At 36.4% G+C, this 72089-nt stretch overlaps 5 protein-coding genes and 2 pseudogenes across 5 annotated transcripts in view; 3 read left to right on the top strand and 4 right to left on the bottom strand.

The window, feature by feature from the left end:
- The window catches only part of LOC120154772, a 1706-nt gene extending 19 nt beyond the window's left edge, over positions 1 to 1687 (bottom strand). The window contains exons 1-4 of the mRNA XM_039166426.1: positions 1508 to 1687; positions 1352 to 1431; positions 253 to 1252; positions 1 to 168 (exon numbers count right to left, since the gene is read on the bottom strand). The exon at positions 1 to 168 is cut by the window's left edge and continues 19 nt beyond it. Coding sequence (XP_039022357.1) covers positions 88 to 168; positions 253 to 1252; positions 1352 to 1431; positions 1508 to 1594 — 1248 coding nt within the window. The 5' untranslated portion in view covers positions 1595 to 1687 and the 3' untranslated portion in view covers positions 1 to 87. The remainder of the gene's footprint in view (positions 169 to 252; positions 1253 to 1351; positions 1432 to 1507) is intronic.
- Positions 1688 to 11657: 9970 nt separating this feature from the next.
- LOC120154914 (transcription factor bHLH60-like) lies at positions 11658 to 16457 on the bottom strand. The gene is made up of 4 exons (XM_039166537.1): positions 15969 to 16457; positions 15720 to 15874; positions 13590 to 13727; positions 11658 to 11880 (listed from the first exon to the last, which is right to left on the bottom strand). The coding sequence occupies exons 1-4, from the start codon at positions 16455 to 16457 to the stop codon at positions 11658 to 11660; spliced, it is 1005 nt and encodes a 334-aa protein (XP_039022468.1).
- A 13039-nt stretch (positions 16458 to 29496) lies between these two features.
- On the top strand, positions 29497 to 30537 carry LOC120154913 (receptor-like protein EIX1). Its single transcript, XM_039166535.1, has one exon. It carries the CDS (start codon positions 29497 to 29499, stop codon positions 30535 to 30537), a length of 1041 nt encoding a protein of 346 aa, XP_039022466.1.
- A 67-nt stretch (positions 30538 to 30604) lies between these two features.
- LOC120154912 (receptor-like protein EIX2) lies at positions 30605 to 32749 on the top strand. Its single transcript, XM_039166534.1, has one exon. The coding sequence runs from the start codon at positions 30605 to 30607 to the stop codon at positions 32747 to 32749; it is 2145 nt and encodes a 714-aa protein (XP_039022465.1).
- A 3102-nt stretch (positions 32750 to 35851) lies between these two features.
- Positions 35852 to 39399, top strand: LOC120154819 (annotated as a pseudogene).
- Positions 39400 to 39666: 267 nt separating this feature from the next.
- Positions 39667 to 43788, bottom strand: LOC120154930 (annotated as a pseudogene).
- A 23835-nt stretch (positions 43789 to 67623) lies between these two features.
- Positions 67624 to 72089, bottom strand: part of LOC120154777 (diphthine--ammonia ligase-like) — a 4679-nt gene continuing 213 nt past the window's right edge. The window contains exons 2-12 of the mRNA XM_039166430.1: positions 71848 to 71919; positions 71669 to 71748; positions 70901 to 71126; positions 70782 to 70814; positions 70527 to 70609; positions 70338 to 70410; positions 69770 to 70112; positions 69309 to 69640; positions 68602 to 68939; positions 68149 to 68506; positions 67624 to 67963 (exon numbers count right to left, since the gene is read on the bottom strand). Of these exons, the coding sequence (XP_039022361.1) occupies positions 67748 to 67963; positions 68149 to 68506; positions 68602 to 68939; positions 69309 to 69640; positions 69770 to 70112; positions 70338 to 70410; positions 70527 to 70609; positions 70782 to 70814; positions 70901 to 71126; positions 71669 to 71748; positions 71848 to 71919 (2154 nt within the window). The 3' untranslated portion in view covers positions 67624 to 67747. The remainder of the gene's footprint in view (positions 67964 to 68148; positions 68507 to 68601; positions 68940 to 69308; positions 69641 to 69769; positions 70113 to 70337; positions 70411 to 70526; positions 70610 to 70781; positions 70815 to 70900; positions 71127 to 71668; positions 71749 to 71847; positions 71920 to 72089) is intronic.

The raw sequence follows: 72089 nt of genomic DNA, 5'->3' as shown, positions 1-72089 counted from the left end.
AATCTAATGCTTTCACACAATAAAACAAATCAAGCAACAAAAATGCATATCAACAGAAACATTCATGTGAATGCAGTAGAGGCCTGCCTATACTCCTGCAGCCCCTATATCCAAAGCTCTCTCCAATCTTGCCTCAAATGGTATAGCATTCCATTTCGTTCTCTGTTCCTGCAGAACCAAACTATTTATCCTTCCAACATATATGTGTAAAATGTATACATGAAAATCAAATCAAAAACTCAATTTGTATACCTGAATGTTTCTGCTCCTTGTTCTCGGTGTTCCTTTGCGTGGAGAGCTTGAATCAGCATTGACTATCTGGCCGGTATGATTCCAATAGCTCCCGACAGTTCCGATGATAGGTGTTTCATCCGGAATCTGGCTCCTGCACTTTTTGGAAGAAGTAGATGCAGAATGTTGTTTAAGCTCTTCTTGCATTAATGCTCCTAAAACAGGCCTATCTTCATAGCTTCTAGGTGAATTTGTCTTCAGGGATGCTGCTGAATTCCCAACTGAATTAGTACTACCCTTTGAATTCGGTGTGTTTTCAGGTCCCATTAACCAGCTAGAAAGACTAGTATCAACATCAATTTCTTGCCCTACCAGCTTCTTGCCATTGGAACATAGTCTCGAACTCGAAGTTCGGAGCTTAAAATCAGAACCTTGCTCCACATTAATGTTCTCCTTTTCTTCATCCTTCAATGGTATGCCTGCTTTTGCTTTCACTCCTTTCCATTGAGCAAGATTTTCAACAGGATTCAAAACTGATTGTACACACTCATCACCCTTAACTCCGGCATCTCGATTTAACAAGATCGGAATCGGACTATTAACTTCCTTCTCATCTGATTCAACTTCACAAACATGTTTCCTGGACTCGATCGACAACGAAAACAGCGACTCAGATGACTCTTCTATGTCCAATTGAAGCTCATTTTTAGCCTTTCCAATGCCATTGTCATCCTCATTGACTTCCTTTGTTTCTAAATCCAAATCTTTCAATTCATCCCCACTTTCTTGACTGTTCTGATATCTATGGTTTTGAGACTCACAAACCACAGCCCAAGCACTCAAATCCAAAACAGAAGATCCACTTCCTTTAACTATTCCTTCGATCTCCTTATTTTCCTCATTTGTCAACGACTTATCAGATGATTGTTCAACATATAATTCTTCATGGGTCTCCACATTCAAATCAAAAGCTACCTTCTCTTTATCACTGTTGTTCTTCAATAGCTCCCCTAGCTTCTCTCTACATGAATTGACATGAAACAAGAAACTCAACACATGCATGAATAAACATTAGTAATCAAGAAAAATAAAGGCCTGAAACTGGACTGCCATTACTTACTTCTTCACTATGATTGGGTTAAAGGGTTTCCAAAAATCTTCTTCCTTACTACATCGAACAGCTTCATTGGCTTCGGGTTTCTGGGTTGAACAAATTTATTCAAAAGAAGAAAAATCCAAAGAATTATATACGGTGAAAGTGGAGAGAAAAGCTCACCTGATCAATAGAGGAAGCCCCATCGACCAAATGCTGGTGTTTTTTGTTATTGGAAGCAGAAAAACAAGAGAAAAAAGAGCAACCCATTATTAGCCTGGTTGACTTCTTTCAAAAAAGTTCACTTTAATGTATCTTTTTCAACACCCGTTGAAGAAAACCGTCTTCTTGGCGAGTGAAAGATAAGAGAAAACCAATGGAAGAAAGAAAATTGAGAAACCGGTCAATGAATTTGAAGAAGATAAAGACTTGAAAAATATGACCGTTACTGCTTGTGGGTTTAATTATTTCCCAGTCCCTGTACTCTTCTAATGTTCTAGAGTTTAATCCCTCTACTTTTAGTTCACATTGATAGTATGGTTAATGAATTCCCTTCAAATTTAAATGCTTTTAAATATTTTATTTATAAATTAAAATCAAACTGAAAGAATATATTCAAGTTAAAAATAAATAAATCAACAATTTTATCAGTTGGATTTTTTTTTAAATCCAACAAGAAAAAAACACAATATGGAATTAAAAATAAACATGATAAATTTTGAAGGTCTAAAGAGTAAAAGGGAGTGGAGGCATAATTAGACGTTTGAAGTGAAGGCAGAGATTTGACAGAGATTAATGCAACTGTTGGCTTTTCACAATTATGGAGATTTTTAGGTACAACACATCTAATATACGACTAAGGAAATATATTATCATAAATGTTAATATTTTTTTAATATTTTCGATAAATTATTACCTAGAATATTATTTTTTCTATCAGAAATGTTAATATTAGGTTCTATCAAAAATTAGTTAGTGAAATTAACATTTCCGGTAAAAAATAATGTTTTAGGTAGTACCTTACCGAAAAATGTTAAAAAATATTAACAATGAGATATTTCCTTAACTGTATATTAAAAATACCGTACAACACAACTACACCTATTATTGAGAGTTCTTTAAATTTCAATTTTTGTGTTCAATAATGGTGAGATTTGTAGGGTAAAGGCAATAATAGTGGATCTTATCTCTATGAAGTTCTTCAATTATTGTTACCTTTTTGTTTAGGAACCCTTTATTTACGGAATTTGTTTTTGATATCTTCATGATTATTTTTATTTTTCATTTTTACAAGTTCAAGCTAAACATATATAATATCAAAATAAAATTTTGGTTGAATGAGTGAAGTAATATATAAACTTTCAATTAGTGTAATTTTACACGTAAAATTTTGATTTTAGTGTAAAATTTTGGTGGAGGTGGAATTTATAAACCCTCAATTAAAAGAATTATATTTATAGAAAATAAAAAATATTTTAAATATGTTATAATAAATTCCTAATTTCACTTCTGATTATTGTGATGGATATATCAATTAAATATCAATCAAATAAGATGATCATTGAAATGAACAAAACATTTCCGACAAAAGGTCATTACACCAGCAACTAAGATGATCGTGATTGAAATAATGAATTGTTTAGATCCTTGAATTGTATGACCATTATTAGTTGTTGGAAGACATATGTGATCAAGGTTGAAATCATAAACCTTGTAGAGGCAGCTATAAGTAATACCAAACCATTTATAAAAATAAAATAAAATATTGCTCCTTAAAGTGTCGGAGTTAAAAGGGTTTTTCTTATTAATCTCGGATAAATATACTGCAATATTTATTTAAATATAACTTTTAATCATTTGACATTAAACGCATACGTCCTTGGCATTTTTGGCACTCAAACTCAAGATTTCAAAGAATAACAATAATTCTTTTACCGTCAAGGTTGCTTAGTTCGTACCGAGTTAAAAAGCGTTGAGAATGAAGAGAATGTGAAATCACATTAGACAGTTGCTCTTGAGCACATGATTTGTGCAACCAAAACGTGAAGGTTTACCAACCATCAATTTGCTGATTGATAGCAATAAGTTAATAGATTGACCAATAATGAAGTTAACACTTTTTCTTCTAACTTGGAAGGGGGATAGTATCTTTGAGGTCACTTTGTATTTTATATTTCCAATTTGTTGTTGCATTGTGTTATTATCTCAATTTGATGTTGCATTTGTGTTATTATCTCAATTTGTTGTTGTATTTGTGTTACTGTTAGAGATAGGCACGAGATCCAAATTCAACGGCTTTCGATCCCATCCAATATTGGATTGAGTTTAAAAAAATTGAGTTCGGGTTGAATGTTTTAGATGATGTGTTTGGATCGGGTCAGATTCGAGTTTAGGATGAAAAATATTTGATCTAATTCGACTCAAAAAATATAATTTTACTTTATATATTTAGAGATAATTGCAATAATTCTCCTCTCTATATTAAATTTTCAATTATATCCCTAATTTTATTGAATGAAATTAATATTTTACAATTATATTTATTTTAGGTTGAGTCGGGTTAGGTTTGGGTTTTATCTCAAAAAAGCGAGTCTAGTTCAGATCAGGTGAAATAACTCTAAATTTGGTTTAGGTTAAGTTTCGAGTGGAGACTATATATTTTTCAGATCGGATTAGATTGGATTGGCCGGAAACCTGATTCATACTCATCCCTAGTTATTATTATTACTAAAAATATACGCACTCACCTAATGAGTTAAAAAAATATAAATTACTAAATTATATTAAAAATATTTATATTACAAAAATAAATTATATAAAATTACAAATATTTTTAGAAAATTAATTTTTTTAATGAAAATTACTTGTTAGTAAAAAATTAAATTGTTATCATAAAATTTTAAATTTATTGTAAAATAAAAAGAAGGAAGCAATAAAAAATAAGAAAAGTAAGAAGAGAATATAATGGGGAGAGAAGTATGTGTTATTTTCTCAATGTGAATTATGTATGTTTTCTCTAAATTTTATATTTATAGACATAAGAAATATATATTATATAGAATTATAGTCCTAATAGATATTAAAATCCTAATAATAAAATACATCAATACTATATTTAACATATATTATTCTAATCATAATAAACATTCACATAAATAACTATTTATAACAAAATTTATACTTTTTATTTTGTATTCCAAAATTAAATTAGTAGATCATTATTGGAGAATGATAAAAGGATTGTATATAAAATATTTTTAGATAAGATTTGTATATAAAGTTAACTCTAATTATATTTTTAAATTTCAAATAATCTTTTTAGTTATTTTATTTAAATGTTTATAAAATTATGAAAAAGATAAGAGAACTCCTATTCTTGTTTCTTACATTTTAGTTAAAGAATTTTAAAAAGTACTTTTTAGAAAAGTTCAATTGAGTCCTTACGGAAAAAATGCTTTAAATTGAGCTTTTATAAATCAAAGTGCACCCAATTAAGTCCTTCCATTAATTAAAAAATCAATTAACTTCTTTTATCAACCATTTTTGCTAATTAATTAATTTTAACTTTTAATTAACAAACTAATATGAAGATAACAAAGTAAGTGCATTTGGTCCGTTGATCAAATTGTTCATCTTTATTCTCTTATATTTCCATCTTTGTTCCATTATGTTCCCTTAGGTCATGTATTATAGACGTATTAGGAGCACTCCTCTTCCTTCCACTATAGTCTCCCTTTCTCTCCTCTCTAGGTAGGATTAGAATTAAATTTAGAATTTGTCAAAAAGAAAATTAATATGACGATAACACAAATTTATACAGGAAATCTAGTAGTTCCTGATCAGAAAATGGTTTATATTCTATACTTGTATATACATGGACAAATCTACATGGTATTTTGGGAGGGGATGTTGCCCTCCCAAATTTTCTGGTATAATATCATTTTAAGTCTTTTTAATTTAAATATTAGTTAAATATGATTTTTGTCTCTTCTAATTTTTAAATTTAAATACTTAATAAATTATTATTATTTGACAAAAGAGTATATGAGACCCTCATATTTAAAAAAAAACAATGTGGCCCTAGAATTTTTTTACTCAATGTGACCCTCATACTTCGAAAATAGATCAAATATAACTCGTTGACCAACATTTTTCGTCGTTGACCATTACGGTATTGACGTGACACTTTACAATGAAAACATAACAGTCCACAATAATTGGTGAATTGACTGATGATGTGACAGAATGACTAAATTGATTTTTTAGTTGAATTCGAGATCAAATTGATTTTTTTAAATCAAGGCTTTATTTATTTTTTTCAAAAAAATATTTTAAAATTTAAATGTAAATTATACAAATATAAAAAAATAAATATAAAAAATTAATAATAAAAATTAAATTACTTAAAAATTAAAATATATACATATATTAACAAGCGTGATTGAAAATGTTATTGATAAAAGATTCATTCAATTTAGAGACTAATTTTAATGTGAATTTTATTTTATTTAACAGTATAATTATATTGTTATGTCCGTACATGTCAATTTTAATGTGAATTTTATTTTCATTATATAGAGAAGAATTTTTTATTCCTTGAAAAATCAAAAAATAAATATTAGAGATGATAAAAAAATCTCAAACATGTGGAATGCATATTTAGTGAATTTTATTTTCTTTTATCATGTTATATTCTGTAAAATTCTCTTCGTAATTGTATAACTATTTTTAATATTTTTAATCATACATTTTATGATAATTTATATAAATTTTAATTTTTTATATTTTATTTATAAAAAATTATAATATTTATTTAATTCAATTTTATTAAAAAATCGGTGAAACCGAATTAGAAAGACATTTAGAATTTAAGATAATTAAAGGTAAATATATAAAATAAAATTTGCATAAGATGGACAAGTTTATGTTTATATAAATAAAAAGCAGGTTAAATTCCAAGTAAAAATAATAATAATAAATTTTAATTTTAATTTTTAGTAACTTGATTTTTTTATTTTTGATATTTAAATTTTTGAATATTATTTTATTTTAAATTAGAAATATTTTTATCTTTTTCTAAAAAATTGAATAAGTCTATGGACTTTAAAAAAATCTAGCCCTCGAACTCTACCCAAAAAATCATTTTAGCACATCTGTCATGTTATCAAACACGTCACCAACCACCATAGATTGCCACGTCAGCAATATGAAGTGTCACGTCAACAACGTAATGGTCAACGATAGAAACCGTTGGTCAAAGGACAACATTAGATCTATTTTCTAAGTTTGAGGGTCACATTGAGTATAAAAAAATAGGAGGGTCACATTAGGTTTTATTTTTAAAGTACTAGGACTTCACATACCCTTTTTCTTTTTTTATATATAAAACTATTTTGTCACACTTGACATTTGATCATAGCTCCATCCTGTGTATATAGGCCGTATAGTGGGGTTACTAAGCTCATTGAGCTTGCTTGGAAATTCAGGAAATTGCATCATTTGTCCAAGTGATAACTAAAGAATAGACTGCCATGGATTCACCTTTGAAACTTCTTAAGGGGAAAACGATGGTATTGGTGGGACGTTAACAAACATCCATACGTGCTTGCAGGGCCGGTCTAATAAGTTTTATTGTCCTGGGCGAGATAACAATTTTATGCCCCTTGTATCGTATAATAGACAAAACATAAATAATTTTATGCTCTATAAAACTGCCCCCAACATGCTGCCCTCGGCTGTCGCCCATGTGGCACATGTGTTGGGCCCGCCCTGCGTGCTTGCTACTCTGCTTCCCAAAATTGAATTCAAGGACGCGTGGACCATGCATGAAGTAAACCACAGGGTGAAGACTCTCAATGCTCGTTTACTATTTCTTTGAAACTTTCAAAATTGTGGAACTGAGTTACATCCGTGGGACCATATTGGCATATTTCTTCTCGTGTAATCCAAAAATGTAGAAATGGTCATTGTATGAGTTTCTTAGAAATTTGTTTCCAAATTATGGAAACTTCAGTTCCTGCTGTCATTGGCTATCTGATAGTTAAATAATAGTAAACCTTCTTATCTATTTATGCATACCCACAATTGCATGTCTAAGAGGAGAGAAAACACAACCTGTCTATTAGTTTCGACGTTGTTTCAAGCATTGACTCGATAGCATAATGCTTCAAGCATTGGCTCAACGGCATACTATTAATGGAGATTAGACCCATAGAATACAACTCAAACGATTTTGAGGTCAGATTTTACAATATCTCAATGAGAATGTTAATGTTCAGCTTAGACATTTGCCATTTTTTAACAGAAAATGACAAGTTTAGAACATATGAATAGTCGGGTGACTATTTTATAACTTTTAATAATTTGAGGACTCAATAAAGTAGGGCTCTAAAGTTGGAGGACTATTTTATAACTTTTAATAATCAAGAACTCAATAAAAGTGTATCCTATAGTTGGAAGACCATTTGTATATTTTACCCTTTAAAATTATTATAATCCCTTAAAATATTAAATTTTTCATTAATTTTAGCATCTTAAATATGATTTGTCTGTTGAATAATTGATGCATGTTGGGGGTAAATTTAGGTTGAAATTCGTCTATTTAAGTTACTTAATGTTTAAGGTGACATTGAGGGGTTACTTATGGCTTAAGATAATCAAATTGTCGAAATAAAATACTGAATTTCAAAATTTGGGAGTGATGTTTCGAAACTTCAAACAAATAAGCTTTGAAATTTAGAAATTTGATCATAAATTTCGATACTTACAGGGTGGGTTTCAAATCTTGCTAACCGATTTCAATATTCATAAACCCATATTTGAAAATTTATCAAACTAACCCCTTTTGATGATCTATGTTACAATGTAGTCTATATATTTGATATATGTATCAATTTGCTCCCTGGATGGGTGTTCTATGATTGTTTATGTCACTGACTGATCTAGTTCCGATTTGATTTAAATATTTCTGAAACTCATAAACTAAATTTGAAAATTTATCAGTTTAACCACTGTTTATGATCTAGGTTACAATATGGTCCATATATTTTATATGTGTGTCAATTTAGTCCCTAAATGGGAGTTTTATGATTGTGCGTGTGATTAATTGATCAATTTAGTTCTAATTTCATTTAAATCAACTTTTGATCAGTCAATATACACTTTCAGTCCTATACGGAACCAGATCGGATTAGAGGTGTCAATTGAATAAGAGTTATTTTAAAGGAAGCAACGGACCGGACTAACATGTATATCTCAACTTTTTTTTATTAATATGGGGTAAGTACAAGGTAGTATTTGTTCAAAGATAACTCTCAACATTTTGATATTGAACGTTCATACCTCTAGGATTCTCGGTGCTCGAACCTGAGTTTTTAAGGAATGATAATAATTCCTTTACCACATAGGTCACTTAATTCGTGCTGGTATCTCATATCCTTGCTCCACATTAATGTTCTCCTTTTCTTCATCCTTCGATGGTATGCCAGGTTTTGCTTTCACTCCTTCAAACTTAAACGTGGGACTTTAACATCTAAATACTTTATTTAGGAACCCGTCAAACTACCTTAGTTGTACACAGTGGTGTTGTTCATAAAGGCCTCAGGTTCGATCAGTTGTATATGTAGAATGTTTACACATTGTTAATGGTTAAGAAAGATTATGAACATATATTACCTTGTAAATAAATCAACAATGTTATCGATTAAATTTTATTTTTTTATAGTATGTGAAAATTGAAATTAAATTTATTTTTATTTTTTTATAAAAATGAATATATCTGTTTATTTTTATAATATGTGAAAATTAAATCAAATTTAAGTTTTGTATACGTATATACATAAAAATTGAAAACTTGTATATTGCATTACATATTTTATCAAAGTAAATGTATAATTCCGATATTTATCTCAAAAAAAATCATTAAATTTCTATCTGTTAAAAAGGAATTAAGTTTTTAAACATATATCAAAGATAAGTTTAACTCTTTTTTCTTATCGATACAAAGTAATATCTATTTAAAGCTTGTTGAAAAATAATAATTTAATTGAATAAAATTGATGTTATTTTATAATAAGTCATGTCTATTCAATTATACCTATTAATTTTTCAACAAATCTCTTCATCAAAAGGCCGAGAGATCTTAACCTTTCAATCATTTCTCTCCTCTATAAATAAGTTAGTTAAGGCTTAATCTTAGAGGCAATTCTCAAACGTTGGAATAGGAAAACTCTTAGAAATTCCTTTCAAAATTAATTCTATCTGGTGAAAGAGAAAGGTAAGATTGTGTTCACCTGATCACTACGGTTGTGATTTTTTGTTGTGATCATTTGTTGTTGTATCATGGGAGACCGACACTCAACTTTACTCAAAGCACCGAGAAGAGGACGAATCTGTCTTAAGGAAATTGTTCATAAATGCCTCAACAAAACTTCATTTTCTGTTTATCTGACTCTGCACATCCGATTTCATGTCTACATATGAATAACCAAATTCCGTTTCTTTACTTTAATTCTTTATTTATTTTGCTTTGATCGATTTAAATAATAATATTTGTTTATTATTATTATTTTATGTCTTGGATTAAGCATTTTGTCTAACAAAAATAACTTTCAACTACTTGTCGAGACATTTTTATCTCTGACATTCTCGTACAATGAAATTATTTCTCCACATAAATGTCAGGCTAAATGTTTAAATAAAGGTTAACTTTTAAGGCCAGTAGAAATAAGGTTTAATATTAAAATAAGTGTTTAAACTGTATTGTTTTTCATTAGGGGTGTGTACATTCGGGTACCTGGATTTTTGGATACCTAATTTTTGGGTACCCGAAACTTCTGGGTCGGTAATCAGGTACCCGGATTTTGCGGGTACCCGGTACCTGTTTTTTTTATTTTTCATTTTCAAATTATTAATTTAAAAAATATACATAAATTTAAATGTTTGAAACTTCAAATTACATACTCTAATATCCGAACATAAAATTTAAAAGTTTAAAATACAAAATCTAATAATCCATAATATAAATAATTCATTATATTATATATATATATATATATATATATATATATATATAACTAACTCGGGTACCCCGGAAAAATTAAATTTTGTGACCCGGGCCAGACCCGGTTGGGTAATTTATTTAGAAAATTATCCGATTTTTTTAAGTCCGGGTCGGCGGGTCGGGTAGTTTTGCACCCCCCTACTTTTCACATATAAGTGTCTAAACTAATTTTCATCTTATCTAGTTGTCAAATGTTACAACTGTTACCCATTTAGATGTTAAGGCCATCAACGACGTTAATTTCCACTGTTAAGTAACATATATCACAATCTAGTGATTTTGAAATTTATTTTTAAAATAAAATATTAAAAATATTATGATATTTATTAAAAAAAATAATTTTTCTTATATTATAAAACAACCGCAAAATCCCAAATCCTAACCTTAATCCACCGCAACTGCCTTTTTCGGTCGCGATCACTACCACCGGCGTAGCCCCTGTCATCCTCTTACTCATACACCGTTGTATTTTCCGTCGATTGGCCGTCGGAATCGCATAGAATCATGATTTTAATCTTAGGGTTCGAGCAGTTTAAAACATTGATTCATCGTCGATAGGCCATCGATCGATCACGATTTCATGGGGGTTTTGGTCGTCGGGGGGAGGGGAGGTCGAGTGGAGCTTCTTCGACTGCAAAAGGCAGCGGTCGGCGTGGGTTTAGGGGTTGAAATGAAGATTTTCAAAGTTTTAGATTTATTTCAAAATTTATGTTTTTTTTGTTTTTAATATAATTTTATATTTTTAATTTTAAATAACATTTTGAAAATTATCAGGTTGTGACACGTGTTATTTAACGGGGAAATTAACATCGTTACCTGCCCAGAGACCTCAATGGGCAATATTTATAACGTTAGACACTTAGATGAGACGAAAATTAGTTTAGACACCTATTTAAAAAAAGTGGTATAGTATGAACACTTATTTCGGTATTAAGCCTAGAAATAAATAAGAGTTTGATAATTTTCAATCTATGTTTAAATTTTTTTATTAGATTGTGGTGATTACAAGATAATATTTGTTTTAAAGATACTAAAATATTTGACAATGAATGTTCAAACACTTTTGTCAACGCTAGTGCTCAAATTTAAGACTTCTAGAGACAATAATCACATATTTAATCACTAAAATAACTTGATTCTTACAAGTTTAAACTTTTTAAAATGCTTTATTTGGCGATAAATAAAAAAATCAAAGATTGCCCTCAATTTGGTGCAAACAAATCAACCACTCCCACCTAATTCCCCCAAACAAACAACAAAACATCACCAAATTTACAAACAAAACACACCATCAATAACAATTTTTTCCATACAGTTGATATAATACTGATTCTTCTGTACGAGGCAATTATCATTCGCTTTCTCACCAGCACAAGATGCAGTTGAGGGTATGTCTTTGGTTTGTCTTACAAGTGAAGGCTTTCTCCCTTGAGGTTTTCTTACATTTTCTTTCCTTGCAGTGCCTAAACAAGAACCAGAAGAACCAACTGACTTTCTGGACATTTAAGGCAGTGATGGAAAAAAACGTTTTAACTGAAGACAGCTTTGTGGTACGTACTTTACTTTTAATTTTAGCATGTTGTGTTGTCACAACAATGTCAATCATGAGTTATTCATTTTACTTTCAGTATGTTTTGTGACAACATCGTTAAAACTGATTCACTTTCATAATTCATACAAAATTTATTATTGATGGTGTGTTTTTATGTTGTTTCTGAACTTCATTATAGTTTTCAAAAACATATAGTAAATTAAAAGATGAAATATACCTCTTCCATTTGCGACTGAGGAGGATGACACACATGAAGCTGTTACCCTAGAGTACTAGAGTGAAACTGGAAATTATGAGGATGAAAAACAACCTATAGTTCATTCAGCTGAAGAAAATAACAAGGATGAATCTGATCCTTTTATCTGCAACCTTAAGTTAGCGATACCAACCCGTGTCTGGCCGTATTTAGTCGAAGCTGGATTCAGTTACATAGCTAGATATAAAGACCATTGTAGGATAGAACCAAACCTGATTTCTGTATTAGTCGAGTGATGGATACCGGAGACACACACATTCTATCTTCCGTGCGGAGAGTGCACGATTACGTTGGAGGATGTTTCCATGCACTTGGGGCTTCCGTTGGATGGAGATGTACTTTTAGGGATGGCACACAGTAACTGAAATTCTTTGTACGATGAATATTTAGGAGGTGTCCCGCGAAATTTTAACAGTTGTCGAATTTCGTTAAATTGGTTGGATGCAAATTTCCAGAATTTGAGTGAGGACGCCTCGCATGATCAAGTTAAAAAGTATGCACGAGCATGCATACTACAGCTGATAGAAGGGTTGCTGATGTTGGACAAATCGCGCAACCAAGTTAACTGTATGTAGTTGCGGCATCTTGGTGATTTTCATCTGGCTGGATCACTGAGTTACAGCTCGGCAGTTTTGGCATTCATGTATAGGGAGATATGTCGAGCTACTGACTACAGGAAAAATGCTATCGGTGGATATCTCCTTCTATTGCAGTCTTGGGCATGGTATCGCATGCCCTTTTTATGTTCTGTTGTGAAGAACCCGTTCGTATTCCCACTACTATTGAGGTAATAATAAAACTGATTTCGTATATTAATCATTTTTATCTAGTATATAATAAAAATTATTTCCTTGGATAGGTGTTCTATTGACAGGAAAAATCATCGGGGTCTACCTGATGAATTAGAATTAGTGAGGCTACTAATTGATTAGAAGGTCGGCACAGAGGTATGTATTTCAATGTTTGAAAATCTATTTTATATTATAGTTATATAATTAGATTATTATTTTGATAAGAATTATATATATATATATATATATATTTGTTTTAGTTTGAATGAGCTCCTTATTGTAATGATGATATGAGGATTTGCATCCCACATGAGTTAAGGGTCCCATTAGATGTTTGGATGGTGGTGGTCCCTCTGATCTGTTATGTGATTGTCGAGTGGCATCCCACTGATCGCGTGCTCCGGTAATTTGGTTTTGTACAACCAATTCCGGAAGTAACTCAAAATCTCGACGAGTTGCATAACACCGATCGACGCGGTAAGACAGATAAAAATTGGCTGCATAAGTATTATGAGTGGGTATGATATGGGAGGATCAATGTTGGCGTATTCCCCATAAAAAAACCTATTTATGTGGACCATTTGACGGTTGCAGATGGTTATTACGAGTGGTTCAACAGTAACGAGAAACTGTCATAACCCCATCGTCTCTCGACTCGTAGACGGAGAGCAGGTGGTTTCGGTTCGTCATCAGCTACACCAGCAGAACCTTCACAGTAACCACTATCTACAACGATGTACACCCTGCAGTCATATCAGATGTCACCACCTCCTTTCCCACACCATATGTCGTCGTCGCCGCCACCACATAGTTATATGACCCCTCCTAGAGGATATTATGGTTCTATGTTTGCATATCCGACTTGGGGTTCATATGCTAGTTATTTAACGGGTCCAACCTCACCATCGATAGCCGCCGCACAGACACCTCCTGTATAGTTTTCTCACTCATTTATGTCTGCGTTTTCTCAATTTTCTCAGTTTTCTATGAGCGGTGGGATAGTCAATCATACACCTCCAGGGTCCTTATTATTTGGAGGTGCTACATCGTCATCTGTTCCTCATCAACAAAATGTATTTGCTCCTAATGACGACGGCGACGATGATAACAATGACGATGATGGTGATGATGACAGTGAGGAGTCATAACCTGTTATATAAAGAAATCCTCATCGAGACAGACAGCCACCACCCTGCGGAACACATTCGCACCGCAGACATCGATAGTTTTTGATATTTTATTTTATTTGTAATTACTTTTTATTGGACAAAAAATTGTAATTTTTTATTATTTACCATTTAATACTTAATTTATTTTGTTAATTTTGTTTATTACTTAATTCAATCGAATGTTGATGATCATTTAATGTTTTTTAATTATTTTTATAATAATAACAGTAAATATATATATAAAAAATAATTGTCTTTTAAAAGTTTGTTGTATTTAAAATTATATTCAAATACCGAATTGATATTAGTTTGATAAAATTTAATAATTATGTTCGATAACTTTCTTAAGTAAGTCACTTATTACCTCTTTTATTTTAATCACATATAATGCCAACGTCGAATCCCGTTGTACCAATAAAAATGTGTCATATCTTTGAATGGTTCTTTTTTATCAATGTTCATGGATAATTTCACTTTGAATGGTTTTTCTTTATCGTTTTCTTGTTTTTTTTAATTAATCAGTGGTTATCAAATGACATTAACTTTAAGTAAATGTTAATTAAATTACAAGAACTATTCTTCAATAAACAACAACTACATCATTTCCTCATCAATAGTTACTTGATGACAAGAGAAGTGGACATTTTTCTACTGTGTCATAGGTTTCTACAATGCCCAGATCTTCTGTTTTCTTTAGATGTTTCCCGAATATCCATATCACAATAAATTCGAGTGGATTTTGGACGACCATGTCCCTCGATAAAACCGAATCTGGTACAATCGGAACCCAATTCCGAACCTCATTAGGGTCTTTATCATTACCTAAGGGGGAACTCAAATTCGTATACCTTAAACACTTCTGATAGTAGGTATATGAGATCCAAAAAACGGTTATAGTCTTGATAGGTATACGAGTAAGTTGCTATCATATGAGAGTATGGATACTTTAGAGCTTGAAAAAACCCACAGTCGCACCATTTGTCCCTTAGATTTACTCTTAACGAGTTAGCTTCAATCCCTTGAAGAGGTCACGGCATCTCTGTGACACGAAATAATTCATGCGTTCTAGATAAGCTTATTATAGACATACCATTTGATGCAATATTTTTTTGGCATAATACAAACAAATACCCCTAACGTTTGACATTATATGCATTTGTGCTCAAATCGTTTTTTTGGAGCAGTTGTACCCACAACGTTTGATTATGAGGCATAAGTCCCCTTCGTTGGATGGAAACCGTCAGGCAAATGACGGTCAACGGTTCCAGATGACTAAGCAAGCACATGTGGATAATGATGATGAAGTGGCGTGTCCACGTTATTAATATATGATGATGTGGAATTGACACGTCAGCTTTTTTAATTAAATTTTAATAAATATTTTATACCAATAAGAGAGTGACATGTGTCACTCTCCTACTGGTGCATATTGATATGAATGGATAAAATGCTAAGGAGTGTTGGGGATGGGAATCGAACCTGGGACAAGGACATCAAATGGGATGGCCCTTTCCACTAAACCAGTCATGTTACTTGGTTATTATATGTAACAAAATATTAATAAACCCATAATAAATGTTCATATTAATATAAAAAAAGTTATGGCTATGGCTATCTGTTGCTTTTCCCCGGCGTGCTCTCACGTGAACGTAAGGCAACTTCTGGGCGTTCTCTGAGCTCTCATTCACCGCAGTTTTGTTTTTCTTTGTTGACCCTTTAACCTATGCAAGTTCAGAAAACAAATTAATTAAAAATACCAAAAAAGAAAACCCACAAACCCTTGATCAAAATTTCCTTTTGGTTTTGGTTTTCTACCTTATTTTCTCCATCATTTCTCTTGATATTTTGCTTGTCTAACGTTGGATCGGAAGCCAACGGCTGGGATGACTCGGTCTCCGCCTGCTCACTCTTTATCGCCTTCTCAAGATTCGTGCTTAAGTTTTTTGACTCAGGCGACTTACTCTTCTCACTCTCATTGTTGTTATTAACTTCTGCAGAAAACCTCGTATCTCGTTCAATCAAACAAGTATTCGAAGGAAAATGGAAGTTATCTTTGAAATCTTCAAAGTTCAGAGGCGAAGTAGGGATTAGATTTGATGATTCAGGAGAGTAAAGAAGCTCAACTGCTTGTGGAGACGGTAGTTCAAGCAGAGCCGTGAAGGAACTGGCGTTATCAGTTGGCGGAGTCGAAATCAAACGGTGGATTTCGTCGGTGAATTGGAGCGATTTGAACATCGTAACTTCATCCCCGTTCAACGCCGTTAAATTATATCTGGTCTCCATCGTCCTTGCGTTTGGCTCCATGGTTGAAAGATAGAATAATAAGTGCCCAAAGTCGAAATTTTGAAAGAATAACCCAGCACAATTTTCTAGAAAATAAAATATACACTCTAGGTAAGTTTAACCCAATTCAGAGATTTAAGAGATTAGAGAAACGAAGCTTTGATTAGTTTGTTCAATGACTGTGTGGTGAAGCTTAGAGAAAAGATGATTAGAGGGTTTTACCCTGTTCGACTGCTGGTTTGTTTGGTTTGTTGTGATCAGAGGGTGCTCTCGCCCTTTGTTGATATTGTTGGTTTGTTTATTGGTCTATTGTTTAGAGTGTGGGGATCTGAGATTGATTCATTTTTTAGGATGGGGATGTTGTGCAGAATCTGGTGGAACTTCGCATTGAGGATGAAGAGGAGGAGGCGTTAGTAGTCAACGTGAATGAAGGAGAAACTGGCTTATCTTAGGAGAACTATTTTGTGGGGACTTTTCACACATCAAGCATGATCAATTCCATATAATAACCAAGTAACATACATGGTCTGGTGGCAAGGGTCATCATATTTAAGGCCCTTGCCCCAGGTTCGATTCTCATCCCCAGCACTCCTTAGCATTTTATCCATTCATGCCAATACGCACGAGTAGGAGAGTGACACATGTCACTCTCTTATTAGTATAAAATATTTATTAAAATTTAATTAAAAATGCTGACGTGTCAATTCCACATCATTATATATTAATGACGTGGACACACTACGTCATCATCGTTGTCCACCTGTGCTTGCTTAGTCAGCTAGAGTTGTTGACTATCAGTTGACTGACAGTTTTCATCCAAAGAGGGGGACTTATGCCTCATAATCAAACGTTGTGGGTACAACTGCTCCAAAAAAATGATTTGGGCACAAATGCATATAGTGTCAAACGTTAGGAGTATTTGTTTACATTATGCCATATTTTTTTGTAGATCTGTAACTAATCTAGGGCGATAGATATGACCACCTTGCATCCATGTTTGAGTTTGTCCCCCGAGCTTCACAAAAAACACTCCCAAACGAAAATATGTCATTTTTACCAAAGTCGTTACAGGTAAGTAGCGTGCCCCCTTTAAGGTCGAATTGATTGTCTCAACCAAGTTGGTCATCATGTGTCCATTTCGATATCCACCATTTTATGCATTTTTCCATATTTCTTTATTAATGAGGTTGATGTAATCGTATCCTTCCTCGTTCTTCGCCTGCAAATCTTGAAGCATAGATTCAAATGTTTGAGGTAGTATTTCATAACTTGAGCTTAAAAGATAGAACTTACTAACTTTGTTTCTATAAAAATGAAAATCATTGAAAGAAAAAAACTACAGCAGTTTCATTTACCCATGCGCACAAGTAATTGGCGCTCATCATTCTTCTTTAACCTTCCATAGTAGTTCGCAGCAATGTGTCAGATACAATACTTATGTTGGACAAATGGTGGTTGCCACATTGGACCCAAAAACTCAATTGCTGCTTTGATCCCAGCTCCGCGATCTGAAATGACACAGATTTGTTCTCTCGTGATAACATGTGAATGTAAGTTTCGGAGGAAAAAAACCCAAGATTATGTATCTTCTCCTTCAACAAGGGCAAAAGCAACTGGAAGAATGTTGCGATTACCATCTTAGACAACTGCCAATAGTAAAACTTGCTTGTATTTTCCATACAAGAAAGTCACGTCGATCTGGACCACAGGCTTGTAGTATTTCACAGCATTAATGCACTGTGGGTAAGTCCAAAAAACCGAGTAGAATTGGGTTCGATCGCGAAGAACTCAATCATTATTGTATGCATGGCAAGTTTCGAAGTTCACAATTTTCCCAAGATTCAACCTCCACACCAACCTAAACCAACTTGGAAGTTCATTGTAAGATACATCCCATTCGCCGTGAAGTTTTTTAATCGCACTCTGCTTTTCCAACTATACTTTTCTGTATGAGACAGAATACCCATACTGCGATTGTATAGCTGAAATCAACACAACAATATCTATATGGGAGCTTGCTTTTACGATGGGCATGATGGCTTGACATATCACTTCAGACTCCAAGTTGGGATGATCTTGGTTGATCCCTCAAGTATAATATGTGTGAGGACCGTTGTATATCGTTAGTTCTCATCTATTATTTTTCCTCTTCCTCTTTGATATGCGAACTATCCAATTACATTCGTTTTCACGTCGGACACAGTGGCATACATGTTTTTCTGGCATAGAGCGGTCGACTCTGGACTGAACATATTTACGGATATTGTAAATTTTTTATTGTCATTATCGTTTCTTCTTTGCTAGAAAACTCCATGCCTAAATATAACTCACCATTAATTATTGATGAGTTATCCATAATCATCGAGATTAGGCATATCCGCAAATTCTGGCTCGTACATTGCACCATAGTCAACTTCATACATGTGCACTGGAGGTTCAGTTTGTACCACATTTATGGGAACTTCATCTACATCATCATCATCATCGGAGTTGAACTGTGATGATTCTGGGTGAACCAATAGTCCAGTCTCAGCACCATCTGCACCTGGCTCATGAAACGGTTCTTCTGGTGGAGATGAGGGTTCCTCCATGCTATCCAAATTTAGGTCGAACAACATGCTACTTGCATGCGTTCCCCTTAAACTAGAAGGCATTTCGATATTGAGATCGAAAAAGCTCGTAGTAAAGTCATCGTGTCAAATAGAAACTGCCCAGATTGCTACGTCGAGGGCATCTCCATATTTAGGTCAAAGAAATTGGCAAATGAATGCCTTCCCCTTGAACTGGACACGATGTTGCCATACAGATTGCTTGTGGACCCACCTCGGTACAGATCGTAAGGAGTTGCTGATGAATGTCTCCCCATTGAACTTGATGGGATGGAACAATGATGCGGATTTCCCATTATGGCGTTAAAATCATTACATGTTACTGTAGTTGGGCTGTCAACTTGATCAACTTGTTCAGCCAGCCCATAGTGGAGCTTAATGACAAACCCCGAATAGTACGCAATTCTACAAACTTTGCATACATCTTCGTATTGGCGTCTGAATAATGATTTTAAAAATCAACCATCATTTCAACATCATCATTGTTTAATAGTTCGAACGTTGTATAAGTTAACGAAAACAATGATGTTGGAAATCTGTACTAAAGCGACGATAGTCTTCTAGTACTTCCAACATGAACCTTCTTTGAAATCTTCGTTATCAACTCCTCAAGAGTTATGTTTCTCTTGAAGGATATTTTAACAGAATTATTTGATATGAACATAACGCCGGTTTCATCTTCCCAAATTTCACCATCATAATAAATAATAGTTGAAATTCACGTCATTCTTAGAGTTTGAAAGGAAGACAGTCTTATATCTGTAAAAAACTGAAACAAGCCTAATTAAATAAATAATATATGAATTAAAATATAACGCAATAATTCACGTCGAAATATTTAAATTTTTTTGATACGACTATAATATAAAATTATATTATTTAAATTATTTACGTTGATTTGAAAAAAATTTCAAAAAAAAATTGCTCCCGCTTTCCAATTTTATAACCATAAAAATTAATTGAAAATAATTACTACAATATTTTTCCAAATAATCATATATAAAAAATAGAGAAAATAACCTCAGTGACCAAAAATCCCATATAATATACGATTTTAACCAACTTTTTCCGGATTTGCCAAAATGACCAACAAAATTGCAATGCGATCGCTAATTCGCAACGCAATCTCCATTATCGCAAATTCGCGTTGCATTTCGCGTTGCGATGGTATACAATGTCGTTGCGATTTTCCCGATTCGCAATGCGAATAAGTAAATCGCAACGCGAATTGGGAAAATCGCAATGCGATACTGACTATCGCAATGCGATACTTACTATCACAATGCGATAATACAAAATCGCAACGAGATACTGACTTTCGCAACGCGATTCTGACTTTCGCAACGCGATTTACATAGCGCCATTCGTATTAACGCGTATTTTTTTTTCAAATTCCAAACACGAATTTTTTCTTAATAAATCGGAAACTGAACCGTCCACAGTAATCGCAACTCATAACCTCAAACCCAAAAACACAACACTCAGTCCCATCTCCATCTCTCACTCTCTACGGTGAAATCCGTCCCCATCTCCGAAGATTTCCGTCCCCATCGCCGGCGAAATCCCTCACAACCATTCACAGTCAAAAATCTTACAGTCATTCAGAAATGGAAAATCAACCTCCGAGGGTTAGTTTTTTTTATTTTTATTTTGAAATTTTTGCATTATTTTAGGTTTTTCATATTGAGATTGATGATAAGTTTACTGGTAATTTCAATAATAGATTAACCATTTCACTTAGATTTCTTATTAAATTCATTCGATTGCTGCCAATACTACTAAACTGTTTAGCCTGTGAAGTTAGTATTTGTCTTTGCTTTGTCTTTTGGTTGAAGTAATGCAGAAGAAGAATAGTTTCGAGAATGAAAATCGCAACGCGGAAATAACTATCGCAACGCGAAATAAAAAACGCAATGCGAAACAAAAATCGCATTGCGATTTTTATTTCGCGTTGCGATTTTCATTTCGCGTTGCGATTTTTATTTCGCGGTTGCGATTTTCATTTCGCGTTGCGATTGTCTGGTCGCGATAGTCATTTCGCGTTGCGATTCTCTCGTTGCGATAGTCATTTCCGCGTTGCGATTCTCATTATCTCGTTGCGATTTTCATTTCAACCAAAAGACAAAAACAGTGTTGCAAATTTTAGTTTCAAGAATAAACTACTATTTATGTTTATTGTTTTGTTTTTGGTATATCTTGACAGTGTAATTTTTGGTATATATAACTTGGTATGTTTATTGTTTTTTTGTAGAAATTTTTTTCGGCTTCATTGACATTAAGGAATAAAGTTAGCCTAGCCACTACAATTGCTTCGAAGCTTTAACCTGCACAAAGAAAATTGTTTGAAGAAACCTGCTTCGGGCCATGGCTGAGAGTACAGCATCCGGGTGGAGATGCTAGTTTGACCCATTTGTGGCTTCAGACCATGACTAGCGATCTACCCGACAGTATACAACGTGGTAAGGAAGAGATATGGTTTCATTTTCCACCGGCGTATACTTGTTTTGGGCGGAAGGAGTTCTGCTTAATCACTGGTCTACGATTCGGACACGATGATGTAGGCTGGTACACTCGTCATATCACCCGCCCATCATGGTTATCCAGGGTTTTTCTTGATGAGTCAATAGAGAAGCCGAACTTACACGTCGACGACATGAAGAAATTTTTTAATAAGAAAGATGGTTTTACTCGGATGAATGACGTCGATGTTGTCCGAGTATGCCTTCTACTACTTTTGTATGTCGGCTTTTTAGGCAGAGAGGCCAGACAACCTATTCCTCAGGAGCTAATATTATTGGTAGAGGACCTAAATGCATGGAATCTGTTTCCGTGGGGTTCGTATATATGGAAAGCTACCTGGACTAAGTTGTCGTCTGCCTTTGATGACCGCAAAAGTTTGCGGGGCGATGGGTCGAAATACACTTTGTCAGGCTTTGTTTGGGCCTTTAAGGTAAGAATTTCTATATAATGTTTTCAAAATTATAATTAATTATTTAACAATTACTAATGTTTGTTATTATATTGTTTGTAGATTTGGATATTCGAGGCCTTTCCCGCCATGAAGACATATGCAATAAAAACTTCAAATGATATTCCCAGGGCTATTTCCTGGAAGAGGAAACGTCTGTTGGATTGGGAAGACTTAATACCATATGCGACAATAAATAATGTAAGTTAACACAAATACTATCATATATAAACAAGTTATTAATATTAGACGTTTAACTTTGTTTGAGTTTTTATATTTTTAGGAGGCCAACATTCCATTAATGAGACTGACACCCACGGAGGCTGAGCTTGCCACTGATTGGTGGCAAGCTAGTCAGCGTTTTCTTGATGGCACGAATGATGAGCAGCCTCCACTTCCTCCACTTCGAGAGCCATCACCTCACCTAGAGCCATCACCTGATCGACCCGACTATACACCTCTACAACGAGAGCCATCACCTATCCCGTCACATCATCGAGCCTCTTCTCCACCATCACCGCAAGATAGGCGACCGGCAAAGATGCCACGACGTTTATCTCCCTGTTCTCCACCTCCACCTCAACGGGATGAGTTAGGGGATTTACGTGATGAGGTCAATGCCTTGCGTGAGGAGGTCGGTACTTTACGCAAACACGATGGTGCATGGCGTGTGGAGGTGTCTACTTTACGTGGTGAGGTTACCGCTCTACGTGAGATGGTAGTATCGTTGCAGAATGAGGTTCATACTCTACGCAACGAGGTAAGTTTAAGATTTTCCATATTTAACTTGATGATAAATTTACTCGTAATTTCACTTAAATTAACCATTTCACTTAGATTGCTTAGTAAATTTATTCGGTTGCTGCCAAAACTGCTAAACTTTTTACTTTAACACTGTGAAGTTAGTATTTGTCTTTGTTTTGTCTTTTGGTTGAAAGTTTGAAATATATTTATCTTTGTTTTCACTGTTTAAATATCATGTCTGTTTATTTACTGATATTTGTATTTTTATTTAGCGGACCGATAAGGTGGATGCTTTACGTCGGGTTTTTCTTGCACGACAGAGTTCACGCATCAGACGGCGTGCACGTGCTATTAAGTCTCCGTATACCCCAATAGTGCGAAGACACCGCAAGAAGAAGCCCGACTCGCCTATCATCCCTCAAGAGTCCACTCCTATCATTGAAGAGGCCCCTATCATTCCTCGAGAGTCCCCTCCCACTGTTCAAGAGGCCACTGTCATCGTTGAAGAGGTCCCTCCCACCATTCAAGAGCCCGATTCACATGGCGTCATATGTAGGATTCTTGAGAAACCCTCTGACGTGCCGGACATGATGGATTCAAGTTGGCTCTTGTATGAGTTACCGGCCAGTACCATACCGGTATCTGAAGAGGAGAGGAAACAACTACCGGACACAATTCTGGATAACACCCTTTGGGCTAAGACCGCAGTTGATTTTTATCTACATGAGCGAAGCCAGGGGTGTTTCACTGACATATGCAAGCTCAATGATGATATCTATTTGTTGCTTGATCGGTCTTGGTGGGGCGTATTATTAGGGGTCGAAGACAATGGCTATTTCGATGGAGGGGTAAGTCTTATATTTTTCTTATATTTTCATTTGATTATTTTTTTTTTGTAAATTTATGTAAGTTACTAATATATGTCTTTTTTTGTAAAACAGCATATCGATGCGTGGGTGTCACGTCTTCTAATAATTAGGAAACTTAAGGAAAATAAAAGAAATACACGGTATACAATTATGCCGACGTCTTTTAACGCCGTTCACTTGAAGAATCAACGAGATGAATCATTTGTGTTGGGTAATGGACAAGCTAAACTTTATCCTGCATGGTGGGAGGTCGATAAGGTTAGTGTTTATTTTAGATTGAGTTTAAAGGTATTCATAAATAAGTGCGCAAATGAATGAATTATTACTTATGATTGCAGGTGTTTATCCCTGGTTTGGAACGTAACCATTGGCTTCTCGTCGAGCTTCAGATCCCATCCCTTAAGGCAATAGTATATGACAGCATGATAAATTACATATCATTGGCTGATTTAAGAGATATTATTAAGGGATGGAGCTCTTATTTGGCTAAATACTTGGATGCGATAAATTATTGGACTCGTTCTGGAAACAAGAAGCCAAAGAAGCTCAATATTACAGTTAGCAGAGATGAGACCGCACCACAACAAAACGAAAGGACCCAGAGGGGATTGTGGTCCTCTCGTATGCTTGGCGTTGGACCGTTTGATCACAGGAAGTATAAAGTATCTACCTCCCACCGATATAGATAGAGCTGCAGTAGGCTTGTGGTTTCGACATTATATGGCTAGATCGATATATACGAGACGCTGCCTACCTGCATCCGCGTTATAAAAATGTCCATAAACAATTTAAAACAGGGATAAACACCTGCGATCATAAGTAATAATTCATTTATTTGCGCACTTATTTATGAACACCTTTAAAAAATTTAAAAAATAAACACTAACCTTATCGACCTCCCACCATGCAGGATAAAGTTGAGCTTGTCCATTGCCCAACAAAAATGATTCATCTCGTTGATTCTTCAAGTGAACTGCGTGAAAAGCCGTCGGCATTATTGTATATAGCGAATTTTTTTTATTTTTCCTAAGCTTCCTTATTATTAGTAGACGTGACACCCACGCATCGATATGATGTTTTACAAAAAAATACATATATTAGTGAATTACATTAATTTTTAAACAAATTAATCAAAATCATATATAAGACAAATATAAGACTTACCTCCCCATCCAAATAGCCACTGTCTTCAACCCCTAATAGCACACCCCACCAAGACCGATCAAGCAACAAAAACATTTCATCGTTGAGTTTGCTGATGTCAGTGTAACACCCTTGGCTCCGCTCATGTAGATAAAAATCAACTGCGGTCTTAGCCCAAAGGGTATTATCCACAATTGTTTCCGGTAGTTGTCTCCTCTCCACTTCAGATACCGGAAGGGTACTAGCCGGTAACTCATACGAGAGCCAACTCTCATTCATCATGTCCGGAACTGGTGGGGGTTTCTCAATACTTCGATATATTACCCCATGTGAATCGGGCTCTGGAATGGTGGGAGGGACCTCTTCAACGATGACAGTGGCCTCTTGAACGGTGGGGGGGGATCTTGAGGGAGAATAGGGGCCTCTTGAACGATTGGAGGGGACTCTTGAGGGATGACCGGTGAGTCGGGCTTCTTCTTGCGGAGTCTTCGCACCATTGGGGTGAATGGAGACGTAATAGCACGTCCACGCCGTCTGATGCGTGAACTCCGTCGTGCAAGGAAAACCCGACGTAAAGCATCCACCTTATCGGGTCGCTAAAAAAAATTAATACATAAATCAGAAAATAAACAGACATGATATTAAACAAAGACAAATATGTTTCAAACTAGCATTGTATTCACCCAAATCATTATTCTATCATAGTTCACAAAATGCTCAGATAACATTCCAGAAGTAAGCACTTATATAAACATTTAAAAGGACAACATATATAAACATTCCAGAAGAAGAATAGTTTACTTTCGCAAAACGAAACTTAAAATCGCAACGCGAAATGACTATCGCAACGCGGAAATGGCTATCGCAATGCGAAATGAAAATCGCAACGACAAAATCGCAACGCGAAACACAAATCGCATTGCGATTTTCATTTCGCGTTGCGATTTTGTCGTTGTGATTTCATTTCGCATTGCGATTTTGTCGTTGCGATTTTCATTTCGCATTGAGATAGCCATTTCCGTGTTGCGATAGTCATTTTCGTGTTGCAAAAGTAAACTATTCTTCTTCTGCAAATTGAAACTTGAATGGATTGCATTACTTCAACCAAAAGACAAAAACAAAACCAAAAACAAATAATAACAAAAACAGTTTAGCAGTATTGGCAGCAACCGAATGAATTACGAGTATGAAAAATCTTAAACTTACCTCGTTACGTAGAGTATGAACCTCATTCTGCAACGATGCTACCATCTCACGTAGAGCGGCTACCTCACCGCGTAATGTAGACACCTCAACACGCCATGCACCATCGTCTTTGCGTAAAGTACCGACCTCCTCACGCAAGGCATTGACCTCATCATGTAACTCCCCTAACTCATCCCGTTGAGGTGGAGGTGGAGAACAGGGAGATAAACGTCGTGGCATCTTTGTCGATCGCCTATCTTACGGTGATGGTGGAGAAGAGGCTCGATGATGTGACAGAATAGGTGATGGCTGTCGTTGTGGAGGTGTATAGCCGGGTCGATCAGATGATGGCTCTGGGTGAGGTAATAGCTCTGGGCGAGGTGATGGCTCCCGAAGTGGAGGCTGCTCATCAACCGTTCCATCAAAAAAACGCTTACTAGCTTGCCACCAATCAGTGGCAAGCTCAGCTTCCGTGGGTGTCAGCCTCTGTAGAGGAGTGTTGGCCTCCTAACAATATAAAAGCTCAAACAAAGTTAAACGTGTACTAGTAATAACTTGTTTATAAACATATGGTAGTATTTATGTTAACTTACATTATTTATTGTCGTATACCGTAGTAAATCTTCCCATTGCAAGGTCCGTTTCCTCTTCCAGGAAATAGCCCTGGGAATATCATTTGAAGTTTTTATTGCATATGTCTTCATGGCGGGAAAGGCCTCAAATATCCAAATCTACAAACAAATAATAACAAACATTAGTAATTGTTAAATAATTACTTATAATTTTGGAAACATCATATAAAAATTCTTACCTTAAAGGCCCAAATAAAGCCTGTCAAAGTGTATTTGGAACCATCGCCATGCAAACTTTTTCGATCATCCAAGGCAGACGATAACTTATTCCATGTAGCTTTCCATAAATACGAGCCCCACGGAAACAGGTTCCACGCATTTAGGTCTTCTACCAATTTGATTAGATCATTGGAATAGGTTGTCTGGCCTCTCTACCTAAAAAGCCGGCATGCAAAAGAATTAGAAGGCATACTCGGACAACGTCGACGTCATCCATCCGAGTAAAACCATCTTTATTATTCAAAAATCTTGTCAGGTCTTCTACGTGTAGACTCGGCCTCTCCAGCTCAGGAAAAACCCGGGATAGCCATGATGGGCGGGTAATGTGTCTAGTGTATCGACCTACATCATCGTGTCCGAAGCGTAGACCGGTGATTAAGCAAAACTCCTCCCGCCCAAAACACGTATACGCCGGTGGAAAATCAAACCATATCTCTTCATCACGACGTTGTATAGTCTCTGGTAGATCGCTAGTCATGGTTTGAAGAAACAGTGTGTCAACATCGCATCTCCACCGGGATGTTGTACTTTCAGCCATGGCCGATGCATGTATCCTTAAACATTTTTCTTTGTGCAGGTGAAAGCTTCGACGCAATTGTTTTGGCCAGGCTGACTTTATTTCTCAAGGTCAATTGAGCCGAATAAAAGTTCTACAAAAACAATAAACACACTAAATTAGATATACCAAAAACTACACTGTGAAGATATACCAAAAACAATAATAAACATAAATAGTAGTAGTTATTCTTCAAACTTAATATGCAACACTGTGAATTTCGTATTTGTCTTTGTTTTTTGGTTGAAGTAATGCAATTCATTCAATTTTCAATTTGCAGAAGAAGAATAGTTTCTGAAAATGAAAATCGCAACACGAAAATGAAAATCGCAACACCAATTCGACTATCGCAATGAGAGAATCGCAACGCGAAACTAAAATCGCGTTGCGATTTGCATTTCGCGTTGCGATTCTCGGTTGATTTAATAAGCAATCTAAGTGAAATGGTTAATCTATTATTGAAATTACCAGTAAACTTATCATCAATTTCAATATGAAAAACCTAATAATAATGCAAAAATTTCAAAAAGAAAATAATTAAAAAAACTAATCCTCGTTGGTTGATTTGGTTGATTTTCCATTTCTGATTGTGAGGGTGGCTCTGAGAGATGGAGACAGACGGATTTCGCCGGAGATGGGGACGGATTTCGTCGGAGATGGGTGAGAGAGTGAGAGATGGAGATGGGATTGAGTTGTGATTTTAGGTTTTAGGTTATGAGTTGCGATTACGGGATATACTGTGGACAGTTCAGTGTTCCAATATATTAATATTCGTGTTTGGAATTTAAAAATAAAATACTTGGCCAGGATACTAATGGCGCTTTGAAAATCGCATTGCGATTATGTATTATCGCGTTGCGAAAATCAGAATCGCGTTGCGAAAGTCAGTATCGCGTTGCGAAAGTAAGTATCTCGTTGCGATTTTTTATTATCGCATTGCGATAGTCAGTATCGCATTGCGATTTTCCCAATTCGCGTTGCGATTTACTTATTCGCATTGCGATTTTCCCAATTCGCGTTGCGATTTACTTATTCGCATTGCGAATTGTGAAAATCGCAACGATACTGTAGACCATCGCAACGCGATTTTCAACTATCGCATTGCGAAAATGCAACGCGAATTTGCGATAATGGAGATCGCGTTGCGATTTAGCGATCGCATTGCGATTTTGTTGGTCATTTTGGCAAATCCGGAAAAAGTTGGTTAAAATCGTATATTATATGGGATTTTTGGTCACTAAGGTTATTTTCTCTAAAAAATATTATATATTAAAAATATTACCTTAAAATGAAAGATCGAACGAACTTCTGAATCAAAGATAAGTGGATTGTCGGGTAATGTTTACTAGTTGAGAGTATTGTTGTGTGATATCTCGGATTGAGAGGATTGTTGTGTGATTTTATAGGTTGAGAGCGTAGCCTTTTATAGCCGAGAGAAAAGTTTAAAAGCTGAGGAATTCGTATACAATTATACAAGGCGCGACCCATGCATCGCACCTATCTGGTGCGTGTGTCAGTCGACAGAAAGGCGCGGCCCATACACCGTACCTTACCCTACGTGGCTCCTCTGCTGGCATAAGGCGCGACTCATGCATCGTGCCTTACCCCACGTGGTGCCACATTAGCGTAAGGCACGGTGCATGGGCCGCGCCTTATGCCAACAGTGAGCCACGTGGGGTAAGACGCAGTGCATGGGCCGCGTCTTTCTACAAAGAGTGTTAGATCCGTATTTTTTTTCTAAAATAGTATCTGACACGTAAATATATAATAAAAAGGTGATTTTTGGGGAAACGAGGATGATTTCATGAATAATGTAGAGTTTAATATTTTTCTCATTAAAAAAATTAATAAATAATTTTAACTTTAAATTATCAAATATACTTAAGATATTAATGTTGAAGTTATAAATAATTAAATAAATATTCAATAAATTTCAAACTTTATGTAATTTTATTTTCTTCTCTCTTAGTTGGATAGCCATGCCGTAGGAATGGGATTTATTCCGTAGACTTAGTTGACTTGACCTCCTTGTCAAGTGGAAGTTCCTTGCGCCTGCTGTCTACCATATTATTTTTAGCATGACTCTCTATATATTCGCAGTTGCTAGAATATGTTACTATAATGCAATTGCAACCATGACAATTCTTACAATATCCTCATTCTCATTTCTTCTTCTCATTGCAGCTGCCTGTGTTAGCCTCTGCCATGGCAATTCCAATGTGCTTTGCATTGGAAGTGAGAGAGACGCTCTTTTGAAGTTGAAGAATGATCTGATCGATCCCTCAAACACCCTATCTTCTTGGGTTGAAGGTGGGGATTGCTGTCATTGGAATGGTGTCGTCTGCCATAACTCAACAGGCCACGTCCTCCAACTGCACTTGCCTGCTCCTTTTTCACCTCCTGATGATTGGGCACCACTTGCTGAACTGGAAGCCTACCGTCATTCAGCTCTAGCAGGCAAAATAAATCCTTCTCTGCTGGAGTTGCAGCATCTCAATTGGCTTGACCTGAGCAATAACAATTTTAGCAGCATTCAAATCCCTGAGTTTTTGGGTTTGCTGGGTAGTTTAACACATCTTAACCTCACTCAAGCAGGATTCCGGGGAGCAATTCCTCGTAACCTTGGGAATCTCTCAGAGTTGCAGTATCTTGACCTCGGAGGTAATTATTTATCGGAAGAAGTGAAAAGTCTTCAATGGGTTTCTGGACTTTCTTCTTTGCGGTACCTTGATTTGAGTGATGTGGATCTTCGGAATGCAACTGATTGGCTGCAGGTAACAATATCCAATCTTCCTTCTTTGTTAGAGTTGCACTTGTCTGGTTGCATGTTACAAAATGATACATCTCCGATCAGCACTGTTAATTTTACAAATTCACTAGCCGTTCTTGATCTTTCTGGGAACAAATTATCTTCAGTTCCTATGTCGATATTTGGTCTTCATGGTCTTGTGTCGCTTGATCTTAGAGGTAATAATTTGGAAGGCCCAATTCCAGATTACTTTGGGAACATGTCGTTTCTTAAAGTTGTTGATCTTAGTTCCAACTCGCTCAATTCATCCATACCCAACTCCTTGTATAGTTTAAACCATCTTCAATTCCTTGGCCTTAGATTTAGCCACTTAAAAGGAGAAATTTCGAGTGCTATTGGAAAACTTGAGCTCTCTCATTCACCTTGATCTGTGGGGCAATCAGCTTCAAGGAAAAGTACCAGCCTCTTTAGGAGATCTTTGCAAATTGAAGGAGATGGATTTGTCAAATAATGGAATTGATCAAGACATATCTGAAATCCTACGGAGTCTGTCTAAATGTTGTTTGGAGAGCTTAGAGTCATTGAGTATGGAACTTAACCAACTTTCTGGCCATTTAACTCATAAACTTGGGCAATTTAAAAATCTAGCTTACCTGGACCTTTCTCGAAACAACATTTCTGGTCCCATTCCACTGTCGATAGGGGAGTTATCATCTTTGAAGGTCTTTGATGTTTCAGAAAATCAATTAAATGGTACTCTTCCTCCAAATTTTGGAAAATTGGCAAATTTAGAAGCTTTATATATTTGGGAAAATCAATTAAATGGTACTCTTCCTCCAAGTTTTGGGCAGTTGAAAAATTTAGAAGCTTTATGTATTGGTCAAAACAACATTTCTGGTCCCATTCCACTGTCGATAGGGGAGTTATCATCTTTAAAGGTCTTTGATGTTTCAGTAAATCAATTAAATGGTACTCTTCCTCCAAGTTTTGGGCAGTTGAAAAATTTAGAAGCTTTATATATTGGGCAAAATCAGTTGGAAGGAGTTGTATCGGAAACTCATTTTTCTAATCTCACAAAGTTGTCAACGTTGTCTGCATCCGGAAACATGTTGAGATTTGAACCAAACTCAAGCTGGATTCCTCCGTTTCAATGTGAAATTATCGAATTGAGTCATTGGCATCTTGGCCCCAAGTTTCCCCAGTGGTTGAAGTTCCAAAAGAAGTTGTCTCTTTTAGATCTCTCTCATGCGGGAATAGCGGACGTCGTGCCCACTTGGTTTTTGAACCTTTCCTTTCAACATCGAAAGTTAAATCTTTCCTCTAATCAACTTACTGGAGGGATTCCATATTTGACAGTAGGAGACATTGTCGACCTGAGTTCAAACCGATTCTCTGGTCCACTGCCAAGACTTTTGCAACCTTTGGTATATTTAAGTTTGTCAAGGAATTTATTTTCAGGATCCCTTTCTGAATTTGTTTGCAATTCATCAGTGACATCAATGATCGCTCTTCACATTGATACAAATCTTCTCTCTGGAGAAATTCCAGATTGCTGGAACCGTTGGTGGAGTTTGTGGCTCTTAAATTTGGGAAACAACAATTTGACAGGAAGAATCCCATCTTCTTTGGGAGACTTGGAACTTAAAATGCTAAACCTTCGGAACAATAGCATGTTTGGAGAATTACCCTCCAATTTGCAAAGTTGGTGGGGTTTGTCTTTTCTTGATCTCAGTGAAAATCATTTCAGTGGAAGAATACATGCATGGATTAGTGACGGGCTCTCTAACCTTATGGTACTAAGCCTCCGGTCAAATAACTTTGTTGGGCATATCCCTCATCAAATTTGCGCTCTTCAATATCTTCAGATCTTGGACCTTGGACACAACGACATTTCAGGAGCTATTCCAAAATGTTTGAGAAATTTAACGGCAATGGCCATTAAAGAAAAACAAAGTGAGAACTATTACAGTGGGATATCGTTCGATAGAAGAGAAGAAAACATCAATTATTTGACGAGTGTGTCATTGGTGCTGAAAGGGCGAGAGGACTTGTATAGTACCACACTGGAACTTGTTACAAGCATAGACCTTTCAGCTAATAGTTTTACAGGAAAGATCCCAAAAGAACTTGGAAGTCTCATTGGGCTATTGTCATTAAATTTGTCAGGGAATCTCCTAACAGGAAATATACCAGACAGCATTGGCAACTTGGAGTTGATGGAATCACTTGATTTGTCGATGAATCGTTTGCATGGTGGAATCCCTTCAAGTTTCTCAAATTTGAACTTCTTGAATCACTTCAACGTGTCCTACAACAACCTGACAGGACAAATCCCAACATCCACTCAGCTTCAAAGCTTTGATAACTCTTCCTTCATGGGCAATCATCTCTGCGGGCCTCCTGTGAGTAAAAGCTGCAGCACTAAAGGTGTTCCTACTGATGCTTCAAAGAATGGAGAAAGCAGTGGAAGAAGTAAAGTGAACGGGTTTTATGTGAGCATGGTTGTTGGGTTTGTAATGGGATTTTGGGGAGTGGTGGCTCCCCTGTTTTTCATCAGGTCATGGAGGCATGCATATTATGGAAAGCTGGAGCATATTGGTAACAAGGTGTATGTGTTTTGGGCTACTAAATGTATTTAGTTCCACGGGGAAACAAATAAAATGTATAATTAATGTTTGCGTGTGTTTGTAGTCTGTGTAACTTATTGAAAAAGTACGTGTGATTGAAAAGTTACAGCAAGTATAATTAAGGTTTGTGTGTGTTTGTAGTTTGTGTAATATATTGAAGTACGGATGAAGTGTGTTTGGTATTTCAACAATGAGTATATGGTTTGGTTGAGGTGTGCAAATGTTTCCTTTTTTACTTTGTGCAGTCCATTAACTTAGGAGATTGATTTCAACAAGCCGTTATCGTCTCGAACTCGGATTGATTTCAATAATTTGTTTCCAATGTGGTGTGGTGGTAACAATGGAATCTTGATTTGCAGCAGTGGTTGCTGCCTTATTCTCATTTCATTTTATCATTGCTGCTATCTGTGTTAGCTTTTGCTATTGCAGTTTCATGCAAGGAAGAAAAGTAAGTCGGTTCATAGCAACTGAACTGAATACGATGTTGTAATCCCATCGTCCAGCACGTTAAGTTTTGATGTATATATCAAAGATTAAAACGACAAAATCTTCTAAACACTTGAACACCTCACTTGATGATATAGTATAATTTTTGAATCGGTCACTAATTGTTGACATGATATTTTAAAAAAAAAAATCAATGGTGATGTGATATTACCTTATGATGGCACGTAAGTATCACCGTTTATTTTTTAATAGTTGATGTTCAAAATGAAACTAATACGTAACGTTAGGTATGATTTTGAAATAAAAAATAGTTTGATGACCAAAATAAAATAAAAATAATAGTTGGAATACTAAACGCATAGCTTACCCAACATTAAAGAAAGCAAATATGTAAGGCCTTGTTGTTTGGGAGCAGGTTTAAAAATCCTTTAATTATTTTAAAATTTAAAATTTAGTTTTTATATTTCTTCAAAAGTAAATTTGTTTGTTATTTTTGTACAAAAAATTTAATTCTTTTATATTTTAATATATGGATCGAGAGATACGATTGCATCCTCGGAATATTTTAAATTTTTTTTATATTTTAATTTTTGTAATTTTTTATTGACTATCTAATTTTACACCCCGTAAAATTTTATAACTCCGCACCGCCTAAAATTTTTAATATAACTTCTTAATTTCGCAGCCTTTATAGAAATTTCTGTGTCACAGAATTATATACCAAAATGATACTAACGTAAATAGGAATAAAACTGATGATAGCGGAAATATGCGTAATACGACAATTAATATGACAATTAATGATACTAACGTAATATTCTATTATATTGATGTGACAGTCTGTAATACGATATGATAATTAATGTGTGGATTATGATGTTGTAGAAGGATAAAACTGATTTTTTAATCATTTTTTAGAATATAATGAGCTTTTTAGGCTAAATTCACGGGCACAATTGATTTAAATTATGACTTATTTAATCTTTAAGAGAAAATTATTAAAAAAATAGTTTTTTATTTTTTAATAATTTTTATAAATATTGTAATATATATTTTTTTTTAAAATAAGCGTTTGAACTCTCAATCAAAATCAATTGAATTCAACTAAAAATTAATTATACCAAGCTAAAATAATTAATTCAATTTATCTATCACGTCATCATTCATGTGTGAATAATCACTCCATCATTTCCCTATGCAAAATTATAAAATTTTACGGGATGTAAAATTAGATAATCAATAAAAAATAAAAATATAAAAGAATTTAAAAATTTTAGATGATATAATCGTATCCCTCTACCCATCCCTATTTATAATAAATAATAAAACGGACATGAATTGGTATTAGGAGTAGCTTTCAAGAGAAAAATAAAGGGAACAGTGGCATGGAATTGATGTATTTTTGTAGCTTTCCCATATTCATTAATAGATATAAAAACCATATTATTTTAGGATTTAACTTTATGAACATGTAAATAATTAATAGAAAAATAGAAAAAAAATCTTTGTACAAAAATAACAAACAAATTTACTTTTGAAGAAATATAGAACTAAATTTTAAATTTTAAAATAATTAAAGAATATTTAAACCTGCTCCAACAAGGCCTTATATATTTGCTTTCTTTAATGTTGGGGTAAACTGTGTGTTTAGTATCCCAACTATTATTTTTGTTCTATTTTGGTCATCCAACTTTTTTTATTTCAAAAACATATCTAACGTTATGTTTTAGTTTCATTTTAATCATCTACTATTAAAAAATAAATGGTGATACTTACGTGTCATCATAAGGTAATATCACATCACCATTGAATTTTAAAAAAATCATGTCAACAATCAATGACATTCATAAATTTAAAAATGGAGATCCAAAAATTTAACACTCATTTCATTTAACAAAATAGGTATGCATATTTCTTTATTTTTTTCTCCTTCCCTTATCATGTTGAACCAAATTTAATAAATTACCTAAAATAATGGGTATGCGCTTAGTCTCAAGTACATCTATCCCGGTCAATAGTTCTATTAATTTTTCAACGACATATGACTAAACTTGAAATCTAAGCCTAAAGTTAGGTGACTAAAACAGAATAAAGAAATAGTTGGGACACTAAAAGTGTTGTTTACCCTTAATGTTATTTGTTACACCTCCACTAGCTCGATATAGAATCACAACTGACACCGGTTTGAATTCTTCAATCAACAGTTTCAATAACAAAATCTTAACTAAAAAAATAAAACTAAAACTGAAACAATTTTATCTTATGGAGATAATCAGAGTATATCGTAAGTTTTCATTGAGAGATGTTCGTTTTTGGGTTTTTTGTTTTCGGAGAAATTGATAACATAGTGGGTTTACCAATATTCTTCTTTGGTTACTGTAAAGTTTTTGTTATTTTCTTCTTGGATTTTATTTAAAATATCTAATTTTTTTATATAAAAAAATAAAAATTTTAAAATAAAAATGACTACACAGCGCACTATTTTAGTAACGTGGGGTGTCATTCGTTTTGTTGTTTTAAATCTTTAGTGGCATGTGTCCTTTTTGCGTGCTGTTCATCTTTTTTGCTTACGGCTATTAAATTAAAATTTCAAGGTTCATCTTTGATGTTTCCTTTTTTATTTTGAACATCTCCCTTTCATCTTCGTTCGTCTCTTTCATGGTTTTTCTGTTAATCTGCAAGTTTATATATTTTTTTTTCTCTTCAAGAAAGTGAATTCCGATGAGAATTTTGAATTCATTTTTGCAGCTGAAAGGAGAAGATAGCAATGGACCACACAAGGCCATGGGGTTATTTAATAAAGAGGTTGAGAGTATGAGAGTGACTTGTTGAATGCGTTTTGTTCTTCTTCTTTTCTGTTTTCCTTTGATTGGTTGAACGTAAAGCAACCTTTTTTTTCTGTTCTTTCATATGAAAATATCATGTTTTTTTTAAACAATCAAACACTTTCATGTGAATTAAAGTTGCAATAGAGCCCTTTGTTCTTTTAAGTTCATAGCTAAAACAAAGGTAATGGAGCCAACAAACCAGAAATTTTTTGAAAGAGTTGTTTCACAGAGAGCTTTGCAGATGGGGAATTCATTTCCATGTCAGATTTGTGTGGTGGGTTTTCTCTGTGGAATTTGCTTGACTTCTTTGTTTTTGTCTGTTCTTACATCCGTTGGTACTTTTGGGTTTACTGGGATTTCGTTTTCATCACTGTCAGTGGGGATTTCTCCATGGAATTCAAGCTCAGAGATCATCAGTAAGTTCGAATTTGCCCCTCAGTTCTTTTTATTTGTATGTTAATTGCTTAAAGTTCTTAGTTTTCCCAGATGATGATGTGATATTCATATGAATTCACAGATTTTTCCCAGTGAAACTCGGTCAAAATTTGACGGTTTGATGAACATGAGGTCCAAGGGTGTTGTTGAAGCAAACTAAAAGTTTTGGCATTACTTGTTGCACAATTTTGTTGTTTAGATGACATTTGACTTTGTAGATAATCATATGATTAGTTTCTTTAATCCCATTCTCTTGACATACTTCAGCTACAAGCCACCATCTCAACTTCCCTTTTTTTTCACTTTGTTAGATGTTATTCGTATTTCGGGTTCAGGTCTATATCGGATACATAGACTTGTCCTGCACTTTTTCGAACATATTCATGTTTGTTTTAACGTCGATGTGTGTTTTTGTATCGAAATGTAGATGTTATTTCGAGTTCGGATTGCAACTTTAAAGTAAAAGAAACCGAGAGATGGGTGGATTTGAAGCAAAGGGAACCAGAGAGCAATGATGATGGTCAGAGAGTTTCTTTATTGACTGAAGCATGGGGAGCTTTACTAGCTGATAGGCAACCGGAAGAAAATGAGTTCTTGCAACTTCGGACTCAGTAAATCAAGTTTACCGGATTCCCCGCATTTTGAGAACTGTAAATTCAGTGCACGAGTGAATAAGCATCTCGGCGCACGTTCGGGAGCCGGGAAATTTCCCCCATGGACAACTTGGAAGGGTTCATTAAACATGTATCCTGCAACTGCGACAGATAGGAATGTAAGAAGTCTTAACCATCAGCCAGTCTCGGATGGTGCTCATCCTCCATGGGTATGTTCCTTAGCTACATAATCCGTAGATGCTTGCGGATGTGATCATACTTGTTCATTCTGTTATTGTGTTTGTCGTGATTGCATGCATTACGTTTCGGTATGTTTTGGCCTCCTTGATTTCCCGAAAATTTACAGATTGTGGGATCGGATGAAGAGAACTACCCTCGTACCCGGAAAGTGCAGCGTGACATTGGGATCCATCAACAGCCTATAAACTGCAGTGATCCTAACATAAAATTTATCGTGGCCGACTGGGAAGTATTACCCGGCTTTGGCATCGGGGCTCAGCTTGTTGGTATGACGGGGCTTCTTGCCATTGCAATTAATGAGAAAAGGGTGCTCGTTACCGTACATTACAATCAAGCCGACCACAATGGTTGTAAAGGTATGAACCCTAACAATTTATTGCTTGATATGCAGCAGTTTCTGGGAACTGGAAAAATCATCTTAACAATAGCATTGCTCTGGTATGATGTTGATTACAGCATCACACAGTAGTTGGTCTTGCTACTTCTTCCTAGAGACATCCCGGGAGTGCCGAGATCGTGCATTCAAGCTTATGAAGAACAAAGAGGCATGGGAAAAGGGGATCATAAAACAAAAAGACGATTATAAATCGAAGGAAATATGGACAGGGAAGATTCCAAGGTATAATTCAAAGCAGTTGCAAATTAGTTAAATGTATTTTGTATAAACATGAACTCGGAAAACATTAGTGTATGTTCTATCAATGATTTCACTATTTGATCAGGGTATGGGGTGATCCTTGGAGTTATTTGCAGCCTACAACGGATATAAACGGAAGTTTAATCGCCGTTCACCATAAGATGGACCAAAGGTGGTGGAGAGCACAGGTATGTTCCGTGTTATCTTGACTTTGTAACGTGTTGAAAATGAGAATGTGAGTGACAACCTTCTTTCGTACGTGAAATCCCGGCTGCAAAGATTATTTAATGTTTATTCTTCGACTTAAACAGTTTATTGAACATCGCTCAGCATGCTGCATTTGGGGAAGAAGCTGCGAAAATGGTTCTTGCAAGCATTGACAGAGAGTGGCCGAAGGTTTGTTCATCTAAGCCTTAGCCTTTTCGGATTTGACTTCGGCTTATGTAGTTTACACTGAATTGAGCATCTTCCCATCTCAACCCTGATGATATATGTCTCGATTCAGACAAAGGTAAGGGGGAATGATCCTCTGAACCGTGTCGGATACATATCTGTATCCAACTCATCCTTAGTTCGAGTGATGTAATGAAAATCTTACTAGAAAGAGCTGAATCATGAGAACCTACTTTGATGAACCATTACTATGCATGCTGAACTCATTCTCGTTTTAAACTGCCCTGGAGACTATTTCTCACTTGAGCTTTGTTTGACAGGTGATTACGAACAAGCCGAAGTCGGATATTGAAGAATTTGTGTGGTCAAATCACAGACTTTGGGTTCCTAGGCTATTGCTAAGCATGCATGTAAGAATGGGAGACAAGGCATGTGAAATGAAAGTGGTAGAACTCGAACAATAAATGGGATTTGCTCACCATATTCGAATGCACTTTCCGCATCTCAACAACATTTGGCTCTCCACTGAAATGCAGGTAAGTTTTTTCTAACATTTTTACCCTGAGAACAATCAATATGCTATCTATCTAATGTCACGAATGATATAACTAAATCTCAGGAAGTAATCGATAAAACGAAATCATACCTTCGTTGGAACTTCTACTACACAAACGTGAAACGCCAAGTCGGGAATGCATCAATGGCTGCATACGAGGCAAGTCTTGGAAGGAAAACCAGCACGAACTATCCTCTTGTAAACTTCTTGATGGCAGTCGAATCAAACTCCTTTATCGGTGCATTGGGATCAACATGGTGCTTTCTCATAGATGGTATGAGGAACACCGGAGGGAAAGTAATGGCCGGGTATTTAAGCGTCAATAAGGATAGGTTCTGGTAGAGAAACCTGTGAACCAGAGAATGACTGTAGGCATTTATATATTAGATAAACAATCTATAGCTATTAATTTTGTTCATACATGCCATTTTGCAAATAATGTTGTGCCTCTTTGCATGTAAGGAGATCACTGTCTACATATGTAGAATATAGTTGCAATCAAATGGAACAAATCCCTTCTCTCAGCTTTAAATGAACATCTATTTTATTTCAACTCTTCAATCGACAGTTATACCTGAATCTGAATAATTGTTTACCTTTGCTCGATGTTTACCTTTGCGTGAGCCGAAAGGCGGTCGCAAATGGGAAAGAAATTGGCAGGCAAAAGAACAAAAATCACAGAAATCAAAACTTTGACGACCAAGAACTTAGATACAAAGATGAAAATGTAATGTCCAATAAAAATTAGAACTGAAACAAAGAAACGAGGAGATTTTGGTCCCTCTCCGATTTCACATCACATAACAAAACAACAGAAAGAAAGGCTCTTCTTTAATCAAAGTGATTACGCTACCAATCATTCAACAAATCAACTGTCCCATTTGGCTATTTGCAAATAGTAAAACGTCAGATGAGATGGGTGTCGGGAGGAGCCTTACCTCCTCAATCTGTTGTAAGATGCCCCTAAAATAGTAAAACAACCGGGATAATGTGATTATTCTTCCACCTCTTCATTCAGCTGCTGGCCTCCATTCCCACCTTTGGCTATGGCAGGCCTTTAGTGCTTCTTGCTTTTGGCTTTCTTGGCTTTCATGTGACGTTTTTTCTCGTTTGCATCAACCCAGGTATAGTCGGATGGTATGTGGAAAGGATCAACCTCATCCTTGTATCGATTACTATCACTATCACTTAACTGGCCACCACGAGTCCCTCTCATCCACGAAATCCATGATGTTGAACCCTCTGACTCTTTTGACTTAGCATCCTGGAAATGAATTGGGCTTGAAGGAGGGGTCGCGAACTCGTCCATCGGCTGAAGCTCCTCAAATTTAGTGAAAGTGACAAGGACTCGAATAGTAGGGACAATAGGAATGGCAACCTAGAAAAGGGAATGCGTGACGTATCAATGTGAATTCATTCAAAACTTAATGGAAAGCTTTTTTTAATATATAGAAAGCCTTTTTAATATATAAATATTTTACAGAACGAACACAACACAAATTGTTAAGAAAGCATGTCACGCTCGTCAGACGCCACTTTCTACTGTACTTGCACAACAGTTTCCACGTAAATATTAGAATGAAGATTTTATAAGGGCCAGTTTCAAAGTTAATATTAATGATAAGGGTTCAAAGTAGAACCGGCAAAAGAAGAAATACGGTATTTTGCAGCCTCACTATAATGCACATAGCATGTGGTTTACTGTAAAAAAGGTGGCCTCCTAAACTAGAAATACAAAGATAGAAATGTAAATAATAACCAAAACCATGCTTTGTAAACCCTGAATCATATCTACATATTTTAATGTAGAGTTTCAGAGCAGACTCCAGGATATGGAGAACATAAATATTGATCATAAAAGTGCCTTCACACTTCAGAAGTTTATAGGTCCAATATAACTTAAACCTTTTTTTTTATAAGAAGGGCAGACCTCGTTAAAAACCCCCCTTCATGATTAATGGAACTCGTAGAGAAGCTCCTTAATCAGCGGAAGGAGGAAAAGAGTGCCTTAGAATTCATTAATAACAAATTGGATACATAAAGTTTAAAAACATCAAGAGAATCACCCCCCTTACAAAACAACCCGAAAACAGAAAACAAAAAACAAACGCCCCTAACATCAACACTCTAATTAGCAAATCCCAACCTTAGCTAAGCCATCTGCCTCGATATTAGTTGTCCTAGCAACCCATCTAATTACACCCTCCAAATCTTTTAGCCTATCAGCAATATCTTTGACAATTGCAACAAACACATCTGGACTTTATCAAAATTCTTAACCCATTCCACTGCCACCTTACTATCACTTTGAATTATCAACCGACCCTTAATACACCCTCTAAAAGAATCGAAGAAAGATAACCCCTTCTGTACATCCTTTAGCTCCATCAAAGTAGGTGGACCCGGATTATAACTTAAACCTCACAACCTTTAAAATTTCCATCCCCACATTTAAGCATAATTTATAGTTTCAATGTCATTTTGAAAGATTAAATGGCGAAGACACTCTTATGTCATTTAAGCATCAGGCACTAATGCATTATGACAGTTGCAGGAATGGCAGATCCAACAGAAAAAAAGATGGTAAAAGAGCATATTCCCATCAAATGAATTTTATCTCTCCACCACCTACACACAAAAACCATCTTTTCCTTCTATTATCATACACAAATATCAACAACACAGGTTCAGGAGAGCAATTGCCAAGCCGTCCTAAGATTTTCAACCAGAAAAAACTATAGTAAACCATTAATAATATAAGAACGACTTCTGATACACATGTATGTACATAAAAATGCCTTTCTCAAATAACAATGAGCCCGCAATCTATTGCACAACTGGACCGCAATTCACTGGTTAACACAAAGCAACCCCCTACTTCAGCAGTTTTTCAAGTTAATTTCCAATCATCATTAAATGTATATGGGTTTTAAGCACCATAGGACCAAGGATACAACTAACAGACTCAATTACTGTGTTTGTCAGAATTGATGTGAAAAAAATGAGGTGATTAGATCACAGGAGATGAGTAAAATATGGGCAGCAAAGAGTTCTTTGTAGCAATTTAAGAATTTTCTCTAACCTAGTACATTTTTCCCTGCTTAAAGATATTGATCGCTCTGTATTTTCAGACAGTGCTACCACTCTTAGTCAAATGTGAAGCATGAATTCTACTTCAGTATCTTTTATCATAACTTCCTCTCTTATAACCACAAAAACAACAAATTAAATAGAAAGTTTCACAGACACAAAAATAAAATCATGATTTATGTATAAAATTGAAACCTAAATTTACCATAAATTCAGATAAACGTTTGCGTTGATGGCGTCATATAGCTTAAATTACCTTGACAGGAAATGTGCCCAAAGGCAGCTTATTTGCCAAAAGCTCCCTTAATCTCCTTATAGCCTTGACCTTGTTGGCTAATATGTCAAGTAAAGGCAGGAGTTCCTCTGTCTTTAACGGGAAATCTGGTGTAACCACAAAACAGGTCTCAAACCCTTTTTGTACTCAGTCTCAAGTTTAGCATCAGTATTTACCCCTTTCTTCTTCTTCTTACTGCTGCTTTTATCTTTACCCTTCTTGCCATCCGCAGCATCTTCCTTCGCGAATTCGGATGATGATCTACGACTATCAGCTTGCCTCAGATTGCTACCTTCAGGGGTCGATTTTGAGAGCTTCCCAATCTTTGAATCATCAGGATCATCATTATTCTTTGAGCCTTTCTTGTTCCAGCCAAACCAGCTCTTCTTTTCCTTAGCACCACCATTTGATTCACAATTTTCATAGGAATCTCCTGATCCATTTTCTTTCCAGTCAACAACTCCATGCTCATCATCATCAAAACCATCTGAATTTCCCATATGAAGTGCTGAATTCAGCTGCATCCTTTCCTCAACTGTCAATACATCATCATACTCGTCATTTTCACCACCATTTGCCATCCTTTCTTCCTCATCCACAGAAAAAAGCTCTTCATCAGTCATTGCACCAGGAACCCTCCTTGACTTCACACTGACTGTCACATGAAGCATATCATAAATTTTAGCCTTCCAGTTTCCAACCATCTCCCTTCTCTCTTGTCGCCTCCAGTTCAAATGAGGAACAAGTTCAGCCTGAGTGACATCAATACCAGGCCTATACATATTAGTTTGAGACATCAATTGCACTTCATGAGCAACTTCTGATTCGGTGGGCTGTGCACCAGCCCCCTCTAGGGCATTTGTAACTTCTTTTTCCTTATGAGAAAGAACAATCAAAGAACCTGGAGGAAGCGAAAGATTCCCATCCTCGGAAGTATAGCCTTCCCCTAGAAAGAGGAATGTTTGGTCCGATCTTTGAATACGGAACCCATCAAATCCAGCAAGTGTCATATCAGCACGGAGATTCGAACCCCACTTCCAAATGCGATAGGTGTCTGATGGTGCAATGCGTCCGATAAACGGAATGACTGAACTTTCAAAATGAAAAGACATCTCCATGTAAAAGTCACGGATAAGAGCTGCCGAGGCAACAATCCTGGGAAGCCTCCGGCACCATTTTGCCCAGGCAAGTGGCTGGTAGTGTCGAGCAATGATCATAGCAATGGCCTCTTCCCTTGTGCAAACAGCTTCTTGCAAAGCACTCCAACCCTGCTCATTCTGAAGACTCCAATCTGCTCCAGCTACCATCAAAATCTCCGCTGAGATTGGATCTCTCAATCTGGGACATCACGACGATCTATGACAGCTGAGACAGCATCAGCCCGCTCCTCAGCTTCAAGGGATTGAGCTTCAGTATTAACCTCACCAGCCTTGGCAAGTCGAGGGAGTGACGAGACAATGCACCTAAGCCCGGCATAGTCACGGCGGGAAACAGCTAAACGGGCGGGACTATGGGCATACTAAGAAAGATCCTCCATTGTACTCGACTTTTTAGATTTATATTACTAGGCTATCTTTTCCTCCATCTCCAATAACCCAAACATTGAAAACATAATAAGTAACAAAAATCCAATCCCAACTTGATCTCAATTTCTCCAAAACATTATATTTTACAATGAACCATTCAAAATTTCCGAAGGTTCCACAACTACAAATTAGGGGTCTTAAGCTTTGCTATTCAACTTCAATACTAACATAAGTTAAAAGAACAATTGGAAATGAGTAATCTCTTTACATTAGCTCAAATGACGTCAGTTTTTTAATCCTCAGTTCAGTTTACAGAGAAGTTAAAGCTTCCTCGGAGTTCAAATCTATAAATGTGATCCTGAAAAGAAGAAATAAAAAAAAATCAATAAGTAAAATTTCCATATCAGCAAAAAAAACGTTTGCTTATTAGTAGTTTTAACATAAAAAATCATTAAATTACGGAAAAAGGAAAAATAAAACCAAACATAGATGTTTTCACATTGCACTGGTTTACACTAAATTAAACTTCTCATGTTTTCAAATAGCCACAAAGATTATTCATTTATGTTCCTTCTACCGTTCATCCTCGCTCATCTTCTAGGCAACCAAACAAGAGACAAAAAGAAACAAAATTTAAAAATAAGAAACGCCAAACCTGAGGACGCAGCTCAGCGTCCAAATAATATCCGAAACCAGACCGGATCGATTAGGTTTTCCTTTCCCTTCCAATTCAGCTTCGTAAAAGTTCAAACTTCGCAGAGGGAAAGAGAGAAGGTCTAATCTAACGGTTGACGTCAATTTGAACATAAAAGTTCCAACGGTTCACGATCAGAATCTTTGAACCAAAGACTCTCCCGCACACCACGAGTCGACTCAGTCCTGTACCAAGTTAGTTGCTTAACTCAGATCTATATGAGGAAAATTTCTCGCTCTAAAAAAATTGAATGAATCTATTGTATGATTTTCTATCTAATATCTACCCATTTCTTTCTGTATATTTTCATGCCGCGTCCCTTTACTTTTCGGCTTTTCCTTTTCTCTTGCCATTTGGTAAGCTAAATGCCTCTCGATTTGGTATGAAATTTCTATTTTGCCCGAACCAATTCTCAAATTCATTAAAAAAAAATCCAACAATTTCAAATATAATTAAATTTCCTATATATATATATATATAGTTAGGATCTACTTACAAAATATAAAATTCTTTTAATTTTACACAGATTTAAGACCATTAGATGAGTCAAAAAAGATTAATAAGATTGACTTCTTTTATATATAATTTTATATATATAATTTCTTATATTAGCATGATGTGTTAATATGACTAACAGCTAATTGATCTAATAAGACGAAGTATTAAATATTTATGAAAAAAATAGTTCAGGGGCTTTTTTATAATAAAACCAATAATTAATTTTTTTTTAAATACGAATTTTTTTACTTAAAATATACAAAATCTTGTACCTTATTATGACACATTAACTTTAACCTATAGCTTTTAATGAGTGAATTAAATTTTCTTACTTGAATTATAATAAACTTTAGTTTTTAAGAAGATTTATTAGTTTAGCATTGATTTCCTGTTATGATTTGCATTAATTAAGCATTTCAATAACTTCATTAAATTAATTTCAATAATTGAATTTTACAAAAGAAAATGTTGACGAGTACATGTAATTAATGTCGTGTTAATACTCATTAAGTTAGATTTGTAAATGTTAAGATTGGTCATGGTCAACTGAGTGCACATGCATCATTGTGAGAATTATGTCATATAATTAATGCTTCTTAATAACCATTCATTTTTTTTATAGAAAGTAGGAAGTTTTATTAAAAATATAAAATATCCAAAATTACAATAAAGACTTACAAGCATAACCGTAAACCTAAAATATAATTATGGTATTTTCTGATTACAATTGAGATAAAAACTAGTCACTTAACTCACGTAAGGACCAAAGAAGGAAAAAGTTAAAAAATCTAACCAAAAAGCTCGAACAAAATAAAGATACAAACAAATATGTATGCATTGACAAACGAACCACAAAAGGGAATGTAGCTACAAAAAGACCACAAAAATATAGCAAATAAGAGTCGAGCGACGTGAGAAAACTATTCACGAACACAAAATGTTTATCCAAATCAATCTAAGGGTCCAAAACAGAAAATATCATCATGATAACAAATAAGCGTCATCTTGATCAGTCGTGGCGATGTCAAACCCAACCCTGAGTAAAATATAAACAAAAATAACAGTAAAAAACCATGAGCTACCAAAAGGCAGAGAAATATGTTCCACAATGACATAGATAAATGTACCATAAAGACAGAGAACATGTCACAAAGACATAATTATTCTTATTAAAACAAAGAAAAAAAGATAATTGGCGGGCGACAACCAACATCAAAATTGGTATCGTCGCCGATTAAACAAAATTAAAGAAAAGAAGTTGGATTGATTAATAAAATTGACATAAATTGCAAAGAAAAAAAAAAGAAAAGAAATGATGAGGAAGAAAGCTGCTATTCCTTGTATATATTAAGTTTATTAATTGTCAAATGAATATACATTTATTATGAAAAGAGAAAATAACTTCAGTGACCAAAAATCCCAGATAATATATGATTTTGACCAACTTTTTTTGGATTTGCGAAGATGACCAACAAAATCGCAACGCGATTTTCAACTATCGCAACGCGAACTGGAAAATCGCAACGCGAAATGGAAAATCGCAACGAATTTGGAAAATCGCAACGGCAACTGTAGACTATCGCAACGAATTTGGAAAATCGCAATGACAACTGTAGACTATCGCAACGCGAACAGGAAAATCGCAACGCGAACTGGAAAATCGCAACGCGAAATGGAAAACCGCAATGCGAAATGGAAAATCGCAACGCGATTTTCAACTATCGCAACGCGATTTTCAATTATCGCAACGCGAAATGCAACGCGAATTTGCGATAGTGGAGATCGCAATGCGAATTAGAGATCGCATTGCGATTTTGTTGGTCATTTTCGCAAATCCAAAAAAAGTTGATCAAAATCGTATATTATCTGGGATTTTTGGTCACTGAGGTTATTTTCTCTTATGAAAATAGTATCATATGCATAAATAAACATATTATATTATTCACCCAAAATAAATATATCATATTGAGACCTCGTTTGATATAACTTTCTAAAAACACTTTTAGCTAAAAAAATTATATTTTAATCACAAAATTAGTGTCAAACGGATACAAAATGGAAAAAAATTGTGGTAAAAACGGTGATTTCAAATCAACCGCAAAAGTTAAGATTTCTACGTTTTTAATTTTCGACTTTGTGTTTGGAATCAAATTATAATTTTACCTTTATATGCATGGACTATACTCAAATATGTATTTACATTTTATTTTAATAATTTAATACTAACATCCTTAAAAATAATTTATTACTTAATAATTTATTTTAATTAAAAGTAAGTAAAAACTCATGGTTTATATATTAAAATATTAATAGTGAGTTATTATAAAATACATTTTTATTATAATTATATTTTATATTTGTACTTTTTATATTTTTATTATAGTTTAAAGGCTTAAATGCATCTTAGGCCCTTGAAGTTTCAAAAAAAAATCAATGTGGCCCCTATCATTTTTTGGGATCAATGTGGCCCTCCAACTAGGAAAAAGAACTCAATGTGACCTTTTGACCAACGTTTTTCATCATTGACCAAAATTCCATTAATTCCTGCTATTATAAATTGGGTAAATTACAGTATTCATCACTCAACTATTTTCTTCTCTTTTATTTTGGTCACTAAACTCTAAAAGTTTTCAATCTTAGAAATCCTAGAGACCCAGGGACTAAGTTTGTAGTTGAACCATTTTACCATCCATTTCTCTAGCTTCTTTCCTCTCCTTCTACATCCTTAGTACCTAAGTCTCTAGGCTTTTTGAAATTGAAAACTTTTAGAGTTTAGTGACCAAAATAAAAGAGAAAAGATAGTTGAGTGATGAATTGTGTAATTTACCCAAGTTATAACATCACGAATTAACGAATTTTTGGTCAATGACGGAAAATGTTGGTCAAAGGGCCATATTGAGTTCTTTTTTTTCGAGTTGGAGGACCACATTGATACAAAAAAACGTTAGGGGCCACATTGTTTTTTTTAAACTTCAAGGGCCTAAGATGCATTTAAGCCTAGTTTAAATTGATAAATTTCATATATAATAATAATTTCTTTTGAATTTATTTATAATATATATTTTTATTTTTGAATGGTTTAAAGGATAAATTTATCATTTAAATTATGATATTTTAAATTTTAGATGAATGATTGTGGTTGAATTGAAATAATTAAACAAAGGGACTTAATGAGAGATACCACAGCTTCTAGTTTAATAAATTCACTTTAATTTGAAAGCACTAATATAATTTTTCCTAATGTTCTTTTTGTCAAAAACTATATATTTAAATTATTATTTCGTAATATTATACACATGTTAAAAAGTATTGATAATATATTTTTTCTTGATAAAATATTTCATTTTATAAAAAATATTATTAATGAGTTATATTAAAATATTTTTTAATATTTTTATTATAGTTTAATTTGATATATTTTATATATCATAGTATTAATTAGTGTAAATATAATTTAATTTCTATTTTTTTATTTAGAACATAATGTTTATAATGAACATTTTATCTTTTCAAACTCATTTTTTAACAATAATCCCAAACAGTTAAATCTTAAACTGCACTTTTAGACAATACTTTTAAAAGTTCTTTCCACAACACTTTTAAAAGTAATTTTTCAAAAGTCACCAAATTGGCTCTGAATAGAGATGACGTTCATGATTATTATGTGTGGCTTGATTTTTTTAGTTTTTGTTTGACAGGTGACGATTTTTATTTTTTATTTTTTTATTTTTATATCACATTTTTATTTCTCTTTTATTTTTTTAAATTTTCAAATAACTATGTCATTATGGAACATTTTCTTCCACTTTTTTTATCTTTTTTTTGTGTGTGGATAATTCAGAATTTTATTATCCAAATATCAAGGTTTAGTTACAAACAACAACCTGTCGCAACCGTCTTTCGGTTGGGCCCCGGAATTGGGCTTCGACTTGAAAAATGTGGATTGGAGTCGCCACCGATCATTTATTTAAAAATAAATGGGTTGATCGGATACCCTATTTCTTACCTGATCTGCGTCTTACCGGAAATATGTCGGGCTCGGGAGTCGATTACAGCCAAGGAAGGATTAGCACCCTTGAACTGCCCTTTCGGTACTATGTAATTTCCAGTTGTCTTTAATTAAGAGAATTGAAAGTTAAATTAAAAGGTAAAACATCGATCTGAACTACTTACCCTTGACTGATTGAAATTCCCTTAACAATAAAGACGTTAAAGAACGAAAATAGAAAAAAAAATGAAAAATAAAGGAAACAAGAATGAAGATAAAAATAGAGAAAAAAAAGGGTTAATAAGCAGAGTAAACTAAATAAATGAAATATTAATAATCTACATACAACCAATGAATAAACAAATACAATGAATAAAAAGGTGATCATCAAAGAAATAAAACAAAGTAAAGAAAAAAGGTAATCGAATAAAAACGTTTGAAATGTACACATAATAATAATAGATATATAAATAAACTATTATAAGTATATACATATATATATATATATATATATATTAAAATATAATATTAAGCAAAAATAATCAATGAAGAAAAAAAAAGTATACATATATAGTAATAATAACGCAAATATATATATATATAAATTAGTAAAAAGAAGATAATAGTAATAGTTAAATTAAAAATAATATATACATATACTAATTTGTAAAACGTAACAAAAAGTATTAATATAAAAATAAAATATGAAATGCGTATATATATATATATATAGTAATAATATTAAAATAATAATAATAATTATTATAAAATAAAAATAAAAACGAAGTAACATGACTAAATTGAAAGAAAACCTTGATTGAAGGTCGAATTCAAAAGAGAATGGGGTTTTAAAAATCGGATTTGGGGGGTAAAATGGAAGTTTTAGGAATCAGAGGGTCACAAGGCATAGTTTACCCTTAATATAACAGAAACACGCAGCATTTAACTCAACCAAACGCTTTGAAATTCATTTCATCCTCCTCTCTCTCGCCGAAATGTCCCTTCTTCCCCTCTCTCCATCCTCTCCTCAGTTCATCGAGGATGAAGAACACAGCCGTGGGTCTCGATGAACCCAGAACACGGCCACCGTACGCCGCCTCGCCGTCACCGTTAAACGGCGCCGGCCGTCGTTCATCGGCGGCAAAACTCGCGTTTTATATATTTTTTGAAATCTCGAAAGCTTTTTGGAATTCCTTTCTAAAAACAAAGATTGTTTTTCAAAAATCGACTAGAGAAAACGTAGATCTGAAATTTTTTCTTTTTGAAAAACAAAGGGCCTCCCTTTCGTTCCTCGGCCGAATGGTTCTTGGTGATTCAAAAACTCAACAATAGCGGCATGCAAGCAGTGCAAGGGAACCGAATCGACAAACAAAGGTAAAAGCGATACCTTTTATTTATTTCTCTTTCGAAATTTACAAGAGATTTGCTAGTTTCCTGTGTTTTCTTGTGTACCCTCTCGTAATGCTTGTGTATCTCGTGTGTGTGAAATTGTGTGAAAATGACTGTGTATGGGCTCACGTGTAAACTCTCTCTGTAAATCTTGTGCTCTCCTCTCTGTAAATCTTGTGCTCCCCTCTCTGTAAATCTTGTGCTCTCCTTTCTGTGTCCTAGTTACATGTTTTATAATGGAAATAACTAGGAGTTTCGTTCCAAATGAAACACTGACATCTTGTGTTTGTTGGTGTGTTGGTGATGTTGAGGCGAGAAACCCGGCAGTGGACTCGGTGGGTTGTTGTCGTGGCGTTTGAATGCTTGACCAAGGGACTCGGCCGAGCATTGAGGCAACGGATGCAGCGCCGCTTGGAATGCTAGCTGGAAACCCTAGCTCGTGTGTATGTTTAGGATTTGGGTTGGACTAGGGCATCTTGTTGGGCCCCGTATAAACCGATCTTGGGCCTGACACAAAAAATAAAATAAATAAAAATATAAATAAAATATAAATATGTAGTATAGTTTTGCAATATTAATCAAAAGTATATTATAAAAATAAAAGGGATGAAATTAGGTGTCTTCAGCTGCCCCTCTTTGCTCATTGTCGTGTAACGAAAATAGAGCAAAGATTAAAAGACACGAATTTCGTCCATATCGAATGCCCTATATCGTAGAGTTGAAATCCGATATCATGACTGGTTTGTCAATTTAAATCAGGAAATGACTCTCCCGTCGTGAGGTTGAGTCGAAACTGGAGAGTTCTGAGTACGAGATCCTTCGTCGTGGAGTTGAAATCGAACCCAAAGCTTTGACCAGCAGTTCCTGGATCGTCTTCTGACTCAAGATACTTCGTATCGAAGGTGAAACTTGACCGGAAGACTTTTGGTGTTACAGATGACTCCTTCGTCGTGAAGTTGGGTCAACCTGTTAGGGTATGATACCCTTCGCTGTGAAGTTGTATACGTATATAGCCCCTTCGTTGTGAAGTTGAGCCTGAGAATTGGATATCCATCGTCGTGAAGTTGGAATCCAAGTATTGTTCCGAGTCCAATATCCTCCGATGTGAAGTTGAAATTGGTTCTGGAACTGGAAAATTATTTATTGACAACCAGCGATCCCTTCGTCGTGAAGTTGAACTTGCGTTGTCTAGAGTCCAATATTCTTCGTTGTGAAGTTTGGCTCTGAGATTGGGAAGTTGTTGTTGACAAGCAGCGGTCCCTTCGTCGTGAAGTTGAACTTGCGTTGTCTGAAGTCCAATATTCTTCGTTGTGAAGTTGAAATTGGCTCTGAAATTGAGAAATGTTCGTTGACAACCAGCGGACCCTTCGTCGTGAAGTTGAACTTACGTTGTCTGGAGTCCAATATCCTTCGTTGTGAAGTTGAAATTGGCTCTGAAATTGAGAAATGTTCGTTGACAACCAGCGGTCCCTTCGTCGTGAAGTTGAACTTACGTTGTCTAGAGTCCAATATCCTTCGTTGTGAAGTTGAAATTGGCTCTGAAATTGAGAAATGTTCGTTGACAACCAGCGGTCCCTTCGTCGTGAAGTTGAACTTACGTTGTCTAGAGTCCAATATCCTTCGTTGTGAAGTTGAAATTGGCTCTGAAATTGAGAAATGTTCGTTGACAACCAACGGTCCCTTCGTCGTGAAGTTGAACTTACGTTGTCTGGAGTCCAATATCCTTCGTTGTGAAGTTGAAATTGGCCCTGAAATTGAGAAATGTTTGTTGACAACTAGCGGTCCCTTCGTCGTGAAGTTGAACTTGCGTTGTCTGGAGTCCAATATCCTTCGTTGTGAAGTTGAAATTGGCTCTGGGTAAAACCTGCAAAGATATGCATATATGTGATGTTATGGATGTCATGCTCTTAGGTATGTCTAAAATGCATATGCAACATATGTTATTCTGAGCTCTGGAGAGTAATCTCGATCTCCAGTGGCCTGTCGTTGTTGACTCTTGAGCTTGAAGTTCCGATCTCTGATCTTAAATTCTTCAAATGTTTGATGATTTTTTTTTTTTTTTGAAGATGCTCCTCAACCATCTCAAGCATGTGCATGAGCCTTGATCGGCTTCTGGGTACCTGTACTTTTCAATGAATCTTTGTACAACAATATGCGATTATCTTTCATAAAAATAAATAAACCATTAGGTTTAAATCTAATTCAAGATGCTCAAAAGGTATTGGAGGAAAGATGGTCTTTATTCATAAGGGAGGAGAAGAACAAATAATACATGGCAAACATTCTAGAAAACGAATACACAATGATGTGTAAATGAATGTCTTAGATCTCGATAACGTGGGCACTTCTGAGTTGAAAAGCCGTTTGGTGACTTTGAATGCAGCCTTTGCCAAAGGATCTTTGAAAATGCGGCAACGTTTGGGAGGGTGCAACATTTCTCCGATTTGTTGGGTTCGTAGAAGATTCATGTGCCGGGATATTTCCACCGTTGATATCCAAATCGCCCTTTCCGGGTTTTCAACTTGGACCCATCCTTGGTTGCAAGACGCCCTTTGCGGGTTTTCGTCTTGAACCCACCTTATCTTCTTTTTCAATTTAGGGCGCCCTTTCGGGTTTTCACCCTAAGCGTTTTTTTTTGTTTTTTTTTTTTTTTTTTTGTTTTTTTTTTTTTTTTTTCAACTTAGGATGCCCTCTCGGGTTTTCATCCTAAGCGAAGTATTTCTTGACTGCGTCCGAGTTAATGGGATGTGGCAGCTCAGGTCCGTCCATTTCAGCCAGGATAAGGGCTCCTCCGGAGAAAGCCTTCTTCACGACATAAGGTCCTTCCCAATTTGGCGTCCATTTTCCTCGGAAATCTTTCTGGACTGGCCAAATTCTTTTTAGCACTAGATCCCCCTCACGGAATATTCTCGGGCGCACCTTTTTGTCGTGAGCTCGGATCATTCGTTTCTGATAGATTTGACCATGATGAATGGCTTTCAGTCTTTTTTCATCTATCAGATTAAGCTGATCATATCTGGATTGTGCCCACTCTGCATCATCTAGTTTGACTTCTGACAAGACCTGAGAGACGGAATCTCGACTTCAATGGGTAGCACTGCTTCCATTCCATAGGCTAGTGAAAATGGAGTTGCCCCAGTCGATGTACGTACCGAGGTTCGATAGCGAACAAAGCAAAAGGCAACTTCTCATGCCAGTCTTTGTAGGTTTCAGTTGTTTTCTCCACTATCTTCTTAATATTTTTGTTTGCTGCTTCCACTGCTCCGTTCATCTTTGGTCTGTAAGCAGTGGAATTGTGGTGTTTTATGTTGAACTGTTCGCAAGCAGCACTCATCATCTTGTTGTTCAAGTTTGTTGCGTTATCGGTGATAATCCTTTCAGGTAGACCATACCGACATATAATTTCTTTCTTCAGAAACTTGCAAATAGTGGATTGAGTGACACTGGCGTATGACGCAGCCTCCACCCATTTCGTGAAATAGTCAATTGCTACGAGAATGAAACGGTGACCATTCGAAGCCTTCGGATGGATTTGCCCGATAATGTCCATGCCCCACACAGAAAAAGGCCATGGTGACGTCATTACATGAAGTGAATGGGGTGGAACATTTATCTTGTCTCCATAAATCTGACATTTATGACATCTCCTAGCATAGTTGATGCAATCGCTCTCTAGTGTGGACCAAAAATATCCGCATCTCATTATTTGTCTTGACATCATATGCCCATTTGCATGCGTTCCACAAACTCCATCATGTACTTCTTCCACTATCATTTTTGCCTCTTCAGCATCGACGCACCTTAGCAGAACTTGGTTATGGCTTTTCTTGTATAAAACCTCTCTGTCAAGGACATATCCAGCTGCCAGCCTTCTAAGGGTTCTCTTCTCGATGTCAGTGGTTTTTCTGGATAACTCCGATGCTTGATATACTGCAGAATGTCGTAGTACCAAGGCTTAGTGTCTTTCACTTCTTCAATTTGGTAACAATGAGCTGGGTACTCATACGACTGCATGTTAATTGGCATCATTTCAGACTCCCCGCCAGCCTTGAATGTGGCTGCCAAGGTAGCTAAAGCGTCAGCCATTTGATTTTCTTCTCTAGGCACGTAGTGGAAAGTGACTTCGTCGAACTCTTCGAGCAGATCCAACACGAGTTTTCGGTACTCTAATAGCTTTATATCCTTGGTTTCCCACTCTCCTCGGAGCTGATAGATTACTAAGGCTGAGTCTCCATACACTCGCAAAGTCCTTATATTTTGCCCCAGTGCAGCTCGAATTCCCAAGACACAGGCTTCATATTCTGCCATGTTATTGGTACAATCAAAGTTCAGTCTGCTGGTAAATGGGTAGTGACTCCCTTCTGGGGAGACTAGAATTGCCCCGATGCCATGTCCTAGTGCATTTGATGCCCCATCGAAGTGCATTCTCCAGGAACCGTCCGTTGAAATGCTTGCTTCCTCTAAAGATATGGCCATTAAGTCCTCGTCCGGGAAATCAAAGTCCAGCGGCTCATAGCTCATCAGTTCTGCTTGCCAAAAAATCGGATATGGCGCTGCCTTTTACCGCTTTTTGGCTCACGTATTCGATGTCAAATTCAGACAAAAGCATCTGCCATCGGGCTAACCTTCCGGATAGAGCAGGTACACCCATCATGTATTTTAGTGGGTCTAACTTGGAAATCAGCCAAGTGGTGTGATACAACATGTATTGTCGAAGTCTTTTTGTAGCCCATATCAGGGCACAACAAACCTTCTCAATAGGAGGATATCGGACCTCGCAATCGGTGAACTTCTTGCTTAAGTAGTAGATGGCTCTTTCCTTCTTCCCAGACTCATCGTGTTGACCCAGAACACACCCCATGGAGTTCTCGAATATGGAGAGATACAAAAGCAGAGGTTTTCCTGGGATAGGGGACATCAGGACAGGAGTGTGAGACAAGTACTCTTTTACCTTCTCAAATGCAGTCTGACAGTTTTTATCCCATGCTCCAGGGCTATTCTTTCGGAGGAGACGAAAGATGGGGTCACATTTGTCGGTTAACTGAGAGATGAACCGAGCTATGTAGTTTAGTCTGCCCAGAAAACCTCGGACTTCTTTTTGGGTTCGTGGTGGAGGTAGATTCTGGATAGCCTTAACCTTATCAGGATCGACCTGTATGCCTCGCCTGCTGACTATAAAGCCTAGTAGTTTTCCAGATGTTACCCCGAAGGTACACTTGCTAGGGTTCAGTCTTAGTTGGAACTTTCTCAATCTCTGGAAGAGCTTCCTCAGATTCTTGACGTGTTCACTCTCGGTCTGTGCCTTGACAATCATGTCGTCGACATAAACCTCGATTTCTTTGTGCATCATGTCGTGGAACAGGGTCACCATAGCTCTCTGATATGTTGCCCCAGCATTCTTTAATCCGAAAGGCATCACTTTGTAACAGAAAGTTCCCCACATTGTGACGAAAGTGGTCTTCTCCATGTCTTCGGGATGCATCTTGATCTGATTGTACCCCGAAAATCCATCCATGAATGAAAAGTAGGCGTTCCCGGCCGTATTGTCCACCAGAGTGTCTATGTGTGGCAGAGGAAAGTTGTCCTTGGGACTGGCCTTATTAAGGTCCCGATAATCGACACACATGCGTACTTTCCCGTCCTTCTTCGGCACAGGCACTATGTTGGCCACCCATTCAGGGTATTTGGCTACTTGGAGAAAACCGGCATCAAATTGCTTCTTGACTTCCTCCTTGATCTTAAGGAGCATTTCTGGTCGCATTCTTCTCAGTTTTTGCTGCACTGGTTTGAATTCTGGTTTGATTGGCAGTTTGTGAACAACCATATCTGTGTCTAGTCCCGGCATGTCCTGATACGACCAAGCAAACACATCTTCGTACTCCTGAAGTAAGGCTATCAGGTTTTTTCTTGCTTCAGTCGAAAGAGTTGTGCCGATTTTAACCTCTTTTCGATCTTCCTCAGTGCCCAAATTTAAGATTTCGATCGCCTCCTTATGTGGCAGTATTGCTTTTCTTCTTTTTCTATCATTCTCAACAATTCGGTAGGCAAGTTATACTCTTCTTCATTATCGCCTTCTTCAAATTCCCCAAGACAAATGGTTGATTCAAAATCCACCTCCGGATCAGGGTCATTAGTGCCCACATTGTTATCTGGGAACCTGAAAGGAGGAAGATGTGTATGTGTGAGAGGATAATATCCCACACGGAATGGTCAAGAACTAACTTTGAGAGTAACTGGAAATGAAGTACTGGAATGAGGGAGATAGATAATAATAAAAGAAAATTTGTTTGCCATGGAAAAGAAAAATGCATCCTTTATTAAACTTAAACAAAACATTTATTCACCCTTACAAAAGATCACCTATTGCCCCGGGTATAGGCAAATAGGGATAGTTCGAATATTACTCTGAAAGATTCTTGTAAACCACAGGTAGTTCTTCCACCGACCAACTGCTAGGCACGAACCCATGTGGCAGAAGGCATATCCCGGATCTATCTCCGTTGTCAACATCTTCTGTGGTCACGGCATTAACGCTCAGATCTTCCAGAGCCGTTTGTAACTCGGACATGGTGGTCTCAAACACATAACCACCTGACTTAAATGTTCTGAAGAGCGGCGGGAATGTCATAGGCTTCCATTGGAGTTCGTTTCCAGTCAATCTGGCTATCCTTCTCTCCCGGTTCTTCTGGATCTCCTTTCTCTTTTCATGATAACAGGGCTGAAAACCGAGCCCAAATTGGTCTAATTTTGGGATAGGACGTACAGGGTTGATCATTCCTTGCAAATATTTTCCAAAACCTCTCCTGGTTCTTGCGCCTCGGCCTAGGGTTTGCTTGATCTCCATCCTTGTGCATTTGGAGAGTCGAGGTCTTGGGATTCTTTTTCCTTCTGCCACGAATGTGGCATTCACAAATTCCAGGGAACGGAACGAACATTCTACCGCTTCCTCGCCTACTTCGATGTATGGAGCCTCTGTGGTCACGCTTGCTACGATATCTTCCTCAGCGTTGACAATTACTAAGGCCCCATCAATGACAAATTTAACTTTCTGGTGCAACGTGGAGGGTACTGCACCTGCTTGATGAATCCACGGCCTTCCCAAAAGACAGCTATAGGACGGCATGATATCCATCACAAGGAACTCAACATCATAGGTGGCTGGTCCGATGGTCAATGGTACCTCAATCTTTCCGATTACCTCTCTTTTGGTCCCATCAAATGCTCGGACCACATTCTGACAAGCTCTCATATGAGAGGTATCTATTGGTAGCCTCTTCAATGTAATCGAAGGCATCACGTTCAGGGCTGAACCGTTATCAATTAAGACACTTGGTAAAGCGTGCCCCTTACAGTAGGTAGTAATGTGTAACGCCTTCGTTCGGCCTCTTCCTCCTGATGGAATCTCATCATCTGAAAACGAGATGAGATTATCAGCTTGAATATTGTTCACCAGTCGATCCATCTTGCTGACTGGTATGTCTTGTGGCACGAACGTTTGATTAAGGACATTCAACAACGCTTCTCGGTGTGCTTCCGAGCTTAAAAATAGTGCTAGCATTGAAGTACGTGTAGGTAAGTTGTGGAGCTGTTCTACAATGTTGTACTCGCTGTGCTTCAAGATCTTGAGGAACTCTTTAGCTTCTTCCTCCTTTATAGGTTCATTGACAACTAGCACATCTTCCTTGAACGGCTCCAGTGGTCTTTGCCCCACTTTACTATTACCTCCTCCGGAAGTGCTCACCTGACACTCGTACTTCCATGGCACTTGCCGATTGTCCTTATATTGAAAAGGCCGCGGTGCGGAGATTACCACCTTGGCTGGTGTTGTCACTGTCATGCTTGCCTTAGGGGTAATTATCAAAGGACTACCCCTACCAAGTTTTCTATCTGATGATTCTCCGGTGGCACAAACATCTGCTTCCCAAGAATCTTGAATTTCTTCATAAAACTCCAGCTCCTTTCGATCCATCATGAGCTGGACTAACAATCTGAACTCTGGGCAATCTTGCACTTTATGCCCTTCTTTATTGTGGTAACAACAATGGTTACCATCTTCATTTTCTGTCGTATCTGGATATGGTGCAAGAAGCCCTGCCTTCACCATTTGGCTCCATACCCAAGCCAAAGGAGACTTGATCTCTGAAACACTTGATTTAATTCTCCTTCCCCTTTCAGTAGTAATGGCATTGATTCCTGTCTCCTGATGATTGGGCAAGGGATTCTGAGCGACGTTTGGTGCTCCGGAGTTGAAAGTGATCCAATTCTTGTTTCTCATTCTTTGCACAAGTCTCTTGAATGCAAGACAACTTTCAATCGAATGCCCCTGCACACCGCCATGGTATTCGCAGTGAGCGCTCTCGTCATACCATTTCGGGTAAGGGGGATTTATTGGATTCATAGGATAAGGCGACACTGCATGAGTGTCGAAGAGCTGTTGGTATAATTCTTTATACGTCATGGGAATGGGGTCAAACTGCTCCCTTTCCCTTTCTCTTCTCGGTTCTCTCTGGTTCTGTCTAGAAGTACCGGATGGTACAGCTGCTGTGGAATTTGAGCTTGAGATTGTAACCCCCTTGTGACGTTGTAGGTGTTCACATTGTTGATCTCTCGCTCCTTGTTTTTCGTGGGAGGCCTTTTACTGGAGTCTCCTCCCTCAATCTTTCCTTGTTTAATGGCCAACTCGATCATTTCGCCGGCCATGACTAAATCTGAAAAACTCCCCGACGTGATTGCTACCAAATGCCCGAAGTAAGGTGCCCTCAGGGTCTGTACAAACAGCTTTCTAGTTTCCTTTTCATCCAAAGGTGGATGAACTTGCACAGATAAATCCCTCCATCTCTGTGCGTACTGTCGGAAACTCTCATTGTGTTTCTTCTCTAGGCTTTGTAACATGACCCGGTCTGGTCTCATATCGTTGATATGCTTATACTGTTCCAAGAAAGATTTGGCTAAGTCTTTCCACGTCTTGATATGAGTCCGGCTAAGCTGGTTGTACCACCGAATAGCTGAACCGGACAGGCTCTCTTGAAAACAATGGATAAGGAGTTGGTCATTCCCGCCATATCCTGTCATCTTTCGACAGAACATAGTAATATGGGCTGAAGGGCAACTGTTCCCGTCGAACTTCTCAAACTCAGGAATTTTAAACTTTGGTGGAAGCACCAAGTCTGGAACTAGGCTTAGCTCCATTGCGTCCACTCCATAATAATCATGGTCTCCCTGTACCATCTTTATTTGATCTTCTAATATTTTTATCTTTTCTTCCATCTTTTTGGCTTTATCTTCCTCGTCAAAGTCTGGGACATTATAATCATCCGGATGATCATCAGGGATGATTGTAGAAGTTGGTATCTTCACAGCAGGTGCAACTTTCGCTTTGGTAGCGAATGAGTCCCCGGGTAGTGCTGCTTTCCCTTTAGTAGCAGATGCGTCCCCGGGTAATATTCCGGGTGAGAGAACCACTTGCGGGGTTGGTGGTATGGCTACCCCCTCGGAAGAGATGCCCCCTGATGCACTAGCTTGCTGTAGACCCGATAACTTGGCTACGATTTGGTCGACCAAGGACTCCTGATTTTTCTTGATGGACTCAAGAGTACTTTCACTGTTCTGAGCCATCTTATCTTCTAGTTCCTTTTGAAGTCTTGCCATGTGCTCTTCGATCTTTTCCATTCTGGCTTCCATTTGTCTCTTTTTTGCTCGAGTGTTGTGCGGGTGATGTGTATCTGACGCTTGTGGTGGTAAGCTCGGTGTCTGAGACATGTTCTGTTAGTTAATACGAATGTAAAAACGTGGAAAAAACATAAAATAAACAAACATGAAATATAAAATGCAAGAAATGCAATGCATGATGTATGCAATTGGAGGCATTGATCCAGAAAAGTGTTCATTATTATAAATAACCCTTGTTCAGACAAAAATGTCTTATCTTTTAAGAGACATAAAAACAGATTAAAGGTACATTTGGACTAAATCCTCTAGACCCCGAACAGTTTCCAGTAGGTTGACAAGTCTTCTGCCTTCATCTGTCACCGGTTGAATGCCTTGTCGAACCACACCGCTTCCCTTGCTAGGCCGTGAAGATGACGGGCTGCTTTTTGCACTTGATCTAGGAAATCTCGGATGGTTGCGTCTCGGCCCTCACCCTTCGCTGTGCTTGTTCCCAACGAAAACGCCATTGTAATCCTCCGTCAAAAGGCACTATCTGAAGCTCGTTTGCTTGCCTCTTGAACCCATCTATAATAGCTTCTAACTCAGCTATTGTCTTGCCATCTTTCTCATGTTGTTTTTCTAAGTCAGCTACCCGAACTCTCAAGCGCTGGTTCTGATATTGACTATCTGCCAAGCGTCTTTGGGCAGTCTTCATCTGTTCCTTCCAAGCTTTCTCATCAGGCCCCTCAAACTTCCTTTCAGGCTATGAGCTTCGTCTTTCCAGTATTCAGAGGTTACCTTCAACTTGGAATTATCCTTGACCTTATCCTGATACCCTTTTCTCAAGTCTTCAAGCTCAAAACGGACTCTTTTTTGTTCTTTTCCAATTTTTCTGCCGATCTTTCTGAGAGTCAGCATCAAGCTTCCACTGATAACGTTCAGCTTCAAGTTCCTTTATTCTTTGCTTCAGCTCATTATTCACGGCTTCAAACTCGGTCTTGGCTATCTCGAGTTCAGAAGGGACATGCATGAGGTGTTCTTCCATGGTCCGGGTGTCATCACGGTCTGGCACAGGGATGTTGTCATTCTTTCTTGACCTTCGCCACTCCACATAATCCGGAGTGAGCATGCTTCTGGCAGCTACAACATCCATCCGGAATACTTTCCTCCACGAATCGGCTGCTTCTTTGATCATCTTCTTATAGCTGTCGCCGTGATACTCAAACTCTGACTTAGCCAACCCGCATGTTACTGGGACAAACTGACGTGCTCCGTACTGTCTAAGTGCTAATAGCGGAGCATATCCGACTGCTCCCCAAAGTCCAAGTAAGGTCACAGTGTCAGAGTCACCACATCGGAAAAGAACGTCACTGAGAAATAGCCAGGGGGCTCTCCAGACAATATCCTGATCCTGAAGATGCGTAAAGACCTTCATCCATTTTTCTTTCGAAGCGCCTTCATGCCACTTCAAGGTGATGAATTCACCTAGAGGTGAATAGGTGGTGCTGAAACGGCGGTAGGCAACCCCGTTAGTCTTCCAGAAATGGCTGTGAATCCAGACCTGAAGGAGCTGAATACACCCGGTAAATCTTCCTCCGCCAGTTCTTCGGCAATGGTTGAGCGATCGAAAGGTCTCGGCCAAGATGGCTGGTGCTGGGTTAACTCGTTTAGAAAGTTGCTCAAATAGTTCCACCACGGCAGCGTCAATGCACCCCAAAGCTTTCGGAAAGATAATCAAACCGTACAGACCCAGTGCAAAAAGGTCTATGGTCTTCCACTCATCGGGGTGGTTTTTCATTAGTTGTTTTATGTGGATCCATTCAATTCCTTCTCCACTGCCTCTACGCTGAGTCCGATCGATTACCCATTTCTCGTCTACTCCTGCAACTTTGGCCAGTGCATTCTTGAAGGGCTGGCTTTTGATGTGTTTAATGTAGGCTCGTTCAAGCTTGATGCTTTCACAATGCAGCAGTGTAGTGTATTCTTCGATGGTAGGCACCATGTCCTCTTGGTTAAAAGTGAAGCAACTATATCCCGGGTTCCAGAATTGAATTAATGCTCGGAGTAAGGGCTCATCAGTCTTGACATGGAGCAAGAGGGCGATATCACCATATCGTTGGCTGAACTTCTGCTTTCTGTCATTCTTCCAACTGTCCCAAATGTTTCGCAGCTCCTGGACATTATTCTGTTTCAGACTGACAGCGGCATAACTAACCAGTTCTGACACATAGTTTCCCTGAAGACTGTCTCCCTTCTCTTTCTGAGCCTTCTCGGACCATAGTCGTGCCTCAGCGTTTTCAATCTCTTGTATTACAACACCTTTGTCCATTAACTCGAATTATTTTGTGTATAACAAACGTTTTTTAGGGATCAATAGCCTCTTGTAATGATGCAAATGCTAGAAAACAAACACAAAGGAAAAAACGTTAGTAAAATAGAAATAGATAAAAATAAATAAAAATAAATGGTAAATGAAAAAAAAACATATAAAAAAAAGGTTAGGAAAGAAATGTCCTCGGTTTTGGAATGTGGTTTTGGGGTAGGCTCTATTTATTCAAAGTCTCCCGGTTTGGGTTCTAAAAACGGTACTCGAGTTCTCCTTGCTGGCGCCCCCTTGGACCGACCAGACCCTTAGTCCGAAACCCATCACAGGCTTGTGTGGACTAAGTTAAACTCGAGAGGACACATTCCCTTATGCCCATACGGAGAATAAATTCACACGAAGGCATAAGGTATATGAATCCCGAAGGCTACTTGCTAGGCCCATACGGTGAATAAATTCACACGAAGGCGTCGCTTTCACCCCCACTTAAAACGGGTTCGGAGCTCGGGTTTAGAGCCTTAGATGAAAATGTTTGGAAAGCTGAAATCATTAGAAAACGGTCAGTCCAACTATTTACTCGAAAATATAATCAAAAATAAGTAATAAGGATCGAAATATTACCTTAAAATTTAAACTTACCCTTTTCGTTAAAAAGACAACTGGTAATTACCTTAGCCTGACTCACTTACCTGTGTCCCCAGTGGAGTCGCCAAGCTGTCGCAACCGTCTTTCGGTTGGGCCCCGGAATTGGGCTTCGACTTGAAAAATGTGGATTGGAGTCGCCACCGATCATTTATTTAAAAATAAATGGGTTGATCGGATACCCTATTTCTTACCTGATCTGCGTCTTACCGGAAATATGTCGGGCTCGGGAGTCGATTACAGCCAAGGAAGGATTAGCACCCTTGAACTGCCCTTTCGGTACTATGTAATTTCCAGTTGTCTTTAATTAAGAGAATTGAAAGTTAAATTAAAAGGTAAAACATCGATCTGAACTACTTACCCTTGACTGATTGAAATTCCCTTAACAATAAAGACGTTAAAGAACGAAAATAGAAAAAAAAATGAAAAATAAAGGAAACAAGAATGAAGATAAAAATAGAGAAAAAAAAGGGTTAATAAGCAGAGTAAACTAAATAAATGAAATATTAATAATCTACATACAACCAATGAATAAACAAATACAATGAATAAAAAGGTGATCATCAAAGAAATAAAAACAAAGTAAAGAAAAAAGGTAATCGAATAAAAACGTTTGAAATGTACACATAATAATAATAGATATATAAATAAACTATTATAAGTATATACATATATATATATATATATATATATATTAAAATATAATATTAAGCAAAAATAATCAATGAAGAAAAAAAAGTATACATATAGTAATAATAACGCAAATATATATATATATAAATTAGTAAAAAGAAGATAATAGTAATAGTTAAATTAAAAATAATATATACATATATACTAATTTGTAAAACGTAACAAAAAGTATTAATATAAAAATAAAATATGAAATGCGTATATATATATATATAGTAATAATATTAAAAATAATAATAATAATTATTATAAAATAAAAATAAAAACGAAGTAACATGACTAAATTGAAAGAAAACCTTGATTGAAGGTCGAATTCAAAAGAGAATGGGGTTTAAAAATCGGATTTGGGGGGTAAAATGGAAGTTTTAGGAATCAGAGGGTCACAAGGCATAGTTTACCCTTAATATAACAGAAACACGCAGCATTTAACTCAACCAAACGCTTTGAAATTCATTTCATCCTCCTCTCTCTCGCCGAAATGTCCCTTCTTCCCCTCTCTCCATCCTCTCCTCAGTTCATCGAGGATGAAGAACACAGCCGTGGGTCTCGATGAACCCAGAACACGGCCACCGTACGCCGCCTCGCCGTCACCGTTAAACGGCGCCGGCCATCGTTCATCGGCGGCAAAACTCGCGTTTTTATATATTTTTTTGAAATCTCGAAAGCTTTTTGGAATTCCTTTCTAAAAACAAAGATTGTTTTTCAAAAATCGACTAGAGAAAACGTAGATCTGAAATTTTTTCTTTTTGAAAAACAAAGGGCCTCCCTTTCGTTCCTCGGCCGAATGGTTCTTGGTGATTCAAAAACTCAACAATAGCGGCATGCAAGCAGTGCAAGGGAACCGAATCGACAAACAAAGGTAAAAGCGATACCTTTTATTTATTTCTCTTTCGAAATTTACAAGAGATTTGCTAGTTTCCTGTGTTTTCTTGTGTACCCTCTCGTAATGCTTGTGTATCTCGTGTGTGTGAAATTGTGTGAAAATGACTGTGTATGGGCTCACGTGTAAACTCTCTCTGTAAATCTTGTGCTCTCCTCTCTGTAAATCTTGTGCTCCCCTCTCTGTAAATCTTGTGCTCTCCTTTTTCTGTGTCCTAGTTACATGTTTTTATAATGGAAATAACTAGGAGTTTCGTTCCAAATGAAACACTGACATCTTGTGTTTGTTGGTGTGTTGGTGATGTTGAGGCGAGAAACCCGGCAGTGGACTCGGTGGGTTGTTGTCGTGGCGTTTGAATGCTTGACCAAGGGACTCGGCCGAGCATTGAGGCAACAGATGCAGCGCCGCTTGGAATGCTAGCTGGAAACCCTAGCTCGTGTGTATGTTTAGGATTTGGGTTGGACTAGGGCATCTTGTTGGGCCCCGTATAAACCGATCTTGGGCCTGACACAAAAAATAAAATAAATAAAAATATAAATAAAATATAAATATGTAGTATAGTTTTGCAATATTAATCAAAAGTATATTATAAAAATAAAAGGGATGAAATTAGGTGTCTTCACAACCAATCAACAATACAAAGACAGCTTAATTACACAACCAAAGATTGGCTAGACTATACCCCAAGCATTACAAAGAAAGAAGTTAGTATTATCAAGTCGATTTATGGTCTTGCCCCTAAGACGAATTGCAACTACATCAACAATATCTTTAAGAATAACATCAGCAGATCGGTAACGGCCCTGAAATAATCTCTGATTCCGTTCTTGCCACAAGAAATATATGAAAGCATTCCAAGATATCTTCAAAATGGTAGTTAAGAGGGACTTTCCTTTCCAAGAGGAACAAGCACGAGCTACCATTTCATCCCATGTCAAAGCAGAAAAGTTCATCCCATTCATGATAATGATAGATTTCCATATACCAGCAGCCAAGGAGCAATTAGAGAAAAGATGATCTCTCGTTTCTTGATGGGCGCTGCAGTTTATACAAAGACCATCCGTGCTAATTCCCATTTTTTGTAAACGATCTCTTGTAGGTAGTCGATTCAAAATGGTCATCCAAGCAATCAAGCTATGCTTTGGAATATGCAATGGATACCATATTAGACGCTGCCAAATAACCTTCTGCACTTGCATCTGAATGTTCTCACAGATTTCCTTTGTACGCATGAAACCAGAAGCGATTAAAGGGAAAGCAGTAGTTCTCAATTTTAAAATTCTTTTGATGCCCCAACTAACGTTTGATCCAGCCTTAAATTGCCAGAAATCCTGCCCTTTAAGAACGTAATTGTGAACCCACGCAACCCACAGTGAACCATTTCCAGCAAGAACCTTCCTAATGAGGCTTATAGTGCATGCTCGGTTCCAAATTGATGTATTAATCAGACCTAAACCACCTTTTGATTTGGTGAGGCACATACTATCCCAACTAACTCGAGCTCCTGCTGCAGTTTTATCTTTCGGTAAGTTTTCAGTCTCTTTTTTTAAACAAAGTTTTCAGTCTTATTTGTTGGTCATTTGATCTTTCTTTTTGGTTATTTTTTTATCAGGGTTATATTCAATGTCATATCGACGAATCAAGATGACACTTATTTATTTTCTTTCACCTTTATAGTATTTTTTTAATCTTTTAGTATGTTTTCATTCTCTTTCTTTAAACAAAGTTTTTAGTCTTTTTTGTTGGTCATTTGATATTTCTTTTCGATTATATTTTTCAGGGTTAGATTCAATGTCATCTCGACAGATTAAGATGACGCTTTTTTGTTTTCATGTCGATCTTTCCTATTTTGGGTTATCGAATTGAATTTCGTTGTACAATTAAGTTTGTGGATAATTTCTCACATCGTTTGTCTCTGATTTACCGTTCATCAATATCTTTCAGTGATTCATTTGCTGATGCAATCAAATTTATTTGTATCTAATCTATCTTTGTTCGTGTTTTTTGTTAGATCTTTTAACATTTTCTTTATATGATTCTTGGATGATCTCAAGTAATTAATTTCTTGTGTCAATAGTTATAGAAAAATATCCTAGTTATATGTGAATATGGTTATAAACTTCTTTATAATTTTAGATATTTTTTCTTTTTACCATAAAAAAATATTTACTGAAAACTTTAGCATTTTGTTCATTTGGGGGTACGGGCGTTGCAATCATGATTTGCTCCCCCACCCCCTTGTTTGCTGGGATTTCCCACCAAAAACCTATAGAAATTTGGTTCCTCTTTACTGAAAACCACCGTAACTTATGGCCATGTATACAATTCCAATCTCAGCCTTCTCCAATGTCATTTTCATAAAATTATAGCTGTACAATAGTGCCATGTTGTAGGGTACATTCCCAAGCTCTGAAAACCACCATAACTAGGGCTGTAAACGAGTTGAGTCGAGCATGAGTATTTCTGTGCTCGACTCGACTCGACTCGAAAACTCTGAAATGAAACTCGAATCGAAAACTAACGAGCTTAAAATTTTCAAACTTGACTCGAACTCAAAATCATAAACTAAAACTCATAAAAGCTTGAAATGAAAAAAAATCTTAACTCGATTGAAACTTCAAACTCAAACTTAAACATGAACCTTAAATACATAAAACCTTATACTGGAATTTTTAAAAAAAAAATCAACACATAAATGTTAATATTATTAATAATTTATTTTTTAGAATAAAATCTTAATATATTATATTTTCGAGTCGAATATTAAGTAACTCGTTTCGACTCGTTAAGAACTCAAGTCAAACTCGAGCTCGAGTCGAGTAATTATCGAGCTTTGATCGAGTCGATCTCGAGTAACTCACGATATGTATCGTCTCATTTACAGTCCTATTCCCAACCTATGTTATTTGGAATCCTTATTCGATAAAATATCGACATGGGTATCTATATAATCAAATGTATATACACACGCATTCGTATATATGAATTTAATTATTCAAATTAAGAATTCACATCATACAACATAATTGACAACTATATCTCCATTGATTATGAAAATAAGGAGATATGATGAGCAACTGTGCTTGTACTTTGAGATATAATTTAAATTTGACTTTACCAAGATTCTTTATATTCCTTGAAATGAGAAGAATTGATAGCAATGACAAGAAATCTTACATTTAAAGTAGTTCCTTCACTGGCTGATCCATCAAGGATCAAGATTTCCGAGCAAACAGCTCACAGGTGATTATATCTTCTGTGCATGCAGCAGATCTTCCGGCACCTAGGACCGGAACAAGATTGAAGATAGGCTTCACACCAATTTTGGCACCACCATTCATCTGATCGAGTTCCTTGAATGCGTCCTCAAACAAGCTTGATATCGTCTCCAACGGAATGTGGATGTTTTGTGGGACATACAATCTCAAGATCTAGGGGGAAAATGGGGGGAAACAAACGTGAGGAACTACAATAAAACAACACATAGACGAAGATAATTAATAAAATAAATGACAGAACTCCAGGAAAAGCATTTTTGTAACCATAGTTCAACGGGATATAACTCCATTTACAATCAACGTCGAAAGAAAATTTGGCGGTTGGCTAGGAAACTTACCATAGTGTCATTCCAGGAGAAACCATTTTCGATAACGGTTTTGTCAAGACGATAGATGCAAAATCTAGCTATTCTTTTCATTTGGCTCTCTGTGAGAGACTTCTGATGATTACCGTTGCTCCAATCGGCTTTCAGAGAATCAGAACAAACCTTCATAGCAACTTCACTTGTGATAGACAAAACAACCGCGCATATCTTTCCATGAATGACACATTTCTGAATACACGAACCATGCCATTCTACAGGTTGAAAACTGAAAGAACTACGCGCCACTACGCTACAAAGTTCACTGGGAGTTTCTTCGGGCGTTTCTGCAGTATCTAGGACATAAAGGATTGGCTTTATTTCTACAAGTGCTCTGCAATATCAGAAACAAAAGATGACGAAACGAAATGCCCTTCTGTAGGTACTTATTATTCATTGAGAAGTTCACACAAAGTGTGGACCATTTACCTTTTTGGAAGATCTGGAACTAGAATATAAAGAAAAATAGGGTCAAGCACGTTGGACTTGGAATCTTTACCCAAATGAGACAGCTTAAGTTGGTTCACAAACGTATCCAGCTTGTCGTGGAGTTTTGGTCTCTCATCTAAAGGGATGTTAGTAGAGCAGTAAACCACAAAGAAGATAGCAGAAGTAGATATCGAGCACTTAAAGCATTCTGCTATTGCTTCACTGTTTTGCAGTGCCTGCTCAAGTTCTGCAGTTGACCCTCCATCACAAATAGTCATTGTAGGTGGATCGAGTCCCAACTGACCAGCCATGTGTAGTATCTCCTTATGCAAAGTTGCCTAAAATTAAAATTGATCAGGTTAAAAGTCAACTAGCTGCATGCGATGTAAACAATGCACGTTCATCGAAATAACAGGCATGTCCACACCCGAAAAACAAAAAGTCGTAACATTTTTTAATGGGATCTTGATAATTTAAGATTCCTGAGTGGCTTCCAATTCAACATCTTGTCATGAAGAAAACTATTACTGTGCTTCACTACCCACCAAGAATAATATTCAACCAGACCGTTAGAAGGAAAAAACAGTTATCTTAATGGTCAGACAACTTCTAATCATTTCAATATTCTTTCGGAAAAGCATGAAGTATAAAAATTCTACAAAAAGGAAGCTTTACTGATTGATTCCAATTGCCATGATTCAGTGTACCTGACTATAAGGTCCAATGCAACTTGGTGCCCAGCAAGAAATACTTTGAACATGCAAAACTTGCTTGCTCTGATCATTCGCAGCCAGAATTTCAACATATGCTCTCCCTAAACTCGCTTGAATTAAAGGCAGTTCAATAGTACTTCTTGATGGAACACCAAAAGGGCATTTATCCTGGGTAATAAATCTCACATAGGTCTCATTTGCTTGAGTGAACTGATCCATATCAGAAATGTAGAGATGGATATAAAGCACATGCTCCCAGCCTAAACCACACCCTTCTAGTTGCAACTCAATTTGTCCAAGGATCAACTTCAGATCTTCCTGTAAACCTATCAAACAAAAAGTAACCAAAAACTGTTATCAATTGTAGTGTTGTATTTGGAAACAACGTTTAAATATAAAGGAACAATATGTAGCAAGGAATTACAAAAGCAAATCTGTTAAGCGTTTTTTTTAACCTGCTGAAGGTCCTGATGGATCTTGTAACCAACAACACATTGAAAATGTATTATCTTTTTCTGTTTTAGAGATGTGAAGCCTATGCCTTGAAACTTCAATCAAGTCACTAACTTCAGGTACAGGCGCACCCAGAGATTTGCATTCTTTTGGGTTTTCTCCTAGCACTTCGGATACAGAACTGATATTCTCGGAACAGAGATCATTGGTTTTGTCATTACCACTTAAGGAGTTGGATGCCTTTCTTTCCAAATGAAATTTCAACGGATGCAACACTCCAACTGGAGCTATGGAATCTGAAGAGTGCAGTACAACTTGGAATTCATCAAGCACAATTCGAGCATTCTGAGAAATTTTAAACCTTAATAGTTACGACAGAAAAAATAGTGAACGAAGAATTTGTTAAATGCAACTGGAATGCAAACCTCCCTTATTCAAAACATGATTTCTGATTAAATACTTGGAAAGAAATAAAAGAAACTACTAAGATGAAAGAAAGATGGGTTGGAGGAAGCAAAAAATATAAGGAAAATAACTTTTTCCGGTAGACCAGTCAGCAGAAAAGCTTACACGGAAGAGTGGGCAGTCAAAAGTCAGAGTTTCATACTCCCCTCCCTCACCGCATACATTTATTCCATACAAGCTGCCAAAAGGGAGTTTGAAAGTAAAAAAAAATATAAGTTTCCAATCACACTTTAAACGTTAGAAGTTACGTCATTCATTTGAGAGAGACTGAATGTTAAAACAGCACGAACATACTCTTTCAATTTATGCAGATAAGGTTTCAAGAATGCTATTTCTTTGCCCAAGTGCTTTGAAGGGTCCAACCCCATAGCTGCAACCTATTACATGATGATCCCAAAGAAACAAAATAGTTCAATTTAAAATAGATACGACAAAGCATCTCATAAAATAAATAGCTAGAAAACAAATCTACATAGCACAAGCAGAAAAGACATCACAAGGATTCTAAACAAATAGTATATGAACGATAAAATCAAAGATACTACATACCTTGACTGTGATAGCCATAATGCTATTTGTTATCTGAACAGGAAAGAACACATAATAATATGTGAGACAAACTATCTAAATGTTTATTAAGTATTGACATTAACAAAATTTAAAATTACCATTTCTTGGAGAAGCAACGATTGATCTTGTTTCCACAAATATGCCAAAGAAACAAGCCCTAACCTTGAACAAACACTTTCTACTCGTAGCCTTTGATAATCTGATGCAATTGCACCAGAAGAAACTGCTGTGACAGAAGGTATCTGCTTCTTAACTTCATTTAACAAAATAAACATATCTTCTACTTCATCACCTGCTGTCTTTTGGTAGCTAAGTTTCTGGTGCCTACAATAGTCACCAAAAGCTTCAGAAAACAAAATTCGTATAATGTACATTTTCCAAGTTGAAAGGGCGTATTCTTGGGTGAAAACTAACTAATCAAAGAAGCAACCTATCGGGAGATCATTTGTACCAAATATAAAGTAAAGTTCTTCATGATATGCCTACTTACTAAATGGATTAACAAACTTCCTATGCTGTATTCCAATCATTATGCAGTGAAAGGGAAATGTTTAACTTGACTAGAAGCATCATACTTAGCACAATCTGGCAATCATGATATACCCACACAAAGGGATACACAGAAAAGCCTTCGAAGTTCTTAATATAACTGTTTTAACCGTACCATAACAGATAAAACAAACTTGAAGGAAATACCATAACTGAAGATATGGAAAAGCCTGAAGTACACAACAAACCAGTCCATCATGAAATGAAGAACAAAGATAGCATTTTTAACCCTTTCATAATAGTGATGCAAAGTGAAGATCATAAATTCCCTGAATAAGATACATGGTTTTACCACCATACTCGTTTAAAGGGCTTGCCTTGTGGATCCTTGTATTCGCCTTCGGAACAATGGCACTCCCATGCATTCAGCATAGCTTACAATTATTTGGTGCCCTACCTGCAGTGAAGGGGGAAAAACATTCAATATTCGTGCCGACCTCGAGTAAAGATGCAGGTTTTATAAACTCTTAACATTAAAGAATTGGCAGAGACTTACAGTTTGATACATGTAGCTATCCAACTCGTCCACTGAATCATCAGTTGGTAGTAAATTAGCCAAAGCGACAATCTAAAGCAAAACACCGATAAAAATGTCAACTTTCTTCTTCTTTCTATATTATTATTGTTATTTTTTTTTGGGTTGCAAAAAGCATTAAAATTTTAAATTCTAAGGGGGAAAGCATCAACTAGTACTTCTTTAGGGTACCCTTTTCTTTTAAGAACCTATAAGTCCCAAAT

The sequence above is a fragment of the Hibiscus syriacus genome, unplaced genomic scaffold (assembly GCF_006381635.1).
Source record: "Hibiscus syriacus cultivar Baekdansim isolate YM2019G1 unplaced genomic scaffold, ASM638163v2 tig00111151_pilon, whole genome shotgun sequence".
In the NCBI taxonomy this organism is placed as follows: Eukaryota; Viridiplantae; Streptophyta; class Magnoliopsida; order Malvales; family Malvaceae; genus Hibiscus; species Hibiscus syriacus.
Note: the sequence above shows the minus strand (reverse complement) of the source record. Positions and strands in the feature narration are given on the sequence as shown.

Coding starts and splice junctions, on each gene's coding strand:
- LOC120154912 (XM_039166534.1), top strand. CDS start 30,605: ATGGATTTGTCAAATAATGGAATTGATCAAGACATATCTGAAATCCTA.
- LOC120154914 (XM_039166537.1), bottom strand. CDS start 16,457: ATGGAGCCAAACGCAAGGACGATGGAGACCAGATATAATTTAACGGCG. Junction 15,875..15,968: donor GAAATGATGGAGAAAATAAG/GTAGAAAACCAA, acceptor GAACTTGCATAG/GTTAAAGGGTCAACAAAGAA. Junction 13,728..15,719: donor AATATGAACATTTATTATGG/GTTTATTAATAT, acceptor ATATGACTGCAG/GGTGTACATCGTTGTAGATA.
- LOC120154913 (XM_039166535.1), top strand. CDS start 29,497: ATGACAATTCTTACAATATCCTCATTCTCATTTCTTCTTCTCATTGCA.